Source organism: Orbicella faveolata, unplaced genomic scaffold (assembly GCF_042242905.1).
Source record: "Orbicella faveolata isolate gen_17 unplaced genomic scaffold, um_ofav_v1 contig_3, whole genome shotgun sequence".
Taxonomy (NCBI): Eukaryota; Metazoa; Cnidaria; class Anthozoa; order Scleractinia; family Merulinidae; genus Orbicella; species Orbicella faveolata.
The window spans coordinates 806,757-878,845 of record NW_028301558.1 but is presented as its reverse complement, the minus strand read 5'-3'; the positions used below and the strand labels follow the sequence as shown (position 1 = coordinate 878,845).

Sequence of the window (72,089 nt, the reverse complement as noted above, 5' to 3'; positions counted from 1 at the left end):
ACACAAAATCCACTGGACTTTCGCTAATCGTTCTCCCTTTATTTCTTGCGCCTAAGAAAGTCAAAATCCACTGGACTTTCGCTAATCGTTCTCACTTTATTTCTTGCGCGTAAGAAACACATAATCCACTGGACTTTCGCTAATCGTTCTCACTTTATTTCTTGCACGTAAGAAACACAAAATCCACTGGACTTTCGCTAATCGTTCTCCCTTTATTTCTTGCGCCTAAGAAAGTCAAAATCCACTGGACTTTCGCTAATCGTTCTCACTTTATTTCTTGCGCGTAAGAAACACAAAATCCACTGGACTTTCGCTAATCGTTCTCACTTTATTTCTTGCGCGTAAGAAACACAAAATCCACTGGACTTTCCCTAATCGTTCTAACTTTATTTCTTACGCATTAAAATCACATCATCCACTGGACTTTCCCTAATCGTTCTCGCTTTATCATTTCTTACGCGTAAGAAACATTAAATCCACTGGACTTTCGCTAATCGTTCTCACTTTATTTCTTACACGTAAGAAACACAAAATCCACTGGACTTTCCCTAATCGTTCTCACTTTATTTCTTGCGCGTAAGAAACACAAAATCCACTGGACTTTCCCTAATCGTTCTCACTTTATTTTTTGCGCGTAAGAAACACAAAATCCACTAAACTTTCCCTAATCATTCTCCCTTTATTTCTTGCGCTAAGAAAGACAAAATCCACTGGACTTTCGCTAATCGTTCTTACTTTATTTCTTTTGCGATAGAAACACAAAATGCACAGGACTTTCGCTAATCGTTCTCACTTTATTTCTCTCGCGTAAGAAACACAAAATCCACTGCACTTTCGCTAATCGTTCTCACTTTATTTCTTGCGCGTAAGAAACACAAAATCCACTAGACTTTCGCTATTGGTTCTCACTTTATTTGTTGCGCGTAAGAAACACAAAATCCACTGGACTTTAGCTAATCGTTCTCACTTTATTTCTTGCGCGTAAGAAACACAAAATCCACTGGACTTTCCCTAATCGTTCTCACTTTATTTTTTGCGCGTAAGAAACACAAAATCCACTAAACTTTCCCTAATCATTCTCCCTTTATTTCTTGCGCTACTGAAGAAAGACAAAATCCACTGGACTTTCGCTAATCGTTCTTACTTTATTTCTTTTGCGATAGAAACACAAAATGCACAGGACTTTCGCTAATCGTTCTCACTTTATTTCTCTCGCGTAAGAAACACAAAATCCACTGCACTTTCGCTAATCGTTCTCACTTTATTTCTTGCACGTAAGAAACACAAAATCCACTGGACTTTCGCTAATCGTTCTCACTTTATTTCTTGCGCGTAAGAAACACAAAATCCACTGGACTTTCGCTAATCGTTCTCCCTTTATTTCTTGCGCCTAAGAAAGTCAAAATCCACTGGACTTTCGCTAATCGTTCTCACTTTATTTCTTGCGCGTAAGAAACACAATATCCACTGGACTTTCGCTAATCGTTCTCACTTTATTTCTTGCGCGTAAGAAACACAAAATCCACTGGACTTTCCCTAATCGTTCTAACTTTATTTCTTACGCATTAAAATCACATCATCCACTGGACTTTCCCTAATCGTTCTCGCTTTATCATTTCTTACGCGTAAGAAACATTAAATCCACTGGACTTTCGCTAATCGTTCTCACTTTATTTCTTACACGTAAGAAACACAAAATCCACTGGACTTTCCCTAATCGTTCTCACTTTATTTCTTGCGCGTAAGAAACACAAAATCCACTGGACTTTCCCTAATCGTTCTCACTTTATTTTTTGCGCGTAAGAAACACAAAATCCACTAAACTTTCCCTAATCATTCTCCCTTTATTTCTTGCGCTAAGAAAGACAAAATCCACTGGACTTTCGCTAATCGTTCTTACTTTATTTCTTTTGCGATAGAAACACAAAATGCACAGGACTTTCGCTAATCGTTCTCACTTTATTTCTCTCGCGTAAGAAACACAAAATCCACTGGACTTTCGCTATTGGTTCTCACTTTATTTGTTGCGCGTAAGAAACACAAAATCCACTGGACTTTAGCTAATCGTTCTCACTTTATTTCTTGCGCGTAAGAAACACAAAATCCACTGGACTTTCGCTAATCGTTCTTACTTTATTTCTTGCGCATAAGAAACAAAAAATCCACTGGACTTTCCCTAATCGTTTTCACTGTATTTCTTGAGCCTAAGAAACACAAAATCCACTGGACTTTTCCTAATCGTTCTCACTTTATTTCTTGCGCGTAAAAAACACATAATCCACTGGACTTTCCTTAATCGTTCTCACTTTATTTCTTGCGCGTAAGAAACACAAAATCCACTGGACTTTCGCTAATCGTTCTCACTTTGTTTCTTGCGCGTAAGAAACACAAATTCCACTGGACTTTCGCTAATCGTTCTTACTTTATTTCTTGCGAGTAAGAAACACAAAATCCACTGGACTTTTCCTGTTCGTTCTCACTTTATTTCTTGCGCGTAAGAAACACATAATCCACTGGACTTTCCTTAATCGTTCTGACTTTATTTCTTGCGCGTAAGAAACACAAAATCCACTGGACTTTCGCTAATCGTTCTCACTTTATTTCTTGCGCGTAAAAAACACATAATCCACTGGACTTTCCTTAATCGTTCTGACTTTATTTCTTGCGCGTAAGAAACACAAAATCCACTGGACTTTCGCTAATCGTTCTCACTTTATTTCTTGCGCGTAAGAAACAAAAAATCCACTGGACTTTCCCTAATCGTTCTTACTTCATTTCTTGCGCGTAAGAAACAAATAATCCACTGGACTTTCCCTAATCGTTCTCACTTTATTTCTTCCGCCTAAGAATCACAAAATCCACTGGACTTTCGCTAATCGTTCTCACTTTATTTCTTTCGCGTAACAAACACAAAATCCACTGGACTTTCCCTAATCGTTCTCACTTTATTTCTCGCGCGTAAGAAACACAAAATCCACTGGACTTTCGCGAATCGTACTCACTTCATTTCTTGCGCGTAAGAAACACATAATCCAGTGGACTTTCCCTAATCGTTCTCACTTTATTTCTTACGCGTAAGAAACACAAAATCCAGTGGACTTTCGCTAATCGTTCTCACTTTATTTCTTGGGTGTAAGAAAGAAATAATCCACTGGACTTTCGCTAATCGTTCTCACTTTATTTCTTGCGCGTAAGAACAGAAAATCCACTGGACTTTCCCTAATCGTTCTATCCTTATTTCTTTCGCGTAAGAAACACATAATCCACTGGACTTTCCCTAATCGTTCTATCCTTATTTCTTGCGCGTAAGAAACAAATAATCCACTGGATTTTCGCTAATCGTTCTCACTTTATTTCTTGCGCGTAAGAAACACAAAATCCACTGGACTTTCCCAAATCGTTCTATCCTTATTTCTTGCGCGTAAGAAACAAAAAATCCACTGGACTGTCCCTAATGGTTCTCACTTCATTTCTTGCGCGTAAGAAACAAATAATCCACTGGACTTTCGCTAATCGTTCTCACTTTATTTCTTGCGCGTAAGAAACACAAAATCCACTGGACTTTCGCTAATCGTTCTCACTTTATTTCTTGCGCGTAAGAAACACAAAATCCACTGGACTTTCGCTAATCGTTCTCACTTTATTTCTTGCGCGTAAAAAACACAAAATCCACTGGACTTTCCCTAATCGTTCTCACTTTATTTCTTGCGCGTAAGAAACACAAAATCTACTGGACTTTCGCTAATCGTTCTCACTTTATTTCTTGCGCGTAAGAAACACAAAATCCACTTGACTTTCGCTAATCGTTCTCACTTTATTTCTTGCGCGTAAGAAACACAAACTCCACTGGACTTTCGCTAATCGTTTTCACTTTATTTCTTCCGCGTAAGAAACACAAAATCCACTGGACTTTCGCTAATCGTTCTCACTTTATTTCTTACGCGTAAGAAACACAAACTCCCCTTGACTTAAACTAATCGTTCTCACTTTATTTCTTGCGCGTAAGAAACACAAAATCCATTGGACTTTCGCTAATCGTTTTCACTTTATTTATTGCGCGTAAGAAACACAAAATCCACTGGACTTTCCCTAATCGTTCTCACTTTATTTCTTGCGCGTAAAAAACACATAATCCACTCGACTTTTCCCAATCGTTCTCATTTTATTTCTTGCGCGTAACAAACACAAAATCCACTGGACTTTCGCTAATCGTTCTCACTTTATTTCTTGCGCGTAAAAAACACATAATCCACTGGACTTTCCTTAATCGTTCTGACTTTATTTCTTGCGCGTAAGGAACACAAAATCCACTGGACTTTCGCTAATCGTTTTCACTTTATTTCTTGCGCGTAAGAAACACAAAATCCACTGGACTTTCCCTAATCGTTCTCACTTCATTTCTTGCGCGTAAGAAACAAATAATCCACTGGACTTTCCCTAATCGTTCTCACTTTATTTCTTACGCCTAAGAATCACAAAATCCACTGGACTTTCGCTAATCGTTCTCACTTTATTTCTTTCGCGTAACAAACACAAAATCCACTGGACTTTCCCTAATCGTTCTCACTTTATTTCTCGCGCGTAAGAAACACAAAATCCACTGGACTTTCGCGAATCGTACTCACTTTATTTCTTGCGCGTAAGAAACACAAAATCCACTGGACTTTCGCTAATCGTTCTCACTTTATTTCTTGCGCGTAAGAAACACAAAATCCACTGGACTTTCGCTAATCGTTCTCACTTTATTTCTTGCGCGTAAGAAACACAAAATCCACTGGACTTTCCCTAATCGTTCTCACTTTATTTCTTGCGCGTAAGAAACACAAAATCTACTGGACTTTCCCTAATCGTTCTCACTTTATTTCTTGCGAGTAAGAAACACAACATCCACTTGACTTTCGCTAATCGTTCTCACTTTATTTCTTTTGCGTAAGAAACACAAAATCCACCGCACTTTCGCTAATCGTTCTCACTTTATTTCTTGCGCGTAAGAAACACATAATCCACTGGACTTTCGCTAATCGTTTTCACTTTATTTCTTCCGCGTAAGAAACACAAAATCCACTGGACTTTCGCTAATCGTTCTCACTTCATTTCTTACGCGTAAGAAACACAAACTCCCCTTGACTTTAGCTAATCGTTCTCACTTTATTTCTTGCGCGTAAGAAACACAAAATCCACTGGACTTTCGCTAATCGTTCTCACTTTATTTCTTGCGCGTAAGAAACACAAAATCCACTGGACATTCCCTAATCGTTCTCACTTTATCTCTTGCGCGTAAGAAACACAAAATCCACTGGACTTTCGCTAATCGTTCTCACTTTATTTCTTCCGCGTAAGAATCACAAAATCGACCCGACTTTCCCTAATGGTTCTCACTTTATTTCTTGCGCGTAAGAAAAACAAAATCCACTGGACTTTCGCTAATCGTTCTCACTTCATTTCTTACGCGTAAGAAACACAAACTCCCCTTGACTTTAGCTAATCGTTCTCACTTTATTTCTTGCGCGTAAGAAACACAAAATCCACTGGACTTTCGCTAATCGTTTTCACTTTATTTATTGCGCGTAAGAAACACAAAATCCACTGGACTTTCCCTAATCGTTCTCACTTTATTTCTTGCGCGTAAAAAACACATAATCCACTCGACTTTTCCTAATCGTTCTCATTTTATTTCTTGCGCGTAACAAACACAAAATCCACTGGACTTTCGCTAATCGTTCTCACTTTATTTTTTTTGCGTAAGAAACACAAAATCCACTGGACTTTCCCTAATCGTTCTCACTTTATTTCTTGCGCGTAAAAACACATAATCCACTCGACTTTCCCTAATTGTTCTCACTTTGTTTCTTGCCCGTAAGAAACACATAATCCACTGGACTTTCCCTAATCGTTCTCACTTTATTTCTTGCGCGTAACAAACACATAATCCACTCGACTTTCCCTAATTGTTCTCACTTTGTTTCTTGCCCGTAAGAAACACATAATCCACTGGACTTTCCCTAATCGTTCTCACTTTATTTCTTGCGCGTAAGAAACACAAAATCCACTGGACTTTCCCTAATCGTTCTCACTTTGTTTCTTGCCTGTAAGAAACACATAATCCACTGGACTTTCGCTAATCGTTCTCACTTTATTTCTTGCGCGTAAGAAACACAAAATCCACTGGAATTTCGCTAATCGTTCTCAGTTTATTTCTTGCGCGTAAGAAACACAAAATCTACTGGACTTTCCCTAATCGTTCTCACTGTATTTCTTGCGCGTAAGAAACACAAAATCAACTCGACTTTCGCTAATCGTTCTCACTTTATTTCTTGCCCGTAAGAAACACAAAATCCACTGGACTTTCGCCAATCGTTCTCACTTTATTTCTTGCGCGTAACAAACACAAAATCCACTTGACTTTCGCTAATCGTTCTCGCTTTATTTCTTGCGCGTAAGAAACACAAAATCTACTTGACTTTCCCTAATCGTTCCCACTTTATTTCTTGCGCGTAAAAAACACATAATCCACTCGACTTTCCCTAATCGTTCTCACTTTGTTTCTTGCCTGTAAGAAACACATAATCCACTGGACTTTCGCTAATCGTTCTCACTTTATTTCTTGCGCGGAAGAAACACAAAATCCACTGGAATTTCGCTAATCGTTCTCAGTTTATTTCTTGCGCGTAAGAAACACAAAATCTACTGGACTTTCCCTAATCGTTTTCACTGTATTTCTTGCGCGTAAGAAACGCAAAATCAACTCGACTTTCGCTAATCGTTCTCACTTTATTTCTTGCCCGTAAGAAACACAAAATCCACTGGACTTTCGCCAATCGTTCTCACTTTATTTCTTGCGCTTAACAAACACAAAATCCACTTCACTTTCGCTAATCGTTCTCACTTTATTTCTTGCGCGTAAGAAACACAAAATCCACTGGACTTTCCCTAATCGTTCTCACTTTATTTCTTGCGCGTAAGAAACACATAATCCACTGGACTTTCCCTAATCGTTCTCACTTTATTTCTTGCGCGTAAGACACACAAAATCCACTGGACTTTCGCTAATCGTTCTCACTTTATTTCTTGGGTGTAAGAAACACAAAATCCGCTGGACTTTCCCTAATCGTTCTCACTTTATTTCTTGCGCGTAAAAAACACATAATCCACTCGACTTTCCCTAATTGTTCTCACTTTGTTTCTTGCGCGTAAGAAACACATAATCCACAGGACTTTCCCCAATCGTTCTCACTTTATTTCTTGCGCGTAAGAAACACAAAATCCACTGGACTTTCCTTAATCGTTCTCACTTCATTTCTTGCGCGTAAGAAACAAATAATCCACTGGACTTTCGCTAATCGTTCTCACTTTATTTCTTGGGCGTAAGAAACACAAAATCCACTGGACTTTCCCTAATCGCTTTCACTCTATTTCTTGCGCATAAGAAACACAAAATCCACTGCACTTTCCCTAATCGTTCTCACTTTATTTCTTGCGCGTAAGAAGCATTAAATACACTGGATTTTCGCTAATCGTTCTCACTTTATTTCTTGCGCGTAAGAAACACATAATCCACTATACTTTCGCTAATCGTTCTCACTTTATTTCTTGCGCGTAAGAAACACAAAATCCACTGGACTTTCCCTAATCGTTCTCACTTTATTTCTCTCGCGTAAGAAACACATAATCCACTGGACTTTCGCTAATCGTTCTCACTTTATTTCTTTTGCGTAAGAAACACAAAATCCACTGGACTTTCGCTAATCGTTCTCACTTTATTTGTTGCGTGTAAAAAACACATAATCCACTCGACTTTCCCTAATCGTTCTCACTTTATTTCTTGCGCGTAACAAACACATAATGCACTGGACTTTCGCTAATCGTTCTCACTGTATTTCTTGCGCGTAAGAAACACAAAATCCACTGGACTTTCCCAAATCGTTCTCACTGTATTTCTTGCGCGTAAGTAACACAAAATCCACTGGACTTCCCCTAATCGCTCCCACTTTATTTCTTGCGCGTAAGAAACACAAAATCCACTGGACTTTCGCTAATCGTTCTGACTTTATTTCTTGCGCGTACGAAACACAAAATGCACTGAACTTGCGCTAATCGTCCTGACTTTATTTCTTGCACGTAAGAAACACAAAATCCACTGGACTTTCGCTAATCGTTCTGACTTTGTTTCTTGCGCGTAAGAAACACGAAATGCACTGAACTTTCGCTAATCGTTCTCACTTTATTTCTTGCGCGTAAGAAACACAAAATCCACTGGACTTTCCCTAATCGTTCTCACTTTATTTCTTGCGCGTAAAAAACACATAATCCTCTGGACTTTCGCTAATCGTTCTCACTTTATTTCTTGCGCGTAAGAAACACATAATCCACTGGACTTTCCCTAATCGTTTTCACTTTATTTCTTGCGCGTAAGAAAAATAAAATCCACTGGACTTTCCTTAATCGTTCTCACTTCATTTGTTGCGCGTAAGAAACAAATTATCCACTGGACTTTCGCTAATCGTTCTCACTTTATTTCTTGCGCGTAAGAAACACATAATCCAGTGGACTTTCCTTAATCGTTCTCACTTTATTTCTTGCGCGTGAGAAACAGAAAATCCACTGGACTTTTGCTAATCTTTCTCACTTTATTTCTTGCGCGTAAGAAACACAAAATCCACTGGACTTTCGCTAATCGTTCTCACTTTATTTCTTGCGCGTAAGAAACACAAAATCCACTGGACTTTCCCAAATCGTTCTCACTTTATTTCTTGCGCGTAAAAAACACATAATCCACTGGACTTTCCCTAATCGTTCTCACTTTATTTCTTGCGCGTAAGAAACACAAAATCCACTGGACTTTCGTAATGGTCCTTATTTTATTTTTTGCGCGTAAGAAACACAAAATCCACTGGACTACCCTAATCGTTCTCACTTGATTTGTTGCGCGTAAGAAACCCAAAATCCACTGGACTTTCCCTAATCGTTCTCACTTTATTTCTTGCGCGCAAGAAACACAAAATCCACCGGACTTTCCCTAATCGTTCTCACTTTATTTCTTGCGCGTAAGAAACACATAATCCACTGGACTTTCGCTAATAGTTCTCACTTTAGTTCTTGCGCGTAAGAAACACAAAATCCACTGGACTTTCCGTAATCGTTCTCAATGTATTTGTTGCGCCTAAGAAACACAAAATCCACTGGACTTTCCCCAATCGTTCTCACTTTATTTTTTGCGCGTAGAAAACACGAAATCCACTTGACTTTCCCTAATCATTCTCACTTTATTTCTTGCGCATAAGAAACACAAAATCCACTGGACTTTCGCTAATCGTTCTCACTTTACTTCTTGCGCGTAAGAAACACAATATTCACTGGACTTTTCCTAATCGTTCTCACTTTATTTCTTGCGCGTAAGAAACACATAATCCACTCGACTTTCGCTAATCGTTTTCACTTTATTTCTTTCGCGTAAGGAACGCATAATCCACTGGACTTTCCCTAATCGTTCTCACTTTATTTCTTACGCGTAAAAAACGCATAATCCACTGGACTTTCGCTAATCGTTCTCACTTTATTTCTTGCGCGTAAGAAACAAAATCCACTTGACTTTCGATAATCGTTCTCGCTTTATTTCTTGCGCGTAAGAAACACAAAATCCACTGGACTTTCGATAATCGTTCTCACTTTATTTCTTGCGCGTAAGAAACACAATATCCACTGGACTTTTCCTAATCGTTCTCACTTTATTTCTTCCGGGTAAGAAACACATAATCCACTGGACTTTCGCTAATCGTTCTCACTTTATTTCTTTCGCGTAAGAAACGCATAATCCACTGGACTTTCCCTAATCGTTCTCACTTTATTTCCTGCGCGTAAAAAACACATAATCCACTGGACTTTCGCTAATCGTTCTCACTTTATTTCTTGCGCGTAAGAAACGCAAAATCCACTCGACTTTCGCTAATCGTTCTCACTTTATTTCTTGCGCGTAAGAAACCCATAATCAACTGGACTTTCGCTAATCGTTCTCACTTTATTTCTTGCGGGTAGGAAACACAAAATCCACTGGACTTTCCCTAATCGTTCTCACTTTATTTCTTGCGCGTAAGAAACACAAAATCCACTGGACTTTCCCTAATCGTTCTCACTTTATTTCTCTCGCGTAAGAAACACATAATCCACTGGACTTTCGCTAATCGTTCTCACTTTATTTCTTGCGCGTAAGAAAAAAAATCCACTGGACTTTCCTTAATCGTTCTCACTTTATTTCTCGGGCGAAAGAAACACAAAATCCACTGGACTTTCGCTAATCGTTCTCACTTTATTTCTTGCGCGTAAAAAACACATAATCCACTGGACTTTCCCTAATCGTTCTCACTTTATTTCTTGCGCGTAAGAAACACAAAATCCACTGGACTTTCCCCAATCGTTCTCACTTTATTTCTTGCGCGTAAGAAACAAAAAATCCACTGGAGTTTCCCTAATCGTTCTCACTTTATTTCTCTCGCGTAAGAAACACATAATCGACTGGACTTTCGCTAATCGTTCTCACTTTATTTCTTGCGCGTAAGAAACACAAAATCCACTGGACTTTCCGTAATCGTTCTCATTTTATTTCTCTCGCGTAAGAAACACATAATCCACTGGACTTTCGCTAATCGTTCTTACTTTATTTCTCTCGCGTAAGAAACACATAATCCACTGGACTTTCCCTAATCGTTCTCATTTTATTTCTCTCGCGTAAGAAACACATAATCCACCGCACTTTCGCTAATCGTTCTCACTCTATTTCTTGCGCGTAAGAAACACATAATCCACTAGAATTTCCCTAATCGTTCTCACTTTATTTCTTGCGCGTAAGAAACACAAAATCCACTGGACTTTCCCCAATCGTTCTCACTTTATTTCTTGCGCGTAAGAAACACAAAATCCACTGGACTTTCCCTAATCGTTCTCACTTTATTTCTCTCGCGTAAGAAACACATAATCCACTGGACTTTCGCTAATCGTTCTCACTTTATTTCTTGCGCGTAAGAAACACAAAATCTACTGGACTTTCCCTAATCGTTCTCACTTTATTTCTTGCGCGTAAGAAACACATAATCCACTGGACTTTCGCTAATCGTTCTCACTTTATTTCTTGCGCATAGGAAACACAATATCCACTGGACTTTCCCTAATCGTTCTCACTTTATTTCTTGGGCGAAAGAAACACAAAATCCACTGGACTTTCCCTAATCGTTCTCACTTTATTTCTCTCGCGTAAGAAACACATAATCCACTGGACTTTCGCTAATCGTTCTCACTTTATTTCTTGCGCGTAAGAAACACAAAATCTACTGGACTTTCCCTAATCGTTCTCACTTTATTTCTTGCGCGTAAGAAACACATAATCCACTGGACTTTCGCTAATCGTTCTCACTTTATTTCTTGCGCATAGGAAACACAATATCCACTGGACTTTCGCTAATCGTTCTCACTTTATTTCTTGCGCGCAAGAAACACATAATCCACTGGACTTTCGCTGATCGTTCTCACTTTATTTCTTGCGCGTAACAAACACAAAATCCACTGGACTTTCCCTAATCGTTCTCGCTTTATTTCTTGCGCGTAAGAAACACAAAATCCACTGGACTTTCCCTAATCGTTCTCATTTTATTTCTCTCGCGTAAGAAACACATAATCCACTGGACTTTCGCTAATCGTTCTCACTTTATTTCTTGCGCGTAAGAAAAAAATCCACTGGACTTTCCCTAATCGTTCTCACTTTATTTCTTGGGCGAAAGAAACACAAAATCCACTGGAGTTTCCCTAATCGTTCTCACTTTATTTCTTGCGCGCAAGAAACACATAATCCACTGGACTTTCGCTAATCGTTCTCACTTTATTTCTCTCGCGTAAGAAACACATAATCCACTGGACTTTCCCTAATCGTTCTCATTTTATTTCTCTCGCGTAAGAAACACATAATTCACTGGACTTTCGCTAATCGTTCTCACTTTATTTCTTGCGCGTAAGAAACACAAAATCCAATGGACTTTCCTAATCGTTCTCACTCTATTTCTTGCGCGTAAGAAACACATAATCCACTAGAATTTCCCTAATCGTTCTCACTTTATTTCTTGCGCGTAAGAAACACATAATCCACGAGAATTTCCCTAATCGTTCTCACTTTATTTCTTGCGCGTAAGAAACACATCATCCACTAGAATTTCCCTAATCGTTCTCACTTTATTTCTTACCGGTAAGAAACACATCATCCACTGTACTTTCCCTAATCGGTCTTACTTTATTTCTCACCCGTAAGAAAGATATCATCCACTGGACTTTCCCTGATTGTTCTCACTTTATTTCTTACGCCTAAGAAACACGTAATCCACTGGACTTTCCCTAATCATTCTCACTTTATTATTCCTTGCTGGTAAGAAATACATAATCCAGTGGACTTTGCCTAATCGTTATCACTTTATTTCTTACGCGAAAGAAACAAATCATCGCCTAGACTTTCCCTAATCGTTCTCACTTTATTATTTCTTTTACGTAAGAAGCACATAATCCACTAGAATTTCCCTAATCGTTCTCACTTTATTTCTTGCGCGTAAGAAACACATACTCCACTGGACTTTCGCTAATCGTTCTCACTTTATTTCTTGCGCGTAAGAAACAAATCATCCACTAGACTTGCCCTAATCGTTCTCACTTTATTTCTTACGCGTAAGAAACACATTATCCACTACACTTTCCCTAATCGTTTTCACTTTATTTTTTACGCGTTAAAATCATATCATCCACTGGACTTTCCCTAATCGTTCTCGCTTTATCATTTCTTACGCGTAAGAAACACAAAATCCACTGGACTTTCCCTAATCGTTCTCAGTTTATTTCTTACGCGTGAGAAACACATCATCTACTGGACTTTCCTTAATCGTTCTCACTTTATTTCTTATCCGTAAGAAACACATCATCCACTGGCCTGTCCCTAATCGTTCTCACTTTATTTCTTACGCCTAAGAAACACGTAATCCACTGGACTTTCCCTAATCATTCTCACTTTATTATTCCTTGCGGGTAAGAAATACATAATCCAGTGGACTTTGCCTAATCGTTGTCACTTTATTTCTTACGCGAAAGAAAGAAATCATCGCCTAGACTTTCCGTAATCGGTCTCACTTTATTATTTCTTACGCGTAAGAAGCGCATAATCCACTAGACTTTCCCTAATCTTTCTCACTTTATTTCTTAAGCGTAAGAAACGCATCATCTACTGGACTTTCCCTAATTGTTCTCACTTTATTTCTTACGCGTAAGAAACACATCATCCACTAGACTTTCCCTGATCGTTCTCACTTTATTTCTTGCGCGTAAGAAACACATAATCCACTGGACTTTCCCTAATCGTTTTCAGTTTATTTCTTGGGCGTAAGAAACACATTCACCCTATTATTTCTAAAACCTTAGAAACGCATCGTTCTTATTCATCATATCTCTTCTCAAACTCTACTTTATTCGTTTGATGCTTCATATTTAGTTTATGTGGGACTATATACACCAACAAATAATATTCTAAACAATAGCGACAGAACCAACGTGTAACTTCGATATATATTACTTTAATAATCGGTTCAGTTTATTCCAAAATGATTCTTTTTTGTAAACAAAGTAGAACCTTTTATTCGAAAATTTACTTGATACAAATGAGTATACTTCATACTTGTTCATACAATATTGGCACATAATTTTATCCATTCTATTAATATGAGTCAATCATGGGACACACGTCAATCAAGCCAAAGTGTAAGCCAATCGAGCCAATCGAGTCAATCAAGTCAATCAAGCCAAAGTCAAACCCAAAGACTAAGTCAATCAAGCCAATCAAGTCAGAGTTCAATTTGGGATTCTCAACCTTCGGGTGAAGAGTGGTTGCCATCAGACTACGAAGAAACTGATTCAGACTAAAAACATATGGAGAGAAAACAAGATATATTATTGGTGATGGAATTGAGTGAAACAAATAAATTTAATTGTGGAAATGTTATCCACGAAGAAATGATCAAAATGGACTACATCAATTGTCCATTTTGCGATGAAGAATTACAACAGCCAACAATTAAAATAGTGTCATGTTGTGAAAAACAAGACATGATAAATAACAAGGGTACAAATGTATGCCGCAATTGTGGTACAGTGAGTGGTTATGATACAGCCAGTGAGTACGTTGATTTTTATGAAAACAAGTACAAGATTGTCAAGAAATCGGTTTAACAAAGAAAATATCATTTAGACAATGTGTTAAACGATATCACTAGTAAAAATGGATGGCAATTATCAGTACACAATAAAAATAGAATACATGATATTTTCCGAAAAATAGACAGGATAATGCCACAAATTAATGGTGATCGTAAACGAATGATTAACATTAATTTTATTCTAAAAACATTTTCGAATTTTTGGATTTACCGACTGATAATATACCAATGACGAGGTCCAAAAAACTTTGCTGATGTTGAATATTATTGGAGTAAAATAATTAATCTTATTCACTTGTGAACAATTTATTAAACTTATCCTCAAACTTGTCGTATAATGGACACATGTCTATTATGATAGTATTTGTACATAGCTTTCAACTCTGATATCTCAGCTTCGGTTAAATTGTTATCGATATGATTGAAATTGAAAGCAGTCTTTGATGCTTTCATATATATGGTTTAGATATTATTTAATCCAATTCAAAATATGTCCCCAACCTTTTTTTTCTGCTGCTACCATAGCGTGAAAAGCATCTCCACCAATTGCATAAAGGTTTGTTGTGAACCCCATTCGATATGTATTTTTGAAGATGTAGGTTGAGGAAAAGAACGTGTTGTTGTTATTGTACCAGGCATTCCTGCAATTTCGGCATTTATATTTTCACCGTTTTTAACAACCCATATCATGAATTGTTTATTTTTGAAATTATTTGTTATATCGATAAATAGTTGTTCGTTACGATTGAATGTGATTGTAAGTCGGTAAGTTCTACCACCACTACCACTACTGTCTAAACGATTCAGTATTCTTACATAGAATATGTCTCTCTGAGTATTTACAAACGCGCCAAAATTCTCTGAAAAATTAGTATCATGTTTGATAACGAAAAACATGGAGAAATCTTTCTGGACGTCGATATTGACATTCATTTCGCCATAGAAACCACGGAAACGGTAAGTTAAATTGAAAACCGAAAATGGTATACTACTTGGTGAACCAGTCCGAGTAGTCACTTTCAAATCGTCCAACGCAGTCACACTAGGACCACTTCTTTTGAACTCTTCTGGATCTAACAAGTCTGCGTAAAATTCGAATAATCTTTTTAACACCTCGTCGTGCAATGCCACTCGGGCTATTTGTTTTTCAGCAACGTATACTTTTGTTGTCAGTTCAGTGATGTTGTAGTTGAAAGGATCGATTTTGGTTTGCATTTCTCTTCTGAAAAATTTTACAAGATTATCTTCAAACTCATTCAACTGTTTGATATTCACAGTATCATTATTTTCGACACCGTCTTGGACATTTTTTTATCTGATTTTTCATGTCAATATTTTCATTAAAGTTTGCCGTTTGAAATTCAACAGCAGTTTTGAATGTCAGTTTGCCACTTTCTAAATAATACAGCTCATCGAAGACATCTTAGCTCAGAGCGCTCTGTTTTCCCTCGATCCCATAAATAACCAAATGACCACGCCCCTGAGATGGACTGTTTGTAATACCCTGACATTTCAAGTCAACGTTGAATATGAACTCGCAGCGTGTTACACTACTTGTCCTCTTAGATTTAAGCGCTGCTTTTGACACCGTGGACCACGCGATTTTGCTAAAACGCTTGACCACTGATTTTGGTATAGGCGGGAAGGCTTTAGAGTGGTTCTCGTCGTATTTGTCGGGACGCAGCCAGCGTGTTTTGTTTGAGGGGGCTACATCTGGTAGCTTCGATCTGCGTTTTGGTGTCCCACAAGGCAGCTGTCTCGGCCCGCTTCTGTTTGTGGTTTACGCCTCCAAGCTCTTTGAGATAGTACAAGTCCACCTGCCGAATGCGCACTGCTTCGCTGACGACACGCAACTTTACTTGTCTTTTAATCCTAACAGGCCTATGGATCAAGTGAAGGCATTGGAAGCTATGGAGCGATGCATTAGTGACTTACGTAAATGGATGTACCGGGACACATTAGAGATCAACGATGATAAGACTGAATTTCTTGTTATCGGATCGAGACAACAGTTGCTGAAAATTAATCACAGTTCAGTCCGTGTCGGCATGATCGATATTAAGCCTGTTAAGGTAGTGCGTAATCTAGGCGCCTGGTTCGACTCGCATTTTTCTGTGAAGGTGTTTTATTAAAGCATCCTTCGGGGAGAATGAAAAAGTCATTTGGTGACAGATCCTTCACTGAGTGTGTCTGCGTTTAAGTCAAATCTTAAAACTTATCTTTTTAAATTAGCTTTTAATATTTCTTAAATATGTATATATAAATAAATGATGTAGTGTTTTTTTAATTATTTTTAAATTTTATTGTAGATTTTTAATACTTGTATAGTTTTAGGTTATTTATTGTTGTAATGCGCTTTTGATCAGCTGGTATGTTAAAAAGCGCACTATAAATGAATAAATTATTATTATTATTATTATTATTATTATTATTATTATTATTAACGTAATTGTATTCAGGTGGAGTTACATCGTACTTATGGAAGTGAATGATGAATCCACTATATTTCGAAAACAGCCTGATTGTTTGTTGACTGATATTCAGTTAGGAGGAAACAACTGACACTGTCACCTGATCCATAGCTGGTGGGAAGAATTCAATTACCAAAGTGAATTCACCCTCAGGAAGTAGATACATGTTGAATCCCAGTCGAAATGCATACCAGTTTTGTGCGTCTTTTCCAATTCTGAAACTGTAAGCTTTCTTACTAATATCATGAGGTGAATCAGAAAAGTCTTCGATACCATCAACAATAATGTTACTCTCACGTGTTGATTGATTAACATCATCCATAAGATATTGGAAAACACTTTTTTGTTTGTTGAGTCGCTGATATGTGAGTCATTTATTTTTTTTGTAAAACTATCAGTCAGCGTTATAATCATAGCCCCGTTGACTTGGTTTACGTACCTGATATTGGTGGCTGACAGCACGTTGTGGGAGTCAGTGGATAAGTTGATGATTTTGTTGTTACTCCTGTCTAAATCAGCAGCCATTTTATTTGAACCATCAAGTAAAAGCGTTTCATTTTCGTTTGCTTTGGTTGTTAACTGTTGATAATTGACTGCATCATTGTTGTCGCTGCCAGGTGTAATGTTTATTATTTTGTTGTTCCCCATATCTAAATCCACATATTCATGGAAGTTCCACCGTTAATATTCAATTTATGACCAGTCTGACAAAAAGATGATGACGATGATCAAAAAGATGGTGATGATGATCTTGATAAACATCCAATAATTTTAAAATTTCAGTACTCCACCTACAGAGTATTAATAAAATTGAAAACAGGCTACCAACTAGATCTCACCCAATCAAATTTTCACGAGCTCGTTGGCTTTCTTAAAGATGCTGAAAATTATGGGTCACGAATGCCTGATTTAAGTCAAGATACAGAAATGCTAAACATACACTGTGATTTGGTTAATATCAGCCTTGTTAATGGAGGAGATACAGATATAATTTAATCTTTCTCAACCAGTATCCTCAAACCGTCATTTAGTTTCACTATGGAACCGCAAAGAGTCACATTTAATCCTGTGAATAAGAACACCATTTCGAGAATGAGAATATATATAACCGATGGCAAAAGACGACAGATAAATCTTAATGGCGCAGATACAGCTTTTAGCTTACTGTTGAAAAGAATTGTCGAATTTATTTATATGAAATCGTATGAATTCAAAAGATTTTACCATCCTCAAATGGGTAAATTTGTGTAAAAACACAAACGAAACGGTTTGATTGTTGACAATATATTCAAACCGATAAGAAGTATAGCATCATCTGTATTCCAAAATGTTGCCAAACCAATCGCGAAAAAAGCAATAAAATCTGGCCGGAGTAGAACACGCTGGTGAGCGTTTGGGTAAAAAAAGCAGCAGAGAAATCAGGTGATCTGATGATGAAACGACTAAGAGGTGTGAAACAAAAAACACCAACACTTCCAACGATAAAATAAGAAAGTAGAGATATAATATTGAATCGTTTAATATCAGGAGAAGGTGTAAGGAAAAGGAAAGGAAAGGGACTACTGCTCGGAAAAAGAGTCCATTCAACTCAATTCCAATACTTGGTCAAATATTATAAAACACGAATTTTTATCTAAACTAATAGTATAATGGCTTTTAGATCAAGTGAAATGTTACAACGAAATGAGTTTGTAAGATACCAGTCAGATGATGCAATCAGAGCACCAGCTAATGGTGAACACCAAGATAAAAATGGATACAAATTTACAATCAATGACAGATCAGCGTTTTACGATTGGTATAATGCTTATTTTAAAAATTCTGTTTCAAGTACCAAAACTCGCTGATGGAACAGCTTATGGTGGAGGTGATAGAATTACGGTCATCAATGGCTCACACTCTTTCATCAATCATCTGATGATCAAATCTGCTGGTAAAATCGTATATGATACAGATAATCTCCACAAGGTCAGTTTTGTTAAGAATCTATTGGAGTATTCTGATGATTTCAGCAGATCAGTTGCAAAAAACGGTCTTTGGTATTTGGATACTAGCCATCAGATTGCTAATGCTAATCAGAATGCAGGATTTGAAGCAAGACGAAGGTTAACAGTGGGAAATGCTGATGTCAATGTTATTATTCCTGTCAATAGATATTCATTCTTCGAAGTGTTAGAAGATAAGATGCTTATACCAATGCAATTACAATTCAATATAACACTTCAGAATGATGATGAGCTAATTCAAAAAGCAGATGCTGCCGATGATGGAAGAGTCGCCATTAATCGTTTTCTATTATGGGTGCCCAAATTAATTCCAAAAGATAGTCTATATGACAGTTTTGTCAGCTCATTTTTGAAAGAAACTAAATGGTCCAATCTGAGATCGTCTATCAAATGTCCGCTCCAGCACAAGCAAGTGGTTTTGATCAGATTTCAGCAAGTGTGGATTATGTTAAACATATATTTGTATATCTCCAAAGAAATAAAACAAATGTCGTGGCAGAAAATCCTTACTTATTTGATACTTATAAATTGAATGCCGCTGATGCTAATAGTTATCTGACGACATGTACATTAGAATATGGAAGTGGAATATTTTATCCAGAAACTGAGTATGATACAGAAACTAAGGTGAGAATTTTTAACGATTTGTCTTATGCTGCAAGAAGAAATGATTTTAATACTGGTACACAACTGAATCTTGCAAATTTTAATGGTCTTTATGGTATGATATATTTTGATTTAACAAACCAAACAGAAAAAGTTACAAGGGATCCCAAACAGTTAATTTTCAGATACAAAATAAATGCTGCTCCAGCAGCTGCATTCAATGTTGACGCAATTGTCTTTTACGAAGAGATGCTGGTTGTGATTAACAAAATTGGTAATGAGTTAGTTATTGTGTAAATAAATAGAATAGCAAATATAGAAGTTAGTTAGTTATTCCTCAATACGAGGATGTTTTTCAAAATACATATTTTATATAATCTATATAATATATGACGCAATTATTTGAAATAAGGGTGAAATTATCACCAAATCAGAAAAAGAATCTTGCTAGTGCATTTCAAAAGCGTGAAACCATTGTTCTCAGGCTTTCAAAAGATGCACTAACTGGAAATAACGTTTTGTACGTTGCACAAAATGTGCCGAAACGATTGCACAAGAATAAACAGCTGAATAAAGGATTGGACATCAAACTGGCTAAGACTAATATCAGAAACGAGGTTCGAGGTAGTCTGTTGACAAGCATATTAAGTTTAGGTCGTACTTTTGCACCTACCATAGCAAAGAAAACCTTGCATTATCTGCATTGGCCGGATTAGCTTCAGAAGGTGCTTTCCAAATTGTGAAGAAAATAACGGGAAGAGGCCAAACAGGTGGTGTTTTTATGATACCAAATAATAGTATTAGTGATCTTGTGAATACTTGTCACCATCTATTAACCAGAAAACAAGCTAGAGATTTGGCAAGAGTATTAGCAAGAGGTGATCCGAATGTTCTTCTGAAACTCTCCAATAAACAAATAGGTTCCGGGCTAAGAATAAGAAATCCAAAATTGCAAAAGAAAGCGATTGATTGGGGAATTAAGAAAGCAACTCCTGTTATTCAAAAAGTTGGATCTGAAGCAATTAATTAATTATCAACCAAAGTGAGACCAAATTACAAATATAAAACTGACAGAATGGATCTTGATGCTGACATGTACAAATGAGGTGCAATTGATATCCAAAAAGCGATTGGCAAAATACCAAAACCAAAGGCTGGATGGACACCAGGAAAGTACAAATAAATGGGACCATATAATCCATTGAATAAGCAATTAGAATACAACCCATGCACCGGTGAGTTCTCAAATGGTACGTACAACCGTGTAATAAGGTGGATGAGATAGCTGCTGATCATGATATTTGTTATGATATGGGAAAAAAAAACAAAGGTGATTGTGATTGGCAAATGGTTTCATCACTGGATGAAATACCATATGGTGAAATGCCAAAGAGGGGATCAACAGCACGATTCTTGATTGATCGATAAAAAACAGAAACTGGGTCTTGGGGTATCAAAAAACGGAAGAATCCGTCGAGTGAAGTGAACTGGCAAGAAAAATTAGCTGATGAATTACACAAACCAGTAAAACGTAACTTTACTCGACGGCGTGTAACAGTCAATCATATTGATGAAATATGGTGTTCTGATTTAGTTGAAATGCAGCAGTTCAGCAAGTGGAACAAGGGCTACAGATATCTTCTGATGGTTTCAGATGCGTTTAGTAAATATGGTTGGATTGTACCGTTGAAGGATAAAAAAGGTGAATCTGTAACTGAAGCATTCAAATCCATTATCAGAGAGGAAAGAAAACCTGAGTACTTATGGACTGATGAGGGTAAAGATTATTATAACAAGCATTTGAAGGACTTGTTGGATAAGAATAACATAACACTGTATTCCACGGTAAATGAAGAAAAATCATTGTGAAAGATGGAATAAAACAATAAAAACCAAAATGTGGAAGCAGTTTACTATTTGGGGTAATACAGTAATCAGTATTTGGATATTCTACCCAAAATATTAGAACAGTATAATAACACCAAACATGGTTCAATAAAAATGACACCTGTTGAAGCTAGTCAGGAAAAAATGAAGGAATTGTATACTTTAATCTGAATAGTAATACAGAACCATCATCAAAACCGAAGTTTAAAATCGGTGATAAGGTTAGAATAAGCAAAGGCAAGAGAAAAGTATTCGACAAAGGATATACCCCTTAATTGGACTGAGGAAGTATTTACAATTGACAAGATCCAATATGCGAATCCAGTCACTTACAAATTAAAAGATCTCCACGGTGAAGAGATAACAGGCAGTTTTTATGACCCTGAGCTGTTAAAAGCCAAACAGGATATATTCAGAATTGAAAAAATCATAAGGAGAAATCATAAGAAGAAGCAAGCGTTAGTAAAGTGGAAGAGACACAGTGATGATTTCAACAGTTGGGTACCACTAAAGGATGTGCTGAAAATATAAACGTTAATCGAGTAATGTATATTAGCGACATTACTTGGTTGTGGTGAAAATAGTATAGCCTATATATACAGATAGATCGTCTATCAGATGTGTTATTTTTGCCATATCTGCTTTTGCTATTATGATAGCCAAAAATATTATTGTTTCTGGCTATATGTATATTTTATATAACGCCATATATTCAAATGAATACTTGGAGCCGTCTAACTTTGAAAAGGCATATTTATAGCCATATTTTTTATCGCAAGTCATTTTCACTGAACCAGCACTAGCATGAAGCTTTTTTCCAGCACTGGATAAACTTTTGAAAATCATAATCGTCCCATCGGAGCGGTTTATTGATTTGACTTTTTTCTTATTCAAATGATTATACTTCACAAAAGAATAATCTCGATTTTTTGCTACTTTCTTACTATTCTCACTTTGTAATAATAATTGTAAATTACACAGTCTATTATCAGTTTTCACATCATTAATATGATCAATGACTTTATCACTCGGAATTGAACCGTTGAGACATTCCCATATAAATCTGTGAGCTAGCATTGAGTTTTGTTTGAATCCCAGCCCGCTGACAGAACAACGATTATATCCACAATGATTTAAGCTGCACCCAACTACTTTCATTGTTCTGGTATTAATAACCTTGCCAAGATTCGACGCGGCATATTTATTATACAAAGGATGAACCTTATATATTTCAATTTCATTTTTCATACTCATACTACCAATATATCAATAACGTTTCTCTTTTATATAAAATTCAAAAGCTCTGTTTTGCCACTTGGTGAATAAGTTTTTGATTTGCAGAGGCCTGAGATAGCCTAATTTATGCTGTTTCTGGCTAAAGGAGTTTTTTGATTTCCAGAGGGTTGGTAAGAGTACTTTTTGGTCATGACCCGACTTCGCGAAGGGTTTCTAGTAGAAGGATTTTTTTTGATTTCTAGAGGGTTGGGAGACATGAAATTTGCCAATGAGAGGGCTTAGGACAACACATACCCTAAGAGGCCTGAAAATGCATTTTTCGAGTTGAGGCCCGGCGAGGGTATTTTTTGGGTTTCTAGGGGAGTGGGTATGCCGTTTTTTGCATAATGTCCTAGTACCGCCATTTACTATACTACTTTCGGTTTTCAAAAAAATCGCCAGAAGAAAAACGTTTTGAAAACTTACTTATGAGCAGTCTGGCCGAAATATTAACTCACTTAGTGACTATAACTAGAAAGTTGCCGAGACCGGGCTAGGCACAGCGTAATTTTGACCAACTTTGGGTCGATTTCCAGGAATTTCCCAGCCCTAAGGTCTCTAAGCTAATTGGAGAAGACTTTGGTTTTCAGTGAAATGGCCAGAAGAAAAATTTTTCAACGCTTACTTATGAGCAGTCTGGCTGAGATATTAAGTCACTTAGTGACTATGACTAGAAAGTCGCCGAGACCGGGCTACGCTGCAGCAAGATTTTGACCAACTTTGGGTGGATTTCCAGGAACTTGGGCGATATTTTCCAGTCGTAGGGACTCTAAACTAATTCGAGAAGACTTTGGTTTTCAGTGAAATGGCCAAAAGAAAAATTTTTGAACGCTTACTTATGAGCAGTCTGGCCGAAATATTAACTCACTTAGTGACTATCACTAGAAAGTCGCCGAGACTGGGCTAGGCGCAGCGCGGTTTCAGTTGACGAAATGTTAACTCACTTAGTGACTATGACTAGTAAGTCGCAAATACCTGGCTACGCGCCGCGCGATTTTGACCAACTTTGGGTGGATTTCCAGGAACTTGGGCGATTTTTCCCAGCCCTAGGGACTCTAAACTAATTGGAGAAGACTTTGGTTTTCAGTGAAATGTCCAGAAGAAAAATTTTTGAACGCTTACTTATAAGCAGTCTGGCCGAAATATTAACTCACTTAGTGACTATGACCAGAAAGTCGCCGAGACCGGGCTACGCGCAGCGTGATTAAAGGGACCCTTGGGGAAATTAGCCCATCACCTCAATACTCTTTGTTTGGTTACTTCTCTTTTTATTTCCACTATTGATGACTTCATTAGAATACTGACAACGTTCCCCTACTGCCACTCTTGCCTGATTACAGCAATTACTACAACTCTGATGCGTAGGTTTGGCCCGCGCTCGTTTATCTGGATCACACCCGTGCTGTCAATCAGCTGTCTAATACGTCAAATTCGGAAATCAACGCTGATGTCAGTACATGCGCTGTGTTCTACTACCAAGAATTCGCAGAATTTACTTAGTGAAAAATCTTTTCATTTCTGAATTTCCACTATCAAGCATAGGGTGTATGATCCAAATAAATCAGCACGTTCAATATAACAATTATCAAGAATAAGTTTACAAATTAAAATCAAGGAAAAGTGCCAGGATCTCTATTAAAAGTTGTTGTTGAAAATTCTGAAAAATTGGACAGGAGACTAAAAATAAGTTAAGGATTCTAACGCGACTAATTCCAAAAAGAGCGCTTCCAAAATCTAGATTTCAATTTTTATTTTGTTTTCTCGATCGACACCCGCGAGTAAACAAACGAGTTGCTGAACAACGCAGCTGACCCGAAAACATGTAGTGTAGCAACGGTGCTCGCAGAAGTAGTAGTAGTAGTAGTAGTAGTAGTAGTAGTAGTAGTAGTAGTAGTAGTAGTAGTAGTAGTAGTAGTAGTAGTAGTAGTAGTAGTAGTAGTAGTAGTAGTAGTAGTAGTAGTAGTAGTAGTAGTAGTAGTAGTAGTAGTAGTAGTAGTAAGACTTTTTTTTACTAGGGTAGCATTTGACAGTAATAAAACTGATAACCTAATGGCCCTCAACATATATGTACCAAAGTATTTTAACAGGTCTAACAAGAATCAGTTAACAAATTATTTAAGTAGATACTATATTCAAAATAGTAAGATTACATGGCACTATTTCCAGTGTAACAACAGTCAAGTAATTTACTCATACGAAGAACTAGTTCCTACGAAACGCAGCACCTGCGTATACAACAACAACGACAAGAAAGGCAACATTTGATCAGCTAGTCAAGGAGCAAGTCCATAATGTCAGTGTATCCCAAACACCTAAAATATTCCAATATTATATTTCGAATGACCCAACACCTATTTCTTAAAACATTACCATTATCTTTTTACCCATTATTACAACGGATAAATATGGTTGGGAATTTATATCTTGCTTGCATTTTTATTGCTTTACAATTTTGACAAACTTTGGGTGGAATTCCAGGAACTTGGGCGATATTTCCCAGCCCTAGGGATTCTAAACTAATTCGAGAAGACTTTGGTTTTCAGTGAAATGGCCAGAAGGAAAATTTTTGAACGCTTACTTATGGACAGTCTGGCCGACATATTAGCTCACTTAGTGACTATGACTGGAAAGTCGCCGAGAGCGGGCTACGCCCGGCGCTATTTTGACCAACTTTGGGTCAATTTAGAGGAACTTGGGTGATATTTCCCAGCACTAGGGACTTTAAACTAATTTTAGTAAGACCTTGGTTTCTAGAGAAATGGGCAGATAAGAATTTTTGACCACTTACTTAGTAGCAGTCTAGCAAAAATATTAACTCACCTAGCAACTATGACTAGAAAGTCGCCGAGATTGGGCTACCGGCAGCGCGATCTTGACCAACTTTGGGTGGATTTCCAACAACTTGGGCGATATTTCCCAGCGCTAGGGACTCTAAACTAATTCGAGAAGACTTTGGATTCTAGTGAAATGACCAGAAAAATATTTTTGAAGTTTTACTTATGGACAGTCTGGCCAAAATATTAACTTACTTAATGACTATGACTAGAAAGTCGCCGAGACCGGGCTACGCGCAGCGCGATTTATACCAAGTTTGGGTCGATATCCAGGAACTTGGGCGATATTTTTCAGTCCTAGGGACTCTAAACAAATTCGAGAAGACTTTGGTTTTCAATAAAATGGCCAGAAGAAAAAGTTTTGAACGCTTACTTATGAGCAGTCTGGCCGAAATATTAACACACTTAGTGACTATGACCAGAAAGTCGCCGAAACCGAGCTACGCGCAGCGCGATTTATACCAACTTTGGGTCGATTACCAGGGACTTGGGCGATATTTCCCAGCCCTAAGGAGTCTAAACTAATATGAGAAGACATTGGTTTTCAGGAAAATTGCCAGACGAAAAATTTTTGGACGCTTACTTATCAGCAGTCTGGCCAAAATAATAACTCACTTAGTGACTATGACTAGACCGGGCTACGCGCAGCGTGATTTTGACCAGAAGAAAAATCGACCAGAGGAAATCGACTAAAAGTTGGTCAAAATCGCGTTGCGCGTAGCCCGGTCGCGGCGACTTTCTGGTCATAGTCACTAAGGGAGTTATTATTTCGGCCAGACTGCTCATAAGTAAGCGTTCAAAACTTTTTCTTCTGGCCATTTTATTGAAAACCAAAGTCTTCTCGAATTTGTTTAGAGTCTTTAGGGCTGGGAAATATCGCCCAAGTGTTTGGAAATCGACCCAAAGTTGGTTGATTGGTTGATTGTTGAGTTGTTGAGTTTTTTTCCATAAATAACCAGAAGAAATGTTTGAAATTCATTACAAAACTGATTGGGTGCGAGGTCTATAATCACGGTGAAAAATGGTTAAGGGCTCTTTTTATGACTGGATATGTCGTATGCAAGCTCACTAATAAGACTCAACATCTGAGACGTTGTCAGATGTGATACTGTCAAGCAAACCCAACTCTTTAAACAATGTGTGGCCATAAATTTACTTTGACTTTTATCCAGAATGCCTGGGATTTAATGGGCCGGACGTCCATAAATTTCTACAAGTAATTAGGCAACAAGAATTGAGAGCTTCGTTAATAAGGGATTTATTACGCAACTGAAAATGTTCAGAAAAATGCCACGATCACAAACTGGAGAAACATTGCAAACTTCAAACGCGCAATTCTGATTGAAAGCCGACTAGTCGCATACTCGCGCCTGATGTTAAACAAAACAGAAGGGAAAAAGAGTTGGAAAGAAAACAAAACGAGTGTTTCGTGTGATCAAAGCAAGCTCTTTCAGAAACGCCATAACACTAACGAAAATCTTTAACAGTGATCGTGGGGGGTCATTCTGGACAGTGCCCGGTCCAATACTTAGGGAATACTGTGCCAGCAATGAAGCAATTTGATTGGTTAATCTGAGTTCTTAACCCTCTGAACTAACTTAGTGATGAAATATAAACTAGTTATGTAACGTTTTCTCTTGGTATACATTGGAATATCCCACTTGTATTCACTTGGTATATACAAAGAAAATACAAGTGACACAAGAGAAAGCGCTGCATAAGCGTTGCGTGCGAAAGGATACCCCCTATTCCCTCCCCGTTTACACCTGCTATGCAGGATGTATACATGGCTTATCATTATAAAAATAACAAAAATATCATTACAGCCGTAAAATAATGTTTTCAGTGACACGGCTGCAAAGGTAACAGAAAAGAAATACCACAATGTACAGCAAACACAAATTAATTTTTATTCCTAAAACATTCCAAAGCAAACAGAGGATGGTAATATTATCTAAAAAAAAGCTGGAAACACATCCATATCTACGAAGAGGAAAACAAAAGGAGCAATGTCAATAACAGGCCAAAATACTCAATACTTCTCATGAACACTACTATTAAGCTGCATTTAGCCAAGTCTTGCCATCACCTCGAGTATTCGTTTTTTTTTCAATAAAAGGTCATTTACAATGCGAAACAGCATCTCGGTAATCGATCAACAGATTATTACAAACAATTCCTGCTCTAGCCAGGGCCAGAACCTAAGGATTAATTCACCATGCATATGGAATGTAATTCATTTTTATCTTATTCAGTGTCAACTAAACTGTAATATTAATTCTCAATACTGATGTTCATTCAGCTCCATCTTGCTCATTTCAGAACTAAGATAGTAATTCTCCACATTAATTGTCATTCAGTTTTATCTTGCCCAGTGTCAGAACTTAAATAGTAAATCTCCATACTGAATGTCGTTCAGTTTTATCTTGTCCGTTGGCAGAACTGATATTGCAATTCTCCATACTGATTGCTGTTCAGTCTTATCTTGTCCAATGTCAGAATTGATATTGCAATTCTCCATACTGATTACTGTTCAGTTTTATCTTGTCCAGTGTCAGAACTGATATTGTTGTAATTCTTCATACTGATTGTCATTCAGTTTTATCTTGTCCAGTGTCAGAACTGATTTTGCTGTAATTCTCCATACTGACTGCTGTTCAGTTTTATTTTCTTCGTTGTCAGAACTATTTTTTTTAACTCTCCATACTGATTGTCGTTTAGTTTTATCTTGTAAAGTGTCAGAATTGATATTGCAATTCTCCATAGAGATTGTCATTCAGTTTTATCTTGTCCAGTATCAGAACTGATATTCTTGTAATTCACCAAACTGATTGTCATTCATTTTTATCTTGTCCAGTATCAGAAATGATGTTGTTGTAATTCTCTACACTAACTCCTGTTTGGTTTCATCTTGTCCTCTGTCAGAACTAATATTGTTCTAATTCTCCACGCTGACTGCGGTTGAGTTTTATCTTGTCCATCACCAGAACGATTGTTTTAATTCTCCATAGTAATTGTCATTTAGTTTTATCTTGTCCAGTGTCAGAGCTGGTATTGTAGTAATTTTCCATACTGATCGTCATTCAGTTTTATCTTGTCCAGTGTCAAAACTGATATTGTTGTAATTCTCCATCCTCACTGTCGTTCAGTTTTACCCTGCCCATTGCCAACACTGATATTGTTCTAATTCTCCATACCGATTGTCAGTCATTTTTATCTTGTCTAGTGTCAGAACTGGTATTGCTATTCTCCATAGTGACTGTCCTCCTTTTTTATCTTGTCCAGTGTCAGAACTGATCTTGTTGTAATTCTCCATGTTGATTATCGTTCACTTTTATGTTGTCCGGTGTCAGAACTGATATTGCTGTAATTCTCCCTACTGATTATGATTCATTTTCATTTTGTCCCGTGTCAGAACTAATATTGTTGTAATCCTCCACACTGACTGCCGTTCATTTTTATCTTGTTCAGTGTCAGAACTGATATTGTTGTAATTCTCCACACTGACTGCGCTTCAGATTTCTCTTGTCCGTTGTCAGAATGATTGTTGTAATTCTCCATACTGCTTGTATTTCAGTTTTATCTTGTCAAGTGTCAGAATTAATATTGCAGTTCTCGATATAGGTTGCCGCTCAGTTTTATCTTGTCCAGTATCAGAACTGATATTGATGTAATTCACCATACTGATTGTCATTTAATCTTATCTTGTCGAGTGTCAGAACTGATATTGTTGTAATTCGCCACACTGACTGCCATTTAATTTTTTCTTGTCCAGTGTCAAAAACTCATATTGATGTAATTCTCCACACTGACTGCCATTTCTCTTTATCTTGTTCAGTGTCAAAACTGATATTGTTTAATTCTCCATACTGATTGTCATTCAGTTTTTTCTTTTGCAGAGTCAGATGTGATGTTGTAATTCACCATGCTGATTGTCATTTATTTTTATCTTGTCCAATGGCAAAACTGATATTGATGTAATTCTCCACACTGACTGCCGTTTACTTTTATCTTCTTTAGTGTCAGAACTGATATTGTTCAATTCTCCATATTGATTGTCATTCAGTTTTATCTTTTGCAGTGTCAGAACTGATATTGTTGTAATTCTCTATACTGACTGCCATTTAGTTTTATCTTGTCCATTGTCAGAACTATTCATGTAATTCTTCATACTGCATGTCGTTCAGTTTTAACTTGTCCAGAGTTAGAATTGATATTGTTGTACATGTAATTCTCCCTACTGGTTGTCGTTCATTTTTATCTTGTCCAGTGTCAGAACTGATATTGTTGTAATTCTCCACACTGTCTCCCGTTCAGTTTTATTTTAATCAGTGTCAGAACTGATATTGCTGTAATTCTCCATACTGATAGTTGTTCAGTTTTATGTTGTCCAAGTTGGAACTGATAGTGCTGTAATTAACTTTCTTATATCTCTTAGTTAGTACACGTGCTGTGATTGGTCAATTTATCAGGCCGTACTCTCCTGTACGGCACACTAAAATTTAAAGCTGGTTTTGTTGAAAAACTGTTTTGTGATTTATCGCCAAGTGTTCCTAACTTTTATAGCAAGTAAACATTTAAGACTTTTTTTACTCTAAACTGTGTATTAAAGCATGCTAACAACTTAAAAACAATTTCAAATTGACTCCTTTTGATTTTGAGGTGCATCAGAAATTTGAAGGCATTCCACTTAAATAGAAATCGTTCCTGAGCCCGTCATACACACAATAGAGATAAAATAAATATCTTACTAACCTCGTTTTCTCGGTCTGTACCGTAAGTTACGGATCCTCGTTTTTTCCCCTTCGATTTATGGTCTGCGTGTTTTGCCCTTGAGCCATAAATTAAAGGGGAAAAAAACTCGGTCCATAACTTATGGTACGGCCCTCAAACTCGGTTAGTAAGAGGTATATACCGATTGTCATTCATTTTGTATTTTGTCCAGTGTCAGAACTGACATTGTTCTAATTTTTCACACTGACTGCTGCTCAGTTTTATCTTGTTCAGTGTCAGAACTGATATTGTTATAATTCTCCATACTGATTTTTATCCAGTTTTATCTTTTGCAGCGTCAGAGCTGATATTGTTGAAATTCACCATACTGATTGTCCTTCATTTTTATCTTGTCCAGTGTCAGAACTGATATAGTTGTAATTCTCCACATTGACTCCAGTTCAGTTTTATCTTGTGCCGAGTCAGAACTGATAATGTTGTAATTCTCCGTACTGACTGCCGTTCAGTTTTATCTTGTCTGTTGTCAGAACTTTTGTTGTAATTTTCCATACTCATTGTTGTTCAGTTCTATCTTCTCCAGTGTCAGAATTAATATTCCAATTCTCCATACTCATTATCCTTCATTTTTGTCTTGTCCATTGTCAGAACTAATATTGTTGTAATTCTCCGTACTGACTACCGTTCAATTTTACCTTGCTCGTTGTCAGAAATCATATTGTTCTAATTCTCCACAATGACTGCCGTTGAGTTTTCTCTTGTCTGTTATCAGAACTATTGTTGTATTTTTCCATACTGATTGTCGTAAAGTTTTATCTTGTCCAGTGTCAGAACTGATATTGTTGTAATTCTCCATACTGATTGTCGTTCTGTTCTGTCTTGTCCAGTGTCAGAATTAATATTGCAATTTTCCATACTCATCCTTCATTTTTATCTTGTCTATTGTCAGAACTGATAATGTTGTAATTCTTCATACTGATTGTCATTCAGGTCTATGTTGTCGAGAGTCAGAATTAATATTGCAATTCTTTATACTGATTGCCCTTTGTTTTTATCTTGTCCAGTGTCAGAACTGATATTGTTGTAATTCTCCCTACTGATTCTCATTCATTTTTATCTTGTCCAGTGTCAGAGTTGATATTGCAATTTTCCATACTGATTGTCCTTTAGTTTTGTCTTGTCCAGAGTGAGAACTGATATTGTTGTAATTCTCCATACTGATTGTGTTGTTCAGTTTTATCTTGTACATTGTCAGAACTCATATTGTTGTAATTCTCCATACCGATAGTCATTCATTTTTTATCCAGTGTCAGAACTGATATTGTGCGGTGTGAGAACTGATGTTGTTGTAATTCTCCATGTTGATTGTCATTCAGTTTTATGTTGTCCAGTGTCAGAACTGATAATGTTGTACTTCTCCACACTGACTGCCGTTCAGTTTTATCTTGTCCGTTGTCAAAAGAATTGTTGTAATTCTTCATGCTGATTGTCGCTCAGTTTTATCTTGTCAAGTGTGAGAATAAATATTGCAATTCTCCATACAGATTGTCATTTAGTTTTATCTCGTCCAGTGTCAGAACCGATATTGGAATTCTCTATACTGATTGTCCTTCATTTTTATCTTGTCCAGTGTCATAACTGATATTTTTGTAATTCTCCTCACTGACTGCCATTCAGTCTTACCTTGTTCCTTGGTTAATCATTTTAACCTTAGTTGGAAGTAGATTTTTAATCCTAGTTCTAGTTTAAAACCTTAGTTTTAGTCTCACATTTTTATTTTTTATTACTTCTGTATTTTAGACATTAATTTTAATGTATATTTTAGACTTGTATTTTTTAGAGGACCCTCCTGGAAACCACCTTTAGGTGATTGGAGGCCTCCTTTTAAAATATCAGTTTATTATTATTTTTTTATTATTATCATTAAATCCTCAGTAGTTACAAGACATCGTATTGATCACAGTTTCAGGAATATTAATAACATATCCAAATTAGGGAACTCTTTCCTCAATACCAGTGCTTTCCTTATCACCACAAATGTTCCCAAAGTAAGATTTGCAATGCTGTCAGATAAATGTCACATAGCAGATAGCAGTGGCTTCATTCATTTCTACCCATTCATTAAACTTAAAATTTTCAACAGATTTTCCTTCTTTATTAAGGAAAAAACAAAGTTGAGATAACAGTGACCCAAAATGTTCTCCAGCTTTTACCAGTATTAAACCAGTCGTGCTGAATATTTTCCTTGACTCTTCTTCAAAATGCCAATTTTCCCTAAATTAACAAAAAATTCATTGACCTTAGAAGAATTTTTTCCTGACCATTTCCTGACCTGGTGTGGCACCCCTGTTTTAACTATTACACAGAAAGCTAAACCATAAAATTTATCGAGAAATGAGGCTCCCAACCATCACCCAATTCACAGATTCTGACATCAGACTTATTACCTTAGAAAAACCACTTCACTAACAACTGGTTCAAGTTCAGCAGTAACTTTCCTTGAAACCCTCAACAACTACCATCCCTCTATCAAATTCACCATAGAAGTGGACACCAATACGGTTGACTCTTGTTATAGTGCACATCCTTGAGATCGTCATTTGTTGCCGTTATAGCAGGGCTGCCTGCAGTACAGGGGTGAGATGAAAATGACTCAATACAAGTCATATAAACCCACATGCAGTGCACATACTGCTTTGTGCTTTTAAGCAAAAAATTGTAATATATGTAGTATAGGTCAAAATAGTGTACAAACTGCCAGTAGTAAACACTCCAAGACAACAGAACAATGACAAATCACTCAATACATTCAAGGTGTCCCTCGTAACGATTGAGAAACACTAAAAGAATCAGTGTGGGATCATATGAAGTGTTCACAATTTTGCAATAGGGATAGGATAAGAGCCATAAATCAATGGCTGCTCCATCATTCAACTCTCTGCCAGACAGTGTCAGAAAATTGACAGATTAATTTTCATTCATTAAGGCCATAAGACACCGTCTGTTACAGAAAGTGATTAAGATTTATTATTAAGATTTAATAATAAATGCTATTTTCATTCTAACACTTAGTAGTTTGTAGTCCATTGTATTAGTTTTAATATTAGCTTTAATGTTTCAGTTTTAATATCCTATTATATTTTTTTTCTGAGATTTTTACAGTTGGTGTGATATCACAGGATTTTTACCGACTTAACTAAGTGCAGATGTAGTTATATTCTATTTTGCCAATTTTGACATCTAAATTATGGTTTTTCATATATAGCCTCTATCAGTAACATCAGGCTGTCCATAATAGCAGGGGGTCTGCAAGGCAAGAGTTGTCTGTAGTGTGCTACCAGTTATTGCAAAAGAAAGGCTGCAAACTAGAAAGGAAAGATCTCTCGCCTTATTGTAAAAGCCTTGCCAACTTATTACCACTAAGACAATGGATCAACACCGTATGCTACACAAAATGACAGCGGCCAACAATTTTTCTCTTAAAAACATGAAAGATGACTGATTGATACTTTGAGCAGGGCTCAACTTTCAGGAAAAAACCTTGGGGCCAGCTGGCCCCTTAGTTTTCATATTAATTTTAGTCACCAGCAAAAGTATTTCAGTCAGCAAAAAGCATGGAAAGGTAGTTGCCAGTGAAAAAATTGGGTTGCATTGGTGACCCCAGCAGTCACAACGTTGAGCTCTGATCAGCTTACAAGCACCAATCCTCGCCCACGCCGAAATCTGGGGAAGTTCTCTCTCTGATGTTGCTGAGGAAGGAAGGTTTCAAGAGTTAATCAGAGAAACTTCTCCAAGCTAAATGCAATGCCACATGGCCAGGGCAAAGGCCACAAAAAGACTGCAAGTCGGATGAAAATGATGACCAGTCTCCACAATGCCCTGTACCCTGCAGGGCATGATGAGTCCATTGTTGCTAAGACATGTTTTCTTTGTTTCTTCTTTTAGTCTTCGACCACAATTTGGATGCATTTTGTGTTTAAAAAAAATCAGTTCATAGGCCATCATCCTGTTCAATATAACTAAACAAAATCCAGTAACAAAATTAATTAAGGACCATGGCACAGGTGTAGCTTATTCATCTTTTTTATTTAAGTTTGCAATAAATTATTTTCATTTGCATGAAAATAATTGAGTGATGTTTCTTCTATGCACCTTTCATTATTATATACCAGTAATTTGTCATCATATCATTATTGTGGAAATTATTTCATTTCATTTTAATTGTTATGTGTACCGGTTTGTACCAACTGATTCCTATAAATGGCTTGTTCTTTTCAGGGTGTTTTCACGAAAGCTGTCAAACAAACTGTTTCTTGATGAATATAACATAATATTGTCTACTGCATACAATATTTCATAAAGGCAACTATTTCAGTTTAATTATTACTTTAGCATATTTACCTTTGTATCATCTCATTACACCAGGATCTCTCATTGCCAACAACAATTGTAATCTATTGGCAGTGTTTAAAACAGCTATTTCATCTACCAAAGGCAGCCCTAAAAGCTGATTACTGAATAACATTCCCTAACAGTCCCTGGTGCAGTTGCAATTTTAAGATCCACTGGACAACGTTTTATGTCCAAAGTCAAGCTGGCTTCACCTCTTGACTGCAAGAGAGGAATTATGCACACATTAGTGCAACAGACCTTTGACTTGGGCATGGCTGAAAAAGCTGAGGGTGGGCTGATTGCAGGAGATAGATAAATCAGGTACACAAATGATGGACCTGAAGGGGAATAAAATTGTATGTTCCAATCAAGCAGCCATGTAAGGTGCAAGACTTAGCCAAAGTTTCTGTCAACATCAGCCTGTTGAGAAATATTTTTCACACTTGATTTGCAAAAAAAATGTGACTGTATGTTTCAGCATGCTGCAGTTTGTTGTTTTCTGTTGAAGTCATCTCAACTCAAACGATGTTTTTGAATTAAAGTCAACAAAAGCAAATCATTCTGTAAAAGCTGAACGTTGAGGGCAGGAAGGTTAATGTATATAATATTACTCGGCATTCTTTACCAGGATAATTGAGTCATAGAACGACCAACCACTTGTCGTTATAGCAGGCAATTTGTCAGCTTTCAAAAATGAACTTGAAGTTCATTTAGGTATTTATATAATTTTACTTTTGCAAAACGCTTGCATATGATTTTTACTATCTTACTATTATATTGGTGTTGCTTTTCTTCCCTTCATTCATGTTTGTAATTTCAAGGAAGTTTTCAATTATGGCCAACCTCACTTACTTCCTTGCAGGGTGCCTATTTACTTCTGTTTGTGACTAATCATTTGTCATTGCTTTGTTTTACTCTTTCATCTTGTTACTTCTATTAATTTGTATATTTGTATTGTACTCTCTAGTGTTACACGAGCCCTTTAATTGGTGCAAAGTTTACAGATCTAGAACAAGAAGAAGTCCTAGGTCCACAACCTACAATTACAAAATAAATGTCAAAGAGTTACCTCCAACAGTAATAATAATAGTAATAATCATAATGTCTTTATTCATTTGATAAAAATGCATATCAAGTGTTACAATTAATAAAAGATAAAATGATTAAAAAGATATCTAAAAAGCAGTTTTGCCTCCAGCAATGTCCCCAACAATATATGCTCTCTTTCCATGGTCTTCATGAAGCAACCGACTGTTGACATACTACCCACAGTAATCCTGTGCCTGTGCTGCTCTCCTCCAAACCCCAAGCTTCTCAGCTAAACACCCTGGGTAATCCAACACAGGAGAGCATAACAGAAACAGCCCCTGAACCAATGGCAGCACCATCTCAAAATATATCAGACTGTCCAGTCGACCAACCAAGTCCAATGTTATATAGTAAAGGGAAAGTGACTTGCCCTCAGTCTGGATCAAATACCCAATAAGGCATGAAACAAAACAACCTAACCGAGATTAGATCAGGCTGTATGTCCAAACCACTTGTGTGCGTAGACTTGTGCACTACCATTTCAGCCATCAGTATGGGGGCATGAAATGGTGACATCCCAACATTACAATGGACACGGTGTGCAGTATGCATAGTGGTGAGGCAGAGACTGGCCGTTCTCTTAATACTGGAATCTTGAAAGCCAATAACTAATATCTCATGATTAAACTTTCACACAGGTCCTCAAATTCACAGGATTCTGCCAGCTGCCCCACTCACATCATAATCAATCAATAACCTCATGTTCAGCTTGATTGTTGAATTCATCAAAACTTCAGGACAACTCGGATTAATATTAATCCATGGATTATAATAATAATAGATTATTATAATTCAGTAATAGATTAAGGCAAGGCAAAAAAATTGGAAGGATTAGATTATTAATATCATTTGGATTAATATTAATCTCAGAAATTAAAAAGTTGCGACAGGCCTGCACAACTCCCATTGTACCCAAATGCGTATTTTTTGCCTTTAGCGTTTGTCATGTACTTACGCATTGTTTAGACTCATTTTTATTGCAAGATTTGTTTGAAGTCTCTACATGTTTGCTTTCAAGGGACAAAATACGAAGCTTTCCGTGAACATTTTACTTACTTGCATTATATATTATGACGCCGGGCCAGGCTGTGATAAGAACTGTTTGCAAGCAGTAGGTACATCCTTATCACAGAAATCATACTATTTGTCCTCGAATGGTTTTCTTCGGAGATGCTGTAGCTTTACTTCAAGAAAGCTATATGTTTCTCTAGATACAAATTTTATGGATTGTTGAAGCAGTTGAACAGTTGGCATCATTGTCCCAGGTTAGAAGTGGCAACATTCTCATTACAGTGAATAACAAGACATGTATAAAGTATCATTATCAACGCATACAGGATATATTATCAGCAAGGTCACTTGCCAACATAATGCTAGGGTTCTTCCGTACAGCTGAGATTGGCGGCAGCTCTTCAGTAAGTCAGGCGCCCTCGTGGACCTCACCAGCTAACCAACCAGCAACAATAGCCCCTTCTATGACATCAATCCTGAAACCCTGTCCTTCATCACAAACTCCTACTCTAAGTCCAGTATATACGTAGACGGTCCATTTTATGAAATGCTCCCAAGGAAATGGCAATCTCTATGGATCCAACTCAGAAAGGCTAAGTCTTTCAGCAATAACTGGAAGGGATTCACAGATTTCCTTTGATGACGTGCGTATTGACATCCATTTCACTTGGTTATTTTTTAAGTTACTCAAGATCTTTATTCTATTCTACATTAAGAATTTTCATGGCCCTGCAAAAAAGTCAGTTGCAACTGTACTGTATTACCAGCAGAGCTGACACAACTGCCAACTTCTGCTACTAAAATATCATAACCATTAATAAAGATTGCAAAAGTTGACTGAGTGTAACAACATAAAAGAGTTTTCTTCACAAACTACTAGCACAAGAAGCATATCCATTGTGGTTGGAATAGAATATTTTCTTTATTGACAGACTTGTACAAATTTGTGCTGCCAAGTCTGTGTCACATGAACGAAATATTTCCACAGCTTATATAGTTATGTAAAGCGATTGATACCATTATTTAACAAATTGCCAAGAGATAGTGATAAGGATGCCTTAGATTGTTAAATGATGTCAATCTTCAGAAGCTTTGGTCAAAGATTAATCCTAGGTAGGAATAATATTAATGCTACAAAGGATTAATAGGAATCCTATGTAGGATTGATATTTATCAGATTAATATTAATCTTACATAAGATTAATATTAATCCTGATTAATTAAGGCATGGCTCGAACCTCAGTAAAGGATTATAATAATCTATTACTGGATTATAATGATCTATTACTGGATTATAATAATCCATTGCTGGATTATAATAATCATTAGGATTAACATTAATTCGATCGATATTAATGCGAGTTGTTCTCAAACTTGACCCCTTAAAATAACATGTTTCTGTGGCATAAAATGGTTGCTTAACTGAGGAATACAGAATCTTTTCAGGGTGTTCCTGATCTGCATCAGTTAAGATAGCAATATTCATAACTTCAAATTCACAGTTCTGGTGCTTTTGAAGGCAAAAATTCCTTGATCACACTCTGCTACTAATACACAAATTTGCTGCCTCTCGTCCCTTCTGACACCAGATTGAAGCTTGACATATTCAAGAGGTGAGTGACACTAACACAAATAAAACCCAGGAAGCCATAGATATAATTCTGCCCTTTGTTATAGATCCTTTGGGTTAAACATGCGATGCTTTATAATCTTCTTTAATGAAAAGTTGTTGAGACCATAGGATTTGCATAAGAGGGGAGCTGGAGGTCTGCTCATCTACCATAACTAATCTTCAGTAGAATTTTGTTCTTGCAGAGTAATTTTCAAATTCTTTTTGTCTCAACATTTCTTTTGAGACGAAAAGGCATGATGTAAGATTGCTGTTTTTCCACTTAGTTGAAACATACCATTTCTTATATTGAGGCCTTACATTCATGCATTCAAGCATACAATGTGTGGTTATGTGTACATGTACATCTGCGCACTCTGTGTGATCCCTGCCTTGCAGAGGACTTTTCACAGCTTTAGACTATTTGGTCTAACCATCCCTGATTGCTCAGAGCGTGAAATGTTAAACTGGATGATAGAGTATATTATTTTCAAATCAATACTCTATCGTCTCTCTATAAAAATTAAAATAAAAAAAAAGATTATGGGGAATTTTTATCATCTAATCCTTGCAAAGACACTTGTAAACAGCTGTTTCTGCCTTTTTAAAGCAACAGTTAGCTTTTTGTTGCATGATCAAGTAAAGGGGAAAATTTTAGCACCTGGTGCACTGCAGGTGTTGAAATAAACCCCTTAAACCTTCTTACCAAAGAATAAGCAAATGAACAAGACTGAAAACATTAACTTCATCATACAATGCACTTTGAATGTACTGTAATCTACCTCAAGCAACTTAAACCAAACCAAGTATTCACACTCTGCATTCCGACAACACGCAGGGCTGGTGATTCATTTTGCATCAACTTGATGCTGTTGTGCTGTCCTGAAACTCCACAAGCTCCATCGCCACTTGCAGTTTTCTAATAACATCATCACTGATCCCATCCTATGCAGTTGAATTTCTCAAGTAGTTTCCCATATAGTTGTCATGAATCATGCCTGTTTTAAAATACCTCCAAGAATATTTCATATTAAGTTTCATGTTCCATACTAAAAATGCAAAGTACATTAACATTTGTCACAATCACAAATATGTTCTGCAATAAAATTAGAGCAGAGGAAGGGGAAGGTGGGGTTATCCATCCTGACTTCTTTCCTCACTTTTTTCATTTCAAAGCTGGACCTAAACAGGTTGAAAGGCTGGCCATTTTCTTTCGCATGTGTTGGAAGATTAGACACTGACAAAATATGTTGACTTCGACATCTTGCTTTTGAGTCTTGCAAAATTCTGCTTGGTATTAAATTACAAGTCATGAGAGTTACATGAGCTCTTTAAGATCCAGTCACTACAGACCTTCAATTTCATATTAAACTCCTCACTCTTATCACCATTTTAGATGATCAATCTGATCAAGAACAGACTTAAAATTAATTATGAGCGAAGTATCCACCATACCAATACATGCCAATCTGGATGCACAACTTCAAGTTTTACTAATTTAGAGGTTTTCTGTTTCTCATTGCTATCCCAAACTTAAATCCACCCAATGAAGGGAAGTTTGCTTAAAAGTTATTTATAATACAAAATTTTAGGTTTGACCAGCAAAGCTGCTTGGAGACTCTTTATCATCTATGGACGTTCCCTTAAAATAGCCTGTGGCAGTCTGGCCAACTTATAAATTTTGTCTTTTCCATATCCATTAATGCTTCCCAAGCCAAAGTCCCATTATAAGGTATAAACTGTACCAGACAAATTAACTGGAAAAGGTGGGAAAGGACTATACTTAAGCGTTACCTACCAGTAAGTCCTAAGTCAATTCATTGCCAGCTGCTAGCATCAGTCAACTACATGTACATGTATCTAGCCAGCTTAAATTTGGCTGCTCGAATATCCAAATTGATGTATGGTCTGCCTTTGAGATGTTGAATCAGAATTCTTCATGATTTAAAGTTGACATCACAAGTGTGCACTGTTGACAATAACTTTTTTGCCAATGTTGGGAAGGGGTAGTGGGAGGTTGTGCGGGGGTAGGAGCTGATGGCCTAATGGTAAATCAGTTGGACTCTGGATCAATAGGTCCAAAATGGAGCCCAAGCCAGAGTTGCTGTGTCATGTTCTCGAGCAAGACACTTGACTCTCCCAGTACCTCTCCCCTCCAAGGAGTGAAAATGGTACTGACCGATTGTAGGAGCAACCTGACAAAAACAAGGGGTAACCTGTGATAGACTAGAATCCCATCCAGAAAGAGAGTGGCAATACCCCTGGGCATTTCATGTTGCAGAGACCAAAGGTAAGCACCAGCACTGATGAGCCATCTGGCTCATCCATATCCCGAAGGGGTGGAACAGAGTTCCCTGCCCTGCAGCCGGTGAAATAATCACTAGAGTGTTCTCATTCCGAGCCGCAAAGACCAGACGAGGGATTTGATTTCCTGTTTAAAGCAAACCTTTACCCATAAAAGTTTAACCCCCTTGACTGGATGTACCAACAAAACGTTCAAGTGAGGGAGGGAAAAGGACATTGGTTAATATGCATTTCAAACAGACAGCTACACTGCAGATGGCTGGAAATGTAAAATGACAGCTTGGGACCAGGGTAATGGTGGATCATGGAATGAGGAGAGGACATCGGAGAGTGATGCTCCTCGAGTGCGGCTGTACAGGCAAGTTGATTCAAGAACCCACAATGAAGGATGATCCCCCAGTGGTGATGTGGTTGGCATGTGGTGTTGTGGTAACCAAGGCCACTATTCAGATTTCTGAAGGAGCCATTTCTTATTATAGAAGAAAGACAGGCAGCTTTTGTAACAACAGTTATTCCTTTTGATATTTAAATGCCACATCTGATAGGGATGAAACTCAGCTTTTGATATTTGTTGAAAATTGGGAGAATAATGCATTCCATGCCCAGTAGAAATAATGTTACATGTTCCAAGCCATAATGGCAGTAGGTGGGGTGGAGAGTGAGACATGGTGGCGGATCTTTCCTTCATGTCAGTGACATTTCTGTCCTTCAGGCATTCAGTTCAAGATGCTCAAGTGTATATCTTGCAGGAACTACAGTGCAAGGATTTTCTGGCTGTGATGAAGCAAAATCATCCATGCATTCAGAAAAAGTACCAGGTGATGAAATGACACATCTTGATGAAGAGGTGGCTAACAGCAATCGCATGAACTGAGGAGGATTCAGGTTATCTGCCCAAAGGTGTCACAGCAACAAAGATGCCGCACATGCACCCCTGCCCACGCGCGCCAAACTTTGCCTCCAACCATGCGCTCCAGTGCCACGCCATCACCACATCTGCATTGCCTCCACCTTTGCTGCTGTAACACCTTTGTGCAAAAGCATGGTGAATCCTCCCCACCTCATGTGACTGATGTAAGCTACTTCTTTGTCGAGGTGTGTCACTTCATTGCTTGAGACTTCTCCTAAATACATGGAAGATAATGCTTCATCACAACTAGAAAATCCCTGCACTGTAGTTCCTGCAAGAACACACTCAAACATCTTGAGCTGAATGCCAAAAGGATGGAGACGTCTCTGAAATGATAAAAGGATCACCAACCATGACTTTCTTTCCACCCCATCTGCTGCTCTGTTATAGTATAAAACATGTGACATCATCCCAACCAAGCATGCAATACATCATTTTCCCAATTTTCACCAGCCAATCAGAAGCTGCGCATCATCCAAATAAGGTGTGTCATCTGAATATCAAGCACGAATAACTGTTGTTTTATAACCTATCTTTTTCCTATAACAAAAAGACTCATTCAGAGGTCTGAATTCTAACCTTGGTGACCACAATAACATGTGCTAACCAAATCACTACTGAGGAATTCTCCTTCACTGTGGACTCCTGAATCAACCTGTCTGTACCACCAGACTCAAGGGGTACCATTCCCTGATTTCCCACCCCATTACACAATCCACAACTGCCCTGGTCCCAATCTGCCATTTCACATTTCCAGTCGTCTGTTGCATAACTGCTTGCTAAAAGTGCATGTTAACAAATGCCCTTTCCCTCCCTCACTTAAACGTTTCATGGTATATCCAGTAAAGGGTGTTGGACTTAAATGGTGAAAGGTTTGTTTCAAACAGGACACCAAATCCCCCTGCCAGTCTTTGTGGCTAAGAATGGGTACATTCCAGTGATGTCTTCCCTGGCTACAGGGCACGAAAGTCTGTTCCATTCCCAAGGGAACAGAGAAGCCAGATGGATCATCAGCACGAGTGCTCCCCTCCAGTTTCTGTAACATGAAGTGTCTAGGAGTGTTGCTTCTCCCCTTGGATGGGATGCTAGTCCATTGCAGGTGACTCCCAGCAATTGTCAGGTTGCCCTAACAAATTGGCCAGTACCATTACACTCTTGGGTGGAGAAAGGCATTGCAAGGGTAAGGTGTCGTGCCTGAGAACATGACACAGCAACCCCAGCTTGGGCTCCATGTTGGACGTATTGATCCAAAGTCCAACTAACTAACCATTAGGCCATCAACTCACCACCCCAACCTACAACCCCCGGCCGGCCCACCACCCCTTCCCAACATTGCCAAAAAGTAATTGCTCACAGTGCACACTTGCGATAACACCTTTAACTTGAGAAGAATTCTGACAAAACATCTCAGTGACATGCCATATATTAAATTTGATATTCAAGTAGCCAAATTTAGCCTGCCTTGATACATGTAGTTGATTATTAAAAGCAGTGAGCGAACTTAGGGCTTACCAGTAAGCAATGTATATAGACTACAATTGTTTCTCTTTTTGCTGCCTGGCTCATTCTCAGTAGAGTAACCAGTGAACTCTTAATGTATTCTCTTCCTATGGTTAGACGTTTGTTTTGCTTTATCCTGTTAATTTGGTCAGGGCTCGACACTAATGGTAGCCAACTTGCCACAGGCTAGAGTAGGAATTAAGTTTTGGCTACAGAGCTGGGCGCTATTTTTTCAACTTACTGGCCTGGTGGCTAGTGACAACTTATATGTCACTAAACAAAACAAAAATTGCTAGCCAAGTGTTGATGTTGACTGGGTGCAATAACAGCAGAATCACTAGCAAGACTTGAAAACACAATGCAAGCAACTCTCTTTAATACATTATGGAATTAATTTTAAAGGAAAAAATACACAATGCAATTTTGCATCTGAAACCTCTTGACCAGTTGACATACAGTTGGCACACCTTGTGTCACGCTTGACTGGTAATGTTAAACAGAAGGGCGAACCAATTTATGACCGAATTGCACTGGTTTTAATTTTGTTCAATGGCCCCATGTTTTCCTCACATCAAATCTCTCAAGCCAACAGATCACAAAGAAAAATCCAGTGATTTTCCTGAAAAGACTTTAAGGACTCTTTGATACCTCCTTGTAAAAATATCCAGACCCCAAGATGTCATTGTAAAAACTGTCAAGACTTCTTCAGTCTCTTCACAGACAGGAGCTGTAGAATTCAAACTGTTTCAAAGGCAGCATTAGCAAAATTTGACTGCTAATAAAGGTCAAAGGAAATAAATCTTTCTCACGTAATTATTTCTGCAGTGGTAAGTTCTGTCAGTATGGAAACAACAACAAATCACCTGTATGTTGTTACGCTAAATGAAATGTTATCCCTTTACAGTTCTGCACGATTTTGTACATGATTTTATCAGGGTGCCCATGTTTTGTGCTACTAATTTGTAACAAGAAAAGAACATCGATGTATCCTTTCAGAAAATGCTGTCTTGTTTGTCAAATATTTCTTTCAACATAATAACATGCTCAGTTTTTATACCCTTTCAAGTACCAAACAACGAAAAGTAAACATGATAACACCACAATGAAATTCTTACCTTGTTTCCGAGAAAAGTGTTAGTGTTTGTCTTCATTGAGGAAGACAGCAACTAGTTTGGCCAATTTCATTTTGTTTACTAGCCAAAGTGAAAACCTACTAGCCACAGGGCTCGACATTAATGGTAGACACCTCGCCACAGACTAGGAGACATTTTTGTTTTGGCCAGTAGGTTTCTGATTTCCACTAGCTGCTTTGGGTTAGTCTCAAGCAATGAAGTGACACACCTCGACAAAGAAGAAGCTTACACCAGTGACATGAGGTGGAGAGGATTCGCCATGCTTTTGCACAAAGGTGTTACAGCAGCAAACGTGGAGGCAATGCAGCTGTGGTGATGGTGCAACACTGGAGTGCATGGTTGGAGACAAAGGTTGGCGTGTGTGGGCAGGGGTGCATGTGTAGCATCTTTGTTGCTGTGACACCTTTGGGCAGACAACCTGAATCCTCCTCAGTTCACGCAATTGCTGTTAGCCACCTCTTCATCAAGATGTGTCATTTCATCACTTGGTACTTTTCCTCAATGCATGGATGATTTTCCTTCATCACAGCCAGAAAATCCTTGCACTGTAGTTCCTGCAAGAGATACACTTGAGCATCTTGAACTGAGAAAATCATGCACAAAATCGTACAGAACTGCAAAGGGATAACATTTTCTTTAGCATAACAACATAAGTGATTTGTCATTGTGTCCATACTGACAAAACTTACTACTGCAGAAATAATTACGTGAGAAAGATTTATTTCCTTTGACATTTATTATTAGTCAAATTCCACTAATGCTGCTTTTGAAACAGTTTGAATTCTACAGCTTCTGTCTGTGAAGAGAGTGAGGAGGCCTTGACAGTTTTTACAATGACGTCTTGGGATATCGATATTTTTTACAAGGAAGTCTCAAAGAAAAACAGAGTTCTGAAAGTCTTTTATTGGAACTGGTTTAGTAGTAGTATTGGCATTATTGGACAATCTAGTCCATAATTTTAGCGTGTGTTAGTAATTGTACATTTCCTTAAACATTTTCTGAGATGGCTTTGGAGTCCGATTCGTGATTGGCGGATGCAATGACAAGAACCACAGACATAAGTGGAATCAGTGGATGGAGCAAGGGCCCTGGCCTTCTGACGTTCTCTCCTGGTATCCGCTGTGATGTGCAGAAGCTTTTCTCCCTCTCGTAGGGCTTTGGTGCAATTTGTTTTCCACGCACTCCTGTCACTGGCAAGAGTCACCCATGAATCGATTGGAGCTGGTTTACACACAAAGTAATTACCAACAATAGGTATTAAAGAGAGTCGCTTGCATTGTGCTTTCAAGTCTTAGTAGTAATTCTGCTATTGTTTTACCCAGCCAACGTCAACACTTGGCTAGTTAATTATCTTTATTTGACTAGTAACATAAGGTGTCACTAGCCACTAAGCTAGTAAGTTGAAAATCTAGTGTAGAGCAACCTCGTTCCCAGGGTCTCTAATCTTACCGCCCTCTGGAGCGAGCGACGAGAGACCCTGGCTGGGTCTGGTCACATCCCACTTTGACAATTGAGAACATCAGGGAGGGGTCCTCTGTAATCAGCAATTTGTTGCGTTGAGCTTTGTCGAATTCAAAGTATTGCCCTGCGACTGCCATTATCTACGGCGTTTATCAATACTTAGCTTTCAGGCTGAAATTTCCAATAATATCTACTCCAACGTTTACCTAAAGGTTAAGCAAGTCTGTCTCAGGCAATTTAGTGGTCGTGATTTTCAGTGTTGCTGTCTTACCCACTGGATTTATGGAAAGTCACTCATATTTCAACTGTGGGCGTCGAGCAGCACAATTTCATCCCGTAGTACTTGTTGTTTCTCCTCTGAATGCACACGATCAAATTGGTGCAAAAAACATAAGAATGTCTCCAGGAAAACGTATAACTTTCCCAAAGTAAAGCTACGACAGTCTCTGAAGAAAAGCTGGACGAAGATAAATATGGTATTCGTGCAACGCACTTTGCAAACAGTTCTAATCAAATAGCCGGGCCCGGCGTCACCTGCGTTGTCACAATATCGAATGCAAGTAAGCAATATCTTCGTGGAATATTTTAATCTTTGTCCCTGGAGAGCCAATACTTAGAGCCTTAAAACATATCTTGCAATAGAAACGAACCTAAACAAAGTATAAGCACGGCATGGCAAATTACAGGTGTCAAACTCTGAGAAGCGACGTGCACTTAACAGCGGAAACCATGCAGACCTGTGACCTCTAAAAATGCTGTAACATAATCAAACGACTCCGCTCAACTGATAATTTCCATTTCTTCTTGCAACATGGCCAACCAGGGAGCGGTAAGATGAGAGACCCTGGGAACGAGGTTGAGTGTAGAGCCCTGTTGGTAATTTTTTTCATTCTTTTTCAGAACAAGAGCAAGACAACAAAACACAATTTTGCTATTCCATTTTTGGGGGCTATTTAATTTCCTTTCTTCTGCTAACCCTCTTCATTCACCTTCACCTATCTCTTTTGTGACTAGGTGTCACACAACGCCTCACCCCTCTTTATTGCTGTATCTTATCCACAAAAAATTATTCTGTTCCACGACATATGGTTCTATACATGCTAACTTACAGGCAGCATCCACTACCTGTTAAGTACACTAATATAATGTAATATCAAACAATCTAACTATCAGTGAGCAATGGACAATAAACACACTCGAGGCAGGAAAGAATATTTTGCAAATCCACCAAAATGCGAGCAACAGCGATGAAATGCTGCAGAGAACAAGGAACTTTGGGAAAAAAATCAGGAACCGACCAAACAAATATCTACTTTCCATTGAGGTATGATGGATACTTCACTAAGACTAAATTTATAGTTTGTAGTTCGCTCAATTATATACCGAAGGGCCTAGCTCACAAGTTGATCTTGTGACCATAATTTTCAGTGGAATGAAGCACTGCTCATAAAGTCCATATCCAGATTTTACTTGTTCATAACCATAACCTGCACAATTAAAAACATTTTGTGATCTTACCGTGAAATAGCATGCACAACTTGGGCCTTTCAATTCAAGCTAGGGTTGTAAAACAGCGACAGCTACTGTAGTGACCTGGTTAAACATAGATATCAAAGCTAGACTTCCTTCAAATGACCGTAAACTAAACATGAGCAACATCTTTGGTCAAAAGCACGATGAAATAACTGTAGCTTACTTGATTTAAAAACTCCCGCGTCTTCCCCAAATTGAATATTTGAACACATTCGGACAAACCTCCTCAGGAGTAGGCCTACACCGAGTGGTTGCGAGTACAGTCTCGTTTGACAGCGGTTTCTGACAATGGAAAGGGACGTACTAGAAATCTGACCAATCCTCGTTTAGCTTAAAATTTCCCAATCTAAATCCAACATGGCGGACGAATTTCTACTTATGGGGTAGTCTGTTCCCCTAATCCTGAAGCGTTAACAGGCTGTTTCTTTCAAAGCTACTTCCTTGACAGAAGGGGTTCAACAAGGCAAGCTATTTCTTTGTCCTTAGGCCGTCAGAGTAGTGGAGGAGCGTTTACTACTCATGAAAATCGCCGAATACAGCAAGAGATAAAGTGGACTAAGATCAGAGATCGCCTTGGTTATGTTGCCATTGAGAAATGTTCCCTTCCAACTGGGGCAGTTTGTATTTGGTGCCTGAAAACTTCAACTGCAATAAGATGCCGTTACTGTGGGCCTCAAACGTTTTTGTGTCGCGAATGCGCTAGGAAACTTCATTCCAGTATCACCACATACCATGTTTTAGAGTTGTAGAAGGTACAGCAATGACCTGATCATCTCTTTATTTAAAAAAAATAACTCACTTTACTTAAATGTACATTTATACGTACATGTAGTTGTTGCAAACTATTAGCTTTAATATATAAGCTTACACCGTGTGTAAAACATCTGTGTAGTAAAATACGTTTTATCCAAGAACAATCACACAGAAATTAATCTTAACCCCACCTAGTTCAGAAGTAACCTTATCTGCCAACACTATTAATTCAAACTTCAGTCTGCTATCTGCTAATGACTGGCAGCGATGTAGCAGGATGCATCCTGCTACATCGTGATAGTTTACGTGTAAGCTGGTTTAAGGCCGTTGACCGTACATGTTAGCCAATGTTATAAAACTAACAAATTGTACTAGTGTACTAATTATAGCTAGAAACAACCAGAAACAACAGATCAGTTATAATTGCTAGCACTATATTTTATCCATTGCCACTAAAACTTTTGAATGTTTCATCATAATCTATTTACCCTTGTTTAATCATATGTATTTTTATTTAGCCTAGTATATTACTTACTTCCAATATAGTTGTATGCACTTAGGAGCCTGCCTGATTTCTTGCTAGGTTAGTTAGGTACCCCAAATTACAGTGCAGCTCAGATATATGCAAACTACGCATACGCATTTTATATGACCATATTTTGCATATACGCGTACGTCAATGCGCGCACATATGTGCGTGTATATGCCCACATATACACGTATATACGTGCATATATGTCTCTTTGTTATGCATTCCGATAGGTTTCTTTATGTGAAGCATTGTTAGTCAAACAAAGGACATTATATTTCTGGGAATGAAAATGCTTCAAAGGGAAATTTGCATATTGTTAAAACATCGTGCCAATCAATGAAAGCTATTATATTTTGAGTTTTCAATCACTTCGCAAATTCGCTGACAAACTACCGTTTATTAACACTTGCTTGATCTTTAGCTACCAAAAATGGGAAGAAAATTGAAGCAGTCTCTTGAACTCCCTATTTTAACACGTGAACTCTATGTTTTTACAAGTAAAGATCTATGTTTCAGCACGTGCCGGCAAGTTGTTTGCAAATGTTTCTTTGTCTGAATTAAGTGTTCTGAAGATCCTAGTCAAAAAAATAAAATCTCTGGTTATATTTGACACAGATCATTTATTCAAATGGTAAAATACTCTTTCCTTGACGAAAAAATTGTTTATCCAAGTTTCTATGGTGCGCTGCTCATGTTTAGTTATTTTTTCTGCAAGAAAAAGTTCTGTGTTTCGACACGCATTGGCAAGTCATTTGCAAAATGTTTATTGTCTGAACCGTTCTGAGGATCCTTTTTGAAATAATGATATCTCTGGTTCATTTAAACTGTGAAATAATCCTTCTTTAGCCAAAGAATTGTTTACCAAAGTTGCTATGGCGCGCTGCTCACATCTAGTTATTTTTTTTCTTCAGGGAAAAGTTCTGTGGTTCAGCATGCGTCGGCAAGTCGCTTGTGAGATTTTTACTGTTTGAAGGCTACTTTGAAGTATTCCGAAGACCTTGTGGAAAAATGATATCTCCCATTATACATGTACATGTATCTGACACAAACCGTTCATTCAAATGGTAAAATACTGGAAGTTTCTATGGTGCGCTGCTCACATTTTGTTATTTTTAATTTTCTTCAAGGAAAAGTTGGGTGTTTCAGCACACGTCTCCAAGTTGCTTGCTTGGACCCTTGTTCACTTTGCGTCAAAAAAATGTTATCTTTCGGTTGTGTTTGCTCCATGAAGATGAAATTGCTGAAGCGTGTATCCCCGGTTCTATTTGACAAAAAAACAGTAAATTTATGATTTAACGGCAAAATACTCTCTCTTTTAATTAATATTCAGTCAGTTAATTTTGTGTCAAGTGCCCAATTGCAAAATGTTAGTTTGAGCTTACATTTTGCTAATAAGTCGTCTGAAGGCATATGTGCATATACTGTATACATGTGTTCAAAATAAAGAAAACTCTTTCTTGCTCTGGGGCAAGCTGTCAAGCCATTGAAAACAACAATGACCTGTTAAGAAAAGAAAAAAACAATAGGTTAGCTCATACATACATGTACTAATCAGGCATATGCGTATATACTGTATAATTATGTGTATATGCATACGCGTATGTGCATATATATGTATGTATACGCACATACGTGTATTGGGCTGACGCGAATTACGCGTATTGGGCTGACGCGAATTACGCGTATTTTTTGGTTCGGATATATCTGAGCTGCACTGTAGTAGTACTGCAGCCAGTTAGAATGTGATTGTTATTATTATGATTTTGCACAGGATGGAATGTTTGTTCCTCTTTTTCTAAATCATTTCATTTTAAAAAAATTTAATCACCACTGCTTGTCTGTGGAGATTCAGAGTATCACCTGTATAGATGAATACGGTAAGATATTTTTTGGTATAAATTTGTATATATAATTACAAGTTTTGTTATTAGTATGTTAAAGTTGCATAACTGCAACATGGATAATTATTTACCAGTTTATCAATTACACGGTTTTGCATATAGGTAACCATCATTCCAAGAGAATTGCATTCTCAGTTTCAGGTGTAGTGCATCAAGTATTTTGTACTTGTAATTGATTGTTTCTTTTTGAAATGTGCATTCCAGGGTTTTTTCAAGAATAGCAGTTATTCCTATCAGTAAAGTTGGTGGGAAACAAAGGTTGGAACACTGCCTTAGTTTAAAAGCTGAATTACAGCCAGTCCTTGAAAGGACATTTCTCAGTGTAGGGACACTGATAGAGCTGGGATCCTCCTTTGCAACAATGAGAGAAGATGACCTTTTTAAAGAGATGTATGTAACATCATGGGAGAAACAAGACTGGATATGAGGAGCCAAATGAATTATGCTCTTGTTTTGTTTGCAACTGGAAAGGTAAGTATATAGGCAGGTAATGCAACAAAATTCTGACAATCTTGATTTTGTTTTCAGTTCTCTGAAAATACTTTAGAGAATCAGTAAGAGAAGTTTCCTTTTTTTTTTTCAGAGTTTGATCTGTACTCCAATTTTCAATTTAGTTGAGCCTAAGGAGTAGAGTTTATTGTCTGTGTTATCAAAATGTCAGTAATATTATAGAAGTGGAAGTTATTTGAATTCTGGTTTCCATGCCAGGGCAAAGTATGTGAATCCATACCATACTTTTAAAAATATGTGATATTTATGAATGTGGGTCTTATAAAAGTTGTGAAATTTAACAAATTGACACTGGTTTTTTAAGTATCTGTCCTCTTATTAATGGTAAATTGCATCATAAAGTTCATTGTCAAAGTAGTCTGCAGATCCACTTGCCTTCATCCATACAACTTTGACAATGTAATATTTATGACCAAATTTATCATCAATAAGAACACAGATGCATAAGAATCTGCTTGCTGTGTTTTTTATTTTCATTACAGTGAAACCTGTATTAGGCAGATACCCTTCTAGTGATTGCTAGGCAGACACCCTTACTAGTGTCTGCTTAACACAGGCTGTCAGCTCAAAACAGGTTCTAGTATGTTGTGCAATAATAGTCAATTATTAACCGTTTTGTAACACAGCTTAGCATGTAACATCAAAGAATAGCTAAGACTGCTCATAGCACAATGTCCAGTTGATCACTGCATCAATCTGGAATAATCACTCAGCTTAAAAACGATATTGCTGAACAATGTACAGGAGTCTCAGCTGAACCTTTAGAAGTAAAATGAGCCCTTTAAGTGTCCGCTTACTGCAGGTTTTGTGCAACAAAATGTCTTAATGTTGGCGTCTGCATCTGTTTAATTAAGAGGTGTCTGCTGAATGCCGGTTGATTTTTAATTACTGTAAATGTGGGGAAAAAATTTTGGGACTTATTAAAGCTGGTGTCCACTTAAAAGAGGGTGTCTGCTTAATATGGGGTCTGCCTAATACAGGTTTCACTGTTAACAAAATCCAAAATTGTCAAATGGAGGCTTCACTAGAGGAAAACACCGGTTAAAAGCTAAATTGAATTAAGCCAAAATGATCCATAGAATCACGGCCTTTATTCCACTGGGAAATTCCTGAAAACATACTGAATTATTCCCAAGTTTAGTTTATTTCCATCAAATACTCGAACACAGCAAAAAAAGGGTTCTACTGTATTGGGGTAAATTTTCATGCCAAACTACAATAATTTACCCAATCTTTTTCACTTCACAGTTGAATTCATTATATTCACAATATTCATTATATTCACAAGCTGATCTTCAGGCTAGCTATCTGTTAATCCTGTTTAGATGCAATTTTTGGCTATATTGAGAAAGCAAAATCATATGCTAAATGTCGCTGAAACTGTTCACGATGATGTCAGCTGTGAGTCTGTACTCCTACTGATGATAAAAATACATGTAAGCCAGTGATCGTGCAAGAAAGTAGGCAGTCATTGTGAACAATTAAATGTACTTGTAAAATTGAGTTTCTCTGTAACCACTGACAACAGATGAAGATGGGCTACAAATACAAGACTATATATTTTTGATTGTGACTTGATCTTTGTACAGACAGTTTTGTTGAGCAGACATACATTGCTATGGAGATTAAGAATGAGATCAATGGTAGTAATATAGAATGAAATTTATGAAACCTGGGTTTCAAAACTCCCCAGACTGTTAGCTGGGAAACAGTTATATGTTACGGATGTGGTCATGGTATTTAAGAATTGAGTCATAGAGGGTTATTCATTAACAGTAAGAAAATAAAAAAATCTTACAACATGTACTTTTGGCAAATTATTTGTAATAGCTTTACCTTAGACTGACATCAATAAAATACCGCAAGGGAGCTTAATTTTGAAATTTGTTTCCTTGTAGATACTAGGGAAACTCCAATTGAAAGAAGCCTATCTTAATATAGTAGAGAGCCTCTTCTCTGAGAAAGTAGTGCCCAGGCACATGCAGCTTCTGGATCAAGATGAAGGGAGGGCAGACAGTGCTGTTGATTATAATGAGGAGGAAGTGGCAGAGATGACGGCAGTGGTCAACAGGAATGTTCAAAGCTGTTCCGTTGTTCCTGAAAAGGTCTTGCTTAATTTGGTTTTGGTTTATTATATACTTTTGGATAACATGTCAAATGCAATAACTTATAATTTGCTTGAGTGAAAAATAATGTACAAATGACACAATCCTGAGTTACATGTAAGTCAGGCTGCAGGAATTAATCACACATACATGTAAGACGAATTGCTCATTATAGCCTAATACTGTTTAACCAATCTCATTTTGGCTATGTAATTGTATTTTTTTTTCAGACAAAGCATTTCTTTATCCCAAAAACATCTTTAACCAAATGGAAGTGTGGCGATGTCTTAGGATTTAAAGTACTTGTAGATGAAGCACTTGTTTTCACTGGGAAGAGGATGTGTGGAATGACTGACTTTGCCAGGAAGAGGACAGTTGTCAGGATGCTTGCACGTTCAAAGGCGCCTTTTTTCAACCGAGATACTAATCAACAATGATGAAGGTATATGCGTATAGAGAAGACTTGTGACAGTATTTTTTGATGGTGATAGTAAACAACACACCAAAGGTGTCCAGGGCTAGGAACTGAGGATATATGATGTCACAGGTCAATGAGTGACTGCCACTGTGACTAGCATTTACTGTTCCCCTGGTTCCATTTGACTGTTATTAGTTATGCAGCCAAGACAGTGATGTGTTGGACAACTATAATGATAATCTCATGACAATCTGCATGCGTGCATTCACTTTGTCTATAGCTGTCAGAGCTAACTAAATATGATCATGTTGAATTCCAACTTGAAAATTTACAAATTCACCATTGATAGTGATTCCGTTTTCCTCAAACAGTATGCAGAATTTTATTATTCCAAGTTGTTGTTTTGTACAATGTAGATTGATTTAAGAAATGTACCAAGATTGATAACTCAGATGCAGAGCCCTTATACAGCTTATTGAATCTTTTGTTTGGTGGCATTCGTGTTTCTGTCATGGTGGTGGTTGCATTAGCCCCCTGAGTAATAAGTTTGAACTGTTGTTAAAGTTACTAGATAACATTATCTGTCAAAAATATTTTTTCTTTGATGTTTTTGTATTATCATTGTTTTTACCTCCTTGTCATGTTTAAAGCCTTTTTGAGATAACAATAACAGACACCATGAAATAATTTTTTGGCTTTTTTGAAATGTGGTCTATATACCAACTTGGGAATAAAGTCAATGTACAGAACTCACTTTTTCTGTTTTGTTTTCAAACATTCGTTCAGCATGTGAAGAAACCAGAGAATCAAGTTTTTGGGGATGTCCTCAAAGAGGTAAAATAATTAAAATTGATCAAGTTATAACTTACTAACAGTTAGTAATAATCTTAACAACAAAAGAATGTAGTTCCCATTAACAGCTGTGCTGTCTGTCTTTATAAAGTACTGCCAATTAAAAATTAATTTTTATTCCTTCTCTTTTGCCATATTGTGAGACATTACACCTGATCTCAAAAAAAAAAATCCAGGACTCATAGAATTATAAATAATAAATTTAAAGTCTTGTGCTACACAGTTCCATCACCTATGTAAAGTGCTAGCAATATTGACAAAGATGCTCGTGGCCCATGTTAAATTATCACTTCTTGTAGAATCCATAAATAAATAAAGAAAAAAATGCTGTAACACACTGTATGTTGTTTTAAAGAGTGAAGAAGCAGCCAGTGGAACTTCAGTTCCTGTGGATACCATTTTAAATGACAAGGTAATATTTAGCTTCTCACTTTAACCCATTGACTCCTAATTTTTATATTCTAGAACAGGGAAGTGGATGGTTTATTCACTGTTGAAATGACGTAACTACACAATGTTTCATTTATGCACACAACCTTAACTTGTTAAAGATGTATGATTTTAACAATTTTTATGGGGGCCCACATGGGCATTTGTAGGTATTTTGAACTTTTCTTAAATTCACAAAACTAAAAATGCAGCAGGACTTGTAAACATAATTTTTGAAAATAGTTTTCCAAGGGGTCTTTTAGGTAAAATAAAATAAATTATAAAATTTCACTCCTGCATGTTGCATGATTCTTCATATTTACAGGCAAGAGCACAAAAGTAATTATATTGAGTATTAATGAATTTTTTATAATCAATTTCTGTAATATGTTAATAAAGTAAGTTCTAGATTATTGTTTTTATAGGTATCCACCCCTTTGGAGACTGTTGTTGATGATGACGAAATTTTACTTCAGAATGTTCGCCAAATACTGAAAATACCTTTTTGGAACAATATTATGCCCTTTTATCGTGACAAAGTTAGAGCAAATTATGTCCTAAAAAGGACTTGACTGTCTATCAAAATTAATGCTATAACTAACAGTTCTCTTTGTAATACGCTTTGTATGTTCAAACCATGACAAATGGTTATAATTGACTGTGGTCTTTTCATCTTTGATACCTGCAGAAATGGAATCTCATAGGTCTAAAGGGCCAGAAACTGGAAAGGAAGAAGGTGATGAATTATAAATTTTATTTGGCAGTATAAATGCACTTTAGAAATGCAATAGTTGCGCTACTTTCTGATGGCAATGATATATCTCTAAGTTATAATAATTAAAATTAAAATATTTATTTCATGATATTTTTATTGAAATGAGAGGTACTGAAAGAAACTATACAGAATTCTATACAAATGTCCAACTAGTGGCTCAAACAACTAAGTATTCTGTCTCAATTTTGTTGATTTCTATATATTTAGGTACCAGCAGTAATGCCAGAATGGACCAGGATGATGTGGACAAATTGGTAAATCTGTTTATTGGGATTAGCTGTGTATTAAAGCACTACAGTACTGACGTTTTTTCAGTTACCACAATGTTTTGCACAAAAGGTTTAAGTAAATGCTCAGACAGGCATGTTGGAAAGTAATTCCTTGCAGAAGTTTCTAATCAAATGATGTAATTTGGCAATAAGGTGGATGAAAAGGAATGAAAACTTCTCTTCTAAAAAATGGAAAAACAATACAACGCTTTGTTAGATGGCTTGTGTTTGTAGCCTTTAGAATGCGAGCTCTGATTAGCTTATTATACGGCATTATTCTCCCGTAATGCCCACGGGTCGATTACGGGCCTGCTGAACTGAAGCAAAAAGTCATATAATAAACAACTTATTAACTTCGAACATTCAGTCCATAAGGAAAAATCTCAAGCCACGGCCTTGGCGTATTGACTTTGCTATTAGGGAGTTTAAGAAGCTACGACGACGACGCCGAGGAAAACGTCGATTAAAAAATGAATTTATATGTTACCTACGAATCTCGTGATACTCTTAAGTCATTTACTTTGTTTATGACTGTCAAAAGTATCACGAAACTGAATCTGGGACACAGAGATAAATTTGAAATAGAAATTTCAAACCTTAGCTGTTGTGGTTTACGTTGTTCAGACAACGCGGAATTTGGCCATTTCACGTTCTTGTTTTGCAGGGGACGGCAAAGAAATGTACCAAGAATCATAACGCGCGTGCACAGTCATTGTTCTGCTCATTAAACCTTTTGTTTAGCGACGTTGCCGTTGCCGTCGTGGCTTTCTTAAACTCTCTATTGCTCGGTTAATGCGGCATGGTCCCGGTTTGAGATTTTCCCGTAAAGACCTCACTCTCGGTTAATTAGTGGTAAATATTACCATCCGAATGCGAAATTCATCAAATGTGACTGACTGATCACATGTGATGAGTTTTTAGAATCATTTAATACAAGTGAAAACTTAAGTATGAACTCTGCCTAGTAAAATATCAGTTGTTTTAGTTTCACAGTACTTGTTCATGATTCTTATATCAACATCTGATCAACAGGCTTTGGATGAAGAGTTCACAAAGGCTGCCCTGGTTAGAAAAGGTAAATGTCATAATATTTATTTATTTCTTAATGTATTAATTTAGTCAGTAAGTCAGTCAGTCAGTCAGTCAGTCAGTCAGTAAATCAGTCAGTCAGTCTTTCAGTTACTGATTTATTAAGGTTAGGCTGCGTTAAAAGGCAACAAAATAAGCAATATATTGCAAAATTACCATTTATGTTGTGGTGCACATAAAGTAAAAACACCAAAAGCAGCCTCCATGAAGCATTTTCATTGGTTATTTTTAAGGTGGCTCCCTAGGGTAATTACGAACACCCTCCCTATAGAGCGCGAGTTAGAAAACGAAACTTAGTTAATTTCTCTTAAAGTTTTACCCGAAGAGATTTACCAGTATGGGTACTGTTAAAATAAGGCTTATGTTTTGGTTGTCAACTTTTGGATTAACGCCGTTACCATGGCAACATCTAATCTAATGACAGGCAGATGTATTCCTCATTTTGACCTAAACTCCTTAATATTTATACTTTCCTTTGGTGAAATTGTTTCATACTTCTCCACATCATGGAAACGATACTGCCTGACACTTTGAATTGGTAAAAAGTCAAGGTTGTTCAGACGGTTTTTCCAATAATGTGTAATTTGTCATTATTCTAAATATGTTAGATTAGCTCTGAGAGATTTTCACAAAAATAGGGTATTTTATTGGAATTGTTTGTGGTTAGAACTGAGCCAAATTAAAGAAAAATTCACCCAACGGAACGCGAGAAAATTAGCATTTATTTGGTCACGCTGACGTCAAAAAAATCAGGAAAACACGCGTGGTGTCACGCGTGGTTATTTATTTAAGTGTGCGCTCATGAATGAATGAAGGATGGACTTGATTGAGATTGTGCTGTACGGCATGCGCAACGGCGTGTGCGGCCTCTACGAGTCTTAACAAAAATGGCTTCGTTCACCAAAACCAGGGAATTTATTCTATTCTACCACATAGGCTTGATTAATGACGAGGATTTCTTTCTCCTGCATCCATTTTACATCTGCGAGACCTATGTAGATTTGCCTCTCAGGCTTAATTTCAACCACAAAACAAAATAATACTGATAAAAAGCTCGATTACAGCAGGATCAGGGTGTTTGTACAACGTGATCAGCAAGAAAAAAGTTTGATCCTAATAAAATACATTTTGAACAGCAAAAAACAGTTATAGCTCAGCTCAGTACATACGGAGCTCGTCATCTGTGACTGTTCGGCCCGGTACAAATACGACTGTCGCTCACGTTAGATGGTTAAATCGTTTAAATTTTCTGCAGAAATGACAAAGAAACATTTATTTTGGACGGAATTTTATGATTCCATACTTTATCTTCGAACTAGGCTGTTTAAACAGTGAAAAAAGCGTTAAAATGAGGAGTAAACAGCTGGCTTACACGAGGGAAAAGCAAGGCCGGAAAGTCGTACTGGAACGCGCGTCATGACGTCAATGGAATTGATCTTTACTATTTGCCGCCTTTCTTGTCCCTAATTTATAATTGCTCATCAGGCATTTTGGATGATGGTATCAAAGAAGTAAATTATTCAAAGTGAAAGCATGATGTTCGGACTCCAAAAGGTAGTCGTTGGTCACATGATTTAAAGGAAAATGCATATTTCATTACGCACATCAGTACTGCTATCATAATTAGAATCTACCCTGGTACACATGTTATACGACCCCAGTTTTGTTTCTCCTCTGTGGTCGTTGTAAAGGGGTTACATTTTATGGTTTTTAATAACAGTAACAGTAATAGTGATTTAAATTGACTCAGTTCTTTGTTGTTTTAGGTGCTGACAAGCAGTTAGTAGATGGCCTACACCAAGGTCTTACAACAGGTATTTTTACATCAAAGTAAATGTGGAAAAATGAACTGAACAAAATGGCACCAATAGAAAATGAATGGTACTGCAGGGCAGGAAAACAATGAAATCCTGTTGCTCAGTGGGCCAGTACATTTCAGTTTTCAGTTGCCCCTACTAAAATATTAATTGCCCAATAAGTCTGCTTTGTTCATTCCTTATCAACTAAAGGCCGCCGCACACTAGCCGATTTTTTGTCGGCCGACAAAAAATCGGCTAGTGTGCAGCGGCCTTAACAAGACTGCTGAGGCTAATTTCACTTGCCCACCGGACTATCAATCTTCCATTTTCACTAGCCCAAGAGCAAAATTTACTTGCCCTGGGCAATCGCAAGTGGTGTTTTTTTTCCTGCCTTGTACTGAAGCTATCAGCAAGGCTACCTAAAGCAGCTTTCTCCAAAGATAAACGCACTTGGGATTGTTTTAAAAGTATAACGTTTCCAGCAATTTGCAAACTCAACCCAGGAAACACCAAACATAAACTCTTTGATAGGCTGCCCTCCCTCTCCTCTTCCAATGCTGTAGCAACACAAAACAATTCCATGTGGGTAATTTTGCAGTAAGCTCAACATTTAAAGGGGTGGAGCAGAGCAAAACTAATTACTTTTTAAATACATAAATTGTCTCTAGCTGTAGAAAGGAGTGGAACTAGTATGGGCACAATGAAGCATTTTGAATTCCAGTATACAGAGATCAACTCAACAGGCCGTTAATTACATGTTAAGACAGGAATAGAACTTAAGTGGACGGTTTGGAGGGCACTGAAATAGAGCTTTGCAAATATTTCAAAATGAAGCCCTCGACCCATTTCTGACCTGCATGGAATTTGGCCACTTCGAAGAAAAATGACCAATCGGAACCAGGGAAGGTGATCTTTTTCGTATACAGACCAGTGTCGTTTAGGAGTCCAGAAAATGTGAAACCAATTGAGAACGAACACAGTTGAATTTGTGAAGTACCGAAACCTCTATGCTGCCTACTCTACGGATCCCATATTTCCTGGCCAACTATGATTCAAAATTACACATTATACACAGTATTTTAACTTGAAAGAGCCAAAGAAAAGACACTTAACCTTTAACGTTCTTGATCCATTTACGAGGATGGTTCCCCTTATTCTCAATAAGCGTCTTCATTGGATACTTTTCTTCAAAGTTGCTAGGATCAAGTAGTCAACAGACACAACAAATAAGAACAAAGGCACTCACCTTTTATAATTTATTATCTTCTAGGCAAGAGGAACCGTAAAGGAAAAAGTTGGAAGAAAAACCTTGAAGAGGATTAATCTTTTTCTCTGACAATTCAGTTCTGGGAACTGTAAATCGTTCATCCAACTGACTTTGTCTCGTAATTGTACTAACGAAAGGTCTTGCGGAGGATGCAATTAAGGTGGCTACGACTGCATGGTCAAACAAGATTGATAATCATATCTTCCTTCGAATAGCTAAATAATGTCGAAATGCTCTTTTCCCGTTCCCGTTCCTGACAAATGTAGATCGATTTTTACTTTTTTCAGGTGTGATTTAACATGAAATTGGATTTTTTTACAGTACTGAGAAAAGCGTTAAGTCAGTGATTTATATTAAAACACTAATATTACTGGTTTACTTAAAATCGAATATAAATAGGGCTTATTTTACAACTCCTGGCAAATGTTTTTCAAGAACAGTGCCAATGAGGGATATTGGCTGTTATCGTATTATTCAGCTTGTACTCAATAGTGTAAGAGCATTGCACATTCTGAAGAATTTCACACTACCACGGTCTCTGTAAATTTCTCTATTTTGTTGTAATAAAGCTTCCCACAATGCCACCTTATTTTAGTGTTGTATTTCCCCAAACTCTTTTCACATAATCAGTATTTAAGGTGGCTCCCTATAGTTTTACGATCGCACGCGCACTGAGGACGAAAAGTCGAGTAATCCGCGCGCGCTGAAAGGAGAACGTCAGTGTTTTTGGATATTTTATGAAGTCAACATGAGCACAAAAAGCAAAACTGACAGTGAATATTTTCTTTTGGTATCAAACATTTGGGACGGCATGGCAATCATTTACTCTTCAGCTGTAAAGCATGTCTTGTCCCCCTCTCCGCCGAAAAGTAGTGCTTTTCCATAGTGAGCCACCCTCCTCCATGTGGACTTGAAATCTCCTATTACAGAATTTTTTTGTTAGAACTTTCAAATTTTAGCTTCAAATTTCGTACTTGAAACCGCCAGAGATTGGTGCACCTCCGGTTGGTGTCCAGTGTAATTAACACATGCGGACTTACAGTTAACTGCAAATAGCCTGTTCCAGGCGTTTGGTTAGTGAGGAACGGCGGAATGAAAACATGAGAAATATTCGTTGGTGTGTTATTAATCGACCATCGAGCGGGGGAGCCGCGAATTAATCTAGAACCCAGATCTTCCAAGACCAAGCAGAAGGGAGATTTCACTTCTCAGGGTCAAACAGAGTGAAATCTGGGTATGAGATTAGCCGCGAGCCACTCGAGTTTAATTCTATCATGAAATCTGATTGGCCAACAGAAAACAAAAGTTGCTATGTCACAGAACCGTTTTCTGGCTCGAGTTCGCTGACGTTATTTTTCGGTGTAGACAAGCGACAGGCGGAAACACGTCTGCATTCGCAGGCTGTAGAGCACTTTAAAATAATAAACACTGTAGGCTTCCCAAATACCGGAAGGGGGTGCAGTATTCCTTGGAATCATTGGCAGGCGCGTGCCGTCCAGTTCTCTAAACCCTGACCCCATTTCAGACCAATAAATGTCACTTTTCATACCCTTTTCTAGGCTTGACCTCTAAAATGCTGTTTTCAAATATGCATGACCGTTCAGTGTATTCTGCGAGGCAAATCGCGCTTTATCGTGGTATTAAAATTGATTCCTCTCGTTTTTGTTTGAAGATGATAAACTCGACAAAAAGAGACATAAATTTCAAGTAATGTCTATATTATGGTTTATTTAAAATTAAGCCATACTTTCGCGGACCAAACCGGCGAAATCATTCTACCCATTTTCAAACCAAAACGGTTCACAAGCCATAGCCTTCAAAAAGGCGGCACATACCTTCTATAGGGTAGAAACCCCTCTCCCCACGCCCTGAATTAGCTTCTTCTCAGTAACAACAGCTGGAAAGTAAGGAACGCATCTTTAGTAATCAACGAATTAACAGTACGCAAAAACATCTCGATCGAGATAGCGAAAAGTCTCAAGTATGTACAGTGAAACCTGTATTAAGCGGACCCCATATTAAGCGGACACACTCTATTAAATGGACACCTGCTCAAGTCCCACCTTTTTTTCTTACATTTACTCCAAAATAAACGTGCATTCAGCGGACACCTCAGTTAAGCGGACACGGACACCAATATTAAGCCATTTTGTTGCACAAAACCTGTAATAAGCAGACACTTCAAGGGCTTTTTAATTCTGAAAGCCCAGCTCAGACTCCGTCAACATTGGTCACCGATGTCATATTAAAGCTAAGCAGATTATTCCAGATTGATGCATTGAATGACTGGACATTGTGCTACCGGCAGTCCTTGATCTTACAATATGTTACAATATGTTACAAACGGGTTAATATTATTGCACAATATATTTGAACCTGCTTAGAGCGAACAACCCATATCAAGAGGACATTAGCGAGGGTCCAAAGGGTGTCCGCTTAATACAAGTTTCACCTGTACTAACGTACACCAAGCAAGTAAAGTACACCGAGCAAGTACGGTAAGCCAAGCAAGGAAAGTACATCAAGCAAGCAAAGTACACCAAGCAAGTACAGTACACCAAGCAAGTAAAGTACACCAAGCAATTGAAGTAAATCAAGCAAGTAAAGTATATCAAGCAAGTAAAGTAAATCAAGCAAGTAGAGTAAATCAAGCAAGTAAAGTACATCAAGCAAGTAAAGTACATCAAGCAAGTAAAGTACATCAAGCAAGTAAAGTACATCAAGCAAGTAAAGTACATCAAGCAAGTAAAGTACATCAAGCAAGTAAAGTACATCAAGCAAGTAAAGTACATCAAGCAAGTAAAGTACATCAAGCAAGTAAAGTACATCAAGCAAGTAAAGTACATCAAGCAAGTAAAGTACATCAAGCAAGTAAAGTACACCAAGCAAGTAAAGTACATCAAGCAGGTAAAGTACACCAAGCAATTAATGTACATCAAGCAAGTAAAGTACACCAAGCAAATAAACTACATTAAGGAATTAAGGTACATCAAGCAAGTAAAGTACATCAAGCAAGTAAAGTACATCAAGCAAGTAAAGTACATCAAGCAAGTAAAGTACATCAAGCAAGTAAAGTACACCAAGCAAGTAAAGTACATCAAGCAAGTAAAGTACATCAAGCAAGTAAAGTACATCAAGCAAGTAAAGTACATCAAGCAAGTAAAGTACATCAAGCAAGTAAAGTACACCAAGCAAGTAAAGTACATCAAGCAAGTAAAGTACATCAAGCAAGTAAAGTACATCAAGCAAGTAAAGTACATCAAGCAAGTAAAGTACATCAAGCAAGTAAAGTACACCAAGCAAGTAAAGTACATCAAGCAGGTAAAGTACACCAAGCAATTAATGTACATCAAGCAAGTAAAGTACACCAAGCAAATAAACTACATTAAGGAATTAAGGTACATCAAGCAAGTAAAATACACCAAGCAATTAAAGTACATCAAGCAATTAAAGTACACAAAGCAAGTAAAGTACACCAAGCAATTAAAGTACACAAAGTAATTAAAGTACACCAGGCACGTAAACTACACCAAGCAAGTAAAGTACATCAAGCGAGTAGTGTACACCAAGCAAGTAAAGTACACCAAGCAATTAAAGTAAATCAAGCAAGTAAAGTACACCAAGCAAGTAAAGTACATCAAGCAAGTGAAGTACATCAAGCAAGTAAAGTACATCAAGCAAGTAAAGTACACCAAGCAAGTAAAGTACATCAAGCAGGTAAAGTACACCAAGCAATTAAAGTACATCAAGCAAGTAAAGTACATCAAGCAAGTAAAGTACATCAAGCAAGTTAAGTACGTCAAGCAAGTAAAGTACATCAAGCAAGTAAAGTACATCAAGCAAGTAAAGTACACCAAGCAAGTAAAGTACACCAAGCATTTAAACTTAAGTTCCAGAGAATCGACCCAACGTTGGGTCAAACTCACGCTGCGCGTGAGCCGGTCTAGGCTACTTTTTCAGTCATAAAATGAAGTGGGGCTCTATTTTGGCCTAGAAGCTCGAAACTGAGCGTGCGATCCCTTTGCGTCTGTCCATTTTACCGAAAACCAAGCCCATTACGAGTTAGGTAAGAGTCCCTGGGTCTGGAAAATTTCCCTCAAGTTGCTGAAAATCGACCGCTGAGACCGCCTTACGCGCATCGTGATTTTGTCCAACTTTGGCCCGATCTGCCGGAACTTCGGGGATATTTTCCAGTCCCAGGGACTCTAAACTAACTCGTGATGGCCTTGGTTTACAGTGAAAGGGAGAAAGAAAAAATATTTAAAGGCTCAGTTTCGAGCTTCTACGCCGAAATATAGCCCCACTTCATGTTAAGACTGATAGAGTAGCCGAGACCGCCTCACGCGCATCGTGATTTTGACCAACTTTGGCTTGATTTGCCTGTACTTGGGAGATATTTTCCAGTCCCAGGGACTCTAAACTAACTCGTGATGGTCTTGGTTTTCAGTGAAATGGACAGAGAAAAAATATTTGAACGCTTCGTTTCGAGCTTCTAGAGCGAACTATAGCCCCTTTTTATTTTAACACTGATAGAGTAGTAAGACCGCCCTACGCGAATCTTGATTTTGAGCAAATTTGGCTCCATTTGCCGGAACTTGGGAGATATTTTCCAGTCCGATGGACTCTAAACTAACTGGTGATGGCCTTGGTTTTCAGTGAAATGGACAGAGGAAAAATATTTGAACGCTCGGTTTTGAGCTTCTAAATCAAACTATAGCCCCACTTTATTTTAAGACTTATAGAGTAGCCGAGACCGCCTTGCGCACATCGTGATTTTGACCAAATTTGGCTCGATTTGGCGGAACTTAAGGAATATTTTCCAGTCTCAGGGACTCTAACCTAGGTGGCGATGTCCTTGGTTTTCAGTGAAATGGACAGAGGAAAAATATTTGAACGCTTGGTTTCGAGCTTCTAGGCCGAAATATACCGCCACTTCATTTTAAAACTGATAGAGTAGCCGAGATCGGCTTACGCGCATCGTGATTTTGACTAACTTTGGCTCGATTTGCGGGAACTTGGGGGATATTTCCAATCCCAGGAGCTCTAAACTAACTGGTGATGGCCTTGGTTTTCAGTGAAATGGAGACAGGAAAAATTATTGAACGCTCGGTTTTGAACTTCTAGGCCGAAATATAGCCCCACATCATTTTCAGAATGATAGAGTAGCCAAAACCACCTTCCGTGCATAGTGATTTTGATCAATTGTGGCTCGATTTCCCGGAACTTGGAGGATATTTTCCAGTCCCGGGAACTCTTAACTAACTCCTGATGGTCTTGGTCTGCAGAGAAATGGACACAGATAAAACGTTCGCACGATCGGTTTCGAGGTTTTCGGCCGAAATATAGCGCCACTTCATTTCAAGACTGATAGAGTAGCCGAGACCGCCTTCTACGCATCGTGATCTTGACCAAGTTTGCCTCGATTTGGCGGAACTTGGGGGATATTTTCCAGTCCCGCGGACCCTAAACTAACCCCTCATGGCCTTGGTTTGCAGAGAAATGGACACATGTAAAACTATCGCACGCTCGGTTTCGAGCTTTTAGGCCGAAATATAGCCCTACTTCATTTTAAGGCTAAAAGAGTAGCCGAGACCCCCTAACGCGCATTAACATTTTGACCAACTTTGCCTCGATTTGCCGGACTTTTTACGCATCGTGATCTTGACCAACTTTGGCTCGATTTGCCGGAACTTGGGGGATATTTTTCACTCCCGGATTTTCTAAAGTAACTCCTGATGCCTTTGGTTTGCAGAGAAATAGACACATGTAAAACGATCGCTCGCTCGGTTTCGAGCTTTTAGGCCGAAATATAGCCCCACTTCGTTTTAAGCCTGGAAGAGTAGACAAAACCGCCTTGCGCGCATCGTGATCTTGACCAACTTTGGCTTGCTTTCCCGGAACTTGTGGGATATTTTCCATTCCCGGAGACTCTAACCTAACTACTGATGGCCTTGGTTTGCAGAGAAATGGACACAGGTAAGAGGATCGCACGCTCGAACTCGAGCTTTTAGGCCAAAATATAGCCCCACTTCATTTTAAGCCTGAAAGAGTAGCCGAGACCGCCTTACGTGCATCCTGATCTTGACCAACTTTGACTTGATTTTCTGGAACATGCGGGGTATTTTCCAGTCCCGGAGACTCAAAACTAACTCCTGATGGCTTTGGTTTGCAGAGAAATGGACACAGGTAAAACGAACGCACGCTCGGTTTCCAGCTTTTACTCAGAAATATAGCCCCACTTCATTTTAACACTGAAAGAGTAGCCGAGACCACCTTACACGCATTGTGACTTTGACCAAATTTGGCTCGATTTCCAAAAACTTGGGGGATATTTTCCAGTCCCAAGGACTCTATACTAACTCCTGATGGGCTTGGTTTGCAGAGAAATGGACACAAGTAAAACGATCCCTTGCTTGATTACGAACTTTTAGGCCGAAATATAGCCCCACCTAATTTTAAGACCGAAAGAGTAGCCGAGACCGCCTTGCGCGGATCGTGACCTTGACCAAGTTTGGCTCGATTTCCTGGAACTTGGGGGATATTTTCCAGTCCCGGAGACTCTAAACTAACTCCTGATGGCCTTGGTTTGCAGAGGGATGGACACAGGTAAAAAGATCACACGCTCGGTTTCGAGGTTTTAGGGCGAAATATAGCCCCACTTTATTTTAAGACTAAAAGAGTAGCCCAGACCAACTTTGGCTCGCTTTCCTTTCGATTTGCTAGCTTTCGGCCTAAAAGCTCGAGACCGAGCAAAGATCGTTTTACCTGTGTCCATTTCTGTGCAAACCAAGGCAATCAAGAGTTAGTTTAGAGTCCCTGGGTTTGGAAAATATCCCCCAAGTTCCGGCCAATCGAGCCAAAGTTGGTCAAGATTACGATGCGCGCAAGGCGTTCTCCGCTACTCTTTCAGTCTTAAAATGAAGTGGGGCGATATTTCGGCCTAAAAGCTCAAACCTGAGCGTTTTACCTGTGTTTATTTCTGCGTGAACAAAGGCCATCAGGAGTTATTTTAGAGTTCCCCGAGACTGGAAAATATATCCCAAGTTCCGGCAACTCGATCCAGAGTTTGTCAAGAATACGATGCGCGTTAGGCGGTGTCGGCTACTCTTTCAGTCTTAAAATAAAGTGGGGCTATATTTGGGCCTAAAAGCTCGAAACCGAGCATGCGATCATTTTAGCTGTGTCTATTTCTCTGCAAACCAAGGCCATCAAGAGTTCGTTTAGAATCCCCGGGACTGGAAAATATCCCCCAAGTTTCGGCAAATTGAGCAAAAGCCGACACCGCCTTAAGCGCATCGTGATTTTGAAAATCTTTGGCTCGATTTGACGGAACTTGGGTGATATTTTCCAGTCTCAGGGACTCTAAACTAACTCGTGATGGCCTTGGTTTTTAGTGAAATGGACAGAGGAAAAATATTTGAACGCTTGGTTTGGAGCTTCTAGGCCAAAATATAGCCCCACTTCACTTTAAGAGTGAGAGAAGGTAGCCGAGACCGCCTTACGCGCAGGGCGATTTTTACCAACTTTCGGTCGATTTCCAGGAACTTGCGTTATATTTTCGAGTCCTGGGGAATCTAAACTAACTCGTGATGGCCTTGGTTTTCAGTGAAGTGGACAGAGGAAAAATAGTTGAACGCTCTGTTTGGCTCGGTTTCGGGCTTCTAGGCCGAAATATAGCTCCACTTCACTTTAAGAGTGAGAAAAGGTAGCCGAGACCGCCTAACGCGCACGGCGATTTTCACCAACTTTGGGCCGATTTTAAGGAATTAGCGAGATGTTTTCCAGTCCCAGGGATTCTAAAGTAACTGGTGATGGCCTCGGTTTTCAGTAAAATAAACAGAGGAAAAATATTTGAACGCTCGGTTTCGAGCTTCTAGGCCAAAATATAGCCCCACTTCACTTTAAGAGTGAGAGAAGGTAGGCGAGACCGCCTTACGCGCAGGGCGATTTTTACCAGCTTTGGGTCGATTTGCAAGAACTTGCGTTATATTTTCCAGTCCTGGGGAGTCTAAACTAACGCGTAATGGCCTTGGTTTTCAGTGAATTGGCCAGAGGAAAAATAGTTGAACGCTCGGTTTAGGGCTTTTAGGCCGAAATATAGCCCCAGTTCACTTTAAGAGTGAGAAAAGGTAGCCCAGACCGCCTAACGCGTACGGCGATTTTCACCAACTTTGGGCCGATTTCCAGGAATTAGCGGGATATTTTCCAGTTCTGGGGACTCTAAACTAACTTGTGATGGCCTTGGTTTCAGTAAAATGGACAGAGGAAAAATATTTGAACGCTCGGTTTCGAGCTTCTAGGCCGAAATATAACCCCACTTCATATCAAGAGTGAGAAAAGGCTGCCGAGACCGCCTTACGTGCAGGGCGATTTTCACCAACTTTGGGTCGATTTCCAGGAATTTCCGGAATATTTTCCAGTCCCGAGGACTCTAAACTAGCTCGTGATTGCCTTGCTTGTCAGTGAAATGGACAGAGGAAAAATATTTGAACGCTCGGTTACGAGCTTCTAGGCCGAAATATAGCCCCACTTCACTTTAAGAGTGAGAAAAGGTAGGCGAGATCGCCTTACGGGCAGGGCGATTTTCACCAACTTTGGTCGATTTCCAGGAAGTTACGGAATATTTTCCAGTCCCGGGGTCTCTAAGCTAACTCTTGATGGCCTTGGTTATTAGAGAAATTGACAGAGAAACAATATTTGAGCGCTCGGTTTCGATCTTCTAGGCCGAAGTATAGCTACACTTTAATTTAAGAGTAAGAAACGGTAGCCGAGATCGCCTTACGCGCAGGGCGATTTTCACCAACTTTGGATCGATTTCCAAGAATTTCGGGGATATTTTCCAGTCTCGGGGACTCTAAACTAACTCGTGATTGCCGTGGTCTTCAGTGAAATGGACAGAGGAAATATATTTGAACACTTGATATTGAGGTTCTAGGCCAAATTATTGCACCACTTCACTTTAAGAGTAAGAAAAGGTAGCCGAAAGCGCCCTATGCGCAGGGCGATTTTCACCAAATTTAGGTCGATTTCCAGGAACTTGCAGGATATTTTAAAGTCCCGGGGAATATAAAGTAACTCGTGATCGCCTTGGTTTTCAGTAAAATAGACAGAGGTAAAATATTTGAACGCTCCGTTTAGGAGCTTCTAGGCCGAGTATAGCCCCACTTTACTTTAAGAGTAAGAAAAGGTAGCCGATACCGCCTTACGCGCAAAGCGATTTTCACCAACTTTGTGTGGACTTCCAGGAACTTGCAGGATGTTTTCCAGTCCTGGGAACTCCAAGCTAACTCGTGATGGGCTTGGTTTTAAGTGAAATGGACAGAGGAGAAATATTTGAACGCACGGTTTAGAGCTTCTAGGCCGAAATATAGACCCACTTCACTTTAAGGGTGAGAAAAGGTAGCCGAGACCGCCTTACGTCTAGGGCGATTTTAAGCAACTTTGGATCGATTTCCAGGAACTTGCGAGATATTTTCCTGTCCCGGGAGTTCTAAACTAACACGTGATGGGCTAGGTTTTCAGTAAAATGGACAGAGGTAAAATATTTGAACGCTCGGTTTAGGAGCTTCTACGCCGAAATATAGCCCGACTTTACTTTAAGGGTAAGAAAAGGTAGCCGATACCGCCTTACGCGCAAAGCGATTTTCACCAACTTTGGATCGATTTCCAGGAACTTCCGGGATATATTCCAGCCCTGGAGACTCTGAACTAACTCGTGATGGCCTTGGTTTTAAGTGAAATGGACAGAGGAGAAATATTTGAACGCACGGTTTAGAGCTTCTAGGCCGAAATATAGACCCACTTCACTTTAAGGGTGAGAAAAGGTAACCGAGACCGCCTTACGCCTAGGGCGATTTTAAGCAACTTTGGATCGATTTCCAGGAACTTGCGGGATATTTTCCTGTCCCGGGAGTTCTAAACTAACACGTGATGGGCTAGGTTTTCAGTAAAATGGACAGAGGTAAAGTATTTGAACGCTCGGTTTAGGAGCTTCAACGCCGAAATATAGCCCGACTTTACTTTAAGGATAAGAAAAGGTAACCGACACCGCCTTACGCGAAGGGCGATTTTCACCAACTTTGGATCGATTTCCAGGAACTTCCGGGATATATTCCAGTCCTGGAGACTCTGAACTAACTCGTGATGGCCTTGGTTTTCAGTGAAATGGACAGAGGAAAAATATTTGAACGCTCGGTTTCGAGCTTCTAGGCCGAAATATAGCCCCACTTCATATCAAGAGTGAGAAAAGGTTGCCAAGACCGCCTTACGCGTAGAGCGTTATGCACCAACTTTAGCTCGATTTCCTGGAACTTGCGGGATATTTTCCAGTGCTGGGGACTCTAAACTAACTCCTGATAGCCTTGGTTCTCAGTGAAATGGACAGAGGAAAAATATTTGAACGCGCGGTTTCGAGCTTCCAGGCCGAAATATAGTCCCACTTCACTTTAAAGAAAAGGTAGCCGAGACCGCCTGACGCGCAGGGCGATTTTCACCAACTTTGGGTCGATTTCCAGGAACTTGCGTTATATTTTTCAGTCCTGGGGACTCTAAACTAACTCGTGATGTACTTCCTTCAAATGACCGTAAACTAAACATGAGCAACATCTTTGGTCAAAAGCACGATGAAATAACTGTAGCTTACTTGATTTAAAAACTCCCGCGTCTTCCCCAAATTGAATATTTGAACACATTCGGACTAACCTCCTCAGGAGTAGGCCTACACGAGTGGTTGCGAGTACAGTCTCGTTTGACAGCGGTTTCTGACAATGGAAAGGGACGTACTAGAAATCTGACCAATCCTCGTTTAGCTTAAAATTTCCCAATCTAAATCCAACATGGCGGACGAATTTCTACTTATGGGGTAGTTTGTTCCCCTAATCCTGAAGCGTTGAAAGGCTGTTTCTTTCAAAGCTACTTTCCTTGACAGAAGGGGTTCAAGAAGGCAAGCTATTTCTTTGTCCTTAGGCCGTCAGAGTAGTGGAGGAGCGTTTACTACTCATGAAAATCGCCGAATACAGCAAGAGACAAAGTGGACTAAGATCAGAGATCGCCTTGGTTATGTTGCCATTGAGAAATCTTCCCTTCCAACTGGGGCAGTTTGTATTTGGTGCCTGAAAACTTCAACTGCAATAAGATGCCGTTACTGTGGGCCTCAAACGTTTTTGTGTCGCGAATGCGCTAGGACACTTCATTCCAGTATCACCACATACCATGTTTTAGAGTTGTAGAAGGTACAGCAATGACCTGATCATCTCTTTATTTAAAAAAAATAACTCACTTTACTTAAATGTACATTTATACGTACATGTAGTTGTTGCAAACTATTAGCTTTAATATATAAGCTTACACCGTGTGTAAAACATCTGTGTAGTAAAATACGTTTTATCCAAGAACAATCACACAGAAATTAATCTTAACCCCACCTAGTTCAGAAGTAACCTTATCTGCCAACACTATTAATTCAAACTTCAGTCTGCTATCTGCTAATGACTGGCAGCGATGTAGCAGGATGCATCCTGCTACATCGTGATAGTTTACGTGTAAGCTGGTTTAAGGCCGTTGACCGTACATGTTAGCCAATGTTATAAAACTAACAAATTGTACTAGTGTACTAATTATAGCTAGAAACAACCAGAAACAACAGATCAGTTATAATTGCTAGCACTATATTTTATCCATTGCCACTAAAACTTTTGAATGTTTCATCATAATCTATTTACCCTTGTTTAATCATATGTATTTTTATTTAGCCTAGTATATTACTTACTTCCAATATAGTTGTATGCACTTAGGAGCCTGCCTGATTTCTTGCTAGGTTAGTTAGGTACCCCAAATTACAGTGCAGCTCAGATATATGCAAACTACGCATACGCATTTTATATGACCATATTTTGCATATACGCGTACGTCAATGCGCGCACATATGTGCGTGTATATGCCCACATATACACGTATATACGTGCATATATGTCTCTTTGTTATGCATTCCGATAGGTTTCTTTATGTGAAGCATTGTTAGTCAAACAAAGGACATTATATTTCTGGGAATGAAAATGCTTCAAAGGGAAATTTGCATATTGTTAAAACATCGTGCCAATCAATGAAAGCTATTATATTTTGAGTTTTCAATCACTTCGCAAATTCGCTGACAAACTACCGTTTATTAACACTTGCTTGATCTTTAGCTACCAAAAATGGGAAGAAAATTGAAGCAGTCTCTTGAACTCCCTATTTTAACACGTGAACTCTATGTTTTTACAAGTAAAGATCTATGTTTCAGCACGTGCCGGCAAGTTGTTTGCAAATGTTTCTTTGTCTGAATTAAGTGTTCTGAAGATCCTAGTCAAAAAAATAAAATCTCTGGTTATATTTGACACAGATCATTTATTCAAATGGTAAAATACTCT

General features: G+C 38.2%; 3 protein-coding genes, 1 long non-coding RNA gene and 1 pseudogene across 7 annotated transcripts in view; 4 read left to right on the top strand and 1 right to left on the bottom strand.

Annotated features, from left to right (window-relative positions):
* Positions 1-18,306: 18,306 nt before the first annotated feature.
* On the top strand, positions 18,307-19,781 carry LOC149105990 (uncharacterized; annotated as a pseudogene).
* Positions 19,782-27,197: 7,416 nt separating this feature from the next.
* On the bottom strand, positions 27,198-32,594 carry LOC149105989 (uncharacterized). Its single transcript, XR_016209971.1, has 2 exons — positions 32,489-32,594; positions 27,198-27,293 (listed from the first exon to the last, which is right to left on the bottom strand). It is a non-coding gene; the product is annotated as an uncharacterized LOC149105989 (long non-coding RNA).
* A 14,855-nt stretch (positions 32,595-47,449) lies between these two features.
* Positions 47,450-53,015, top strand: LOC149105988 (uncharacterized). The gene is made up of 3 exons (XM_089298257.1): positions 47,450-47,735; positions 50,374-50,640; positions 52,578-53,015. The coding sequence occupies exons 2-3, from the start codon at positions 50,572-50,574 to the stop codon at positions 52,863-52,865; spliced, it is 357 nt and encodes a 118-aa protein (XP_089154383.1). The 5' UTR covers positions 47,450-47,735; positions 50,374-50,571; the 3' UTR covers positions 52,866-53,015.
* Positions 53,016-53,147: 132 nt separating this feature from the next.
* On the top strand, positions 53,148-60,266 carry LOC149105987 (uncharacterized). Of its 4 annotated transcripts, XM_089298256.1 has the most exons (8): positions 53,148-53,226; positions 53,989-54,036; positions 54,410-54,466; positions 55,172-55,219; positions 55,466-55,512; positions 56,560-56,602; positions 58,383-58,430; positions 59,686-60,266. In XM_089298256.1, exons 1-7 carry the CDS (start codon positions 53,218-53,220, stop codon positions 58,398-58,400), a joined length of 270 nt encoding a protein of 89 aa, XP_089154382.1. In that variant the 5' UTR covers positions 53,148-53,217; the 3' UTR covers positions 58,401-58,430; positions 59,686-60,266. The 4 variants fall into 4 exon arrangements, with proteins under 4 accessions (XP_089154382.1, XP_089154379.1, XP_089154381.1 ...); XM_089298254.1 differs by lacking the exon at positions 53,148-53,226 and having other exon boundaries at positions 53,833-54,036; XM_089298255.1 differs by lacking the exons at positions 53,148-53,226; positions 55,172-55,219 and having other exon boundaries at positions 53,832-54,036.
* A 10,235-nt stretch (positions 60,267-70,501) lies between these two features.
* Positions 70,502-72,089, top strand: part of LOC149105986 (uncharacterized) — a 12,943-nt gene continuing 11,355 nt past the window's right edge. The window contains exon 1 of the mRNA XM_089298246.1: positions 70,502-70,913. The gene's annotated coding sequence lies outside the window, so the exon portion shown is untranslated. The remainder of the gene's footprint in view (positions 70,914-72,089) is intronic.

Bases quoted from the DNA above. Each gene is read 5' to 3' on its own strand.
- LOC149105988 (XM_089298257.1), top strand. From the start codon at position 50,572: ATGGGAGAAACAAGACTGGATATGAGGAGCCAAATGAATTATGCTCTT. The intron at 50,641-52,577 runs GTAAGTATATAG...GTTTCCTTGTAG, and splicing joins TTTTGTTTGCAACTGGAAAG to ATACTAGGGAAACTCCAATT.
- LOC149105987 (XM_089298253.1), top strand. From the start codon at position 53,908: ATGTGGTCTATATACCAACTTGGGAATAAAGTCAATGTACAGAACTCA. The intron at 54,037-54,409 runs GTAAAATAATTA...GTTGTTTTAAAG, and splicing joins TTGGGGATGTCCTCAAAGAG to AGTGAAGAAGCAGCCAGTGG. The intron at 55,220-55,465 runs GTGATGAATTAT...CTATATATTTAG, and splicing joins AGAAACTGGAAAGGAAGAAG to GTACCAGCAGTAATGCCAGA.